The sequence below is a fragment of the Taudactylus pleione genome, unplaced genomic scaffold (genome assembly GCF_031769625.1).
Source record: "Taudactylus pleione unplaced genomic scaffold, aTauple2 ptg000013l, whole genome shotgun sequence".
NCBI lineage: Eukaryota > Metazoa > Chordata > Amphibia > Anura > Myobatrachidae > Taudactylus > Taudactylus pleione.
Genome location: NW_028284416.1, coordinates 1344255 through 1416343, shown reverse-complemented (window position 1 = coordinate 1416343; position 72089 = coordinate 1344255). Strand labels below are relative to the sequence as shown.

The window sequence follows — 72089 nt, the reverse complement described above, 5'->3', positions numbered from 1 at the left end:
ATAATAAGAAGCTGGAGCAGGAATAAGAGGATGACAAGAAGCTGGAGCAGGAATAAGAAGATAATAAGAAGCTGGAGCAGGAATAAGAGGAAGACAAGAAGCTGGAGCAGGAATAAGAAGATAATAAGAAGCTGGAGCAGGAATAAGTGGATAATAAGAAGCTGGAGCAGGAGTCAGAGGATGACAAAAAGCTGGAGCAGGAATAAGAGGATAATAAGAAGCTGTAGCAGGAATAAGAGGATAATAAGAAGCTGGAGCAGGAATAAGAATATAATAAGAAGCTGGCACAGGAATAAGAGGATGACAAGAAGCTGGAGCAGGAATAGGAGGATGACAAGAAGCTGGAGCAGGAATAAGAAGATAATAAGAAGCTGGAGCAGGAATAAGAGGATAATAAGAAGCTGGAGCAGGAATAAGAAGATAATAAGAAGCTGGAGCAGGAATAAGAAGATAACAAGAAGCTGGAGCAGGAATAAGAAGATGACAAGAAGCTGGAGCAGGAATAAGAGGATAATAAGAAGCTGGAGCAGGAATAAGAGGATAAAAAGAAGCTGGAGCAGGAATAAGAGGATGACAAGAAGCTGGAGCATGAATAAGAAGATAATAAGTAGCTGGAGCAGGAATACGAGGATAATAAGAAGCAGGAGCAGGAATAAGAAGATAATAAGAAGCTGGAGCAGGAATAAGAAGATAATAAGAAGCTGGAGCAGGAATAAGAGGATAATAAGAAGCTGGAGCAGGAATAAGAGGATAATAAGAAGCTGGAGCAGGAATAAGAAGATAACAAGAAGCTGGAGCAGGAATAAGAGGATGACAAGAAGCTGGAGCAGGAATAAGGGGATGACAAGAAGCTGGAGCAGGAATAAGAAGATAATAAGAAGCTGGAGCAGGAATAAGAGGATAATAAGAAGCTGGAGCAGGAATAAGAAGATAAGACGTTGGAGCAGGAATAAGAGGATAACAAGAAGCTGGAGCAGGAATAAGAGGATAATAAGAACCTGGAGCAGGAATAAGATGATAGCAAGAAGCTGGAGCAGGAATAAGAGGATAACAAGAAGCTGGAGCAGGAATAAGAGGATAATAAGAAGCTGGAGCAGGAATAAGAGGATAACAAGAAGCTGGAGCAGGAATAAGAGGATAATAAGAAGCTGGAGCAGGAATAAGAGGATAATAAGAAGCTGGAGCAGGAATAAGAGGATAATAAGAAGTTGGAGCAGGAATAAGAGGATAATAAGAAGCTGGAGCAGGAATAAGAGGATAACAAGAAGCTGGAGCAGGAATAAGAGGATAATAAGAAGCTGGAGCAGGAATAAGAGGATAATAAGAAGCTGGAGCAGGAATAAGAGGATAACAAGAAGTTGGAGCAGGAATAAGAGGATAATAAGAAGCTGGAGCAGGAATAAGAGGATAATAAGAAGCTGGAGCAGGAACAAGAAGCTAACAAGAAGCTGGAACAGGAATAAGAGGATAACAAGAAGCAGGAACAGGAATAAGAAGCTAACAAGAAGCTAGAGCAGAAATAAGAGGACAAGATGTTGGAGCAGGAATAAGAGGATAATAAGAAGTTGGAGCAGGAATAAGAGGATAACAAGAAGCTGGAGCAGGAATAAGAAGATAACAAGAAGCTGGAGCAGGAATAAGAAGATAACAAGAAGCTGGAGCAGGAATAAGAGGATAACAAGAAGCTGGAGCAGGAAAAAGAAGATAACAAGAAGCTGGAACAGGAATAAGAAGATAATAAGAAGCTGGAGCAGGAATAAGAAGATAACAAGAAGCTGGAGCAGGAATAAGAAGATAACAAGAAGCTGGAGCAGGAATAAGAAGATAACAAGAAGCTGGAGCAGGAATAAGAGCATGACAAGAAGCTGGAGCATGAATAAGAAGATAATAAGAAGCTGGAGCAGGAATAAGAGGATAATAAGAAGCTGGAGCAGGAATAAGAAGATAATAAGAAGCTGGAGCAGGAATAAGAAGATGACAAGAAGCTGGAGCAGGAATAAGAGGATAATAAGAAGCTGGAGCAGGAATTAGAGGATAATAAGAAGCTGGAGCTGGAATAAGAGGATGACAAGAAGCTGGAGCAGGAATAAGAAGATAATAAGAAGCTGGAGCAGGAATAAGAGGATGACAAGAAGCTGGAGCAGGAATAAGAAGATAATAGGAAGCTGGAGCAGGAATAAGAGGGTAATAAGAAGCTGGAGCTGGAATAAGAGGATGACAAGAAGCTGGAGCAGGAATAAGAAGATAATAAGAAGCTGGAGCAGGAATAAGAGGATGACAAGAAGCTGGAGCAGGAATAAGAAGATAATAAGAAGCTGGAGCAGGAATAAGAGGGTAATAAGAAGCTGGAGCAGGAATAAGAGGATGACAAGAAGCTGGAGCAGGAATAAGAAGATAATAAGAAGCTGGAGCAGGAATAAGAGGATAATAAGAAGCTGGAGCAGGAATAAGAAGATAATAAGAAGCTGGAGCAGGAATAAGAAGATAACAAGAAGCTGGAGCAGGAATAAGAAAATGACAAGAAGCTGGAGCAGGAATACGAGGATAATAAGAAGCTGGAGCAGGAATAAGAGTATAATAAGAAGTTGGAGCAGGAATAAGAAGATGACAAGAAGCTGGAGCAGGAATAAGAGGATAATAAGAAGCTGGAACAGGAATAAGAGGATAATAAGAAGCTGGAGCAGGAATAAGAGGATGACAAGAAGCTGGAGCAGGAATAAGAGGATAATAAGAAGCTGGAGCATGAATAAGAAGATAATAAGAAGCTGGAGCAGGAATAAGAGGATAATAAGAAGCTGGAGCAGGAATAAGAAGATAATAAGAAGCTGGAGCAGGAATAAGAAGATAATAAGAAGCTGGAGCAGGAATAAGAGGATAATAAGAAGCTGGAGCAGGAATAAGAAGATAACAAGAAGCTGGAGCAGGAATAAGAGGATGACAAGAAGCTGGAGCAGGAATAAGAAGATAATAAGAAGCTGGAGCAGGAATAAGAAGATAATAAGAAGCTGGAGCAGGAATAAGAGTATAATAAGAAGCTGGAACAGGAATAAGAAGATAACAAGAAGCTGGAGCAGGAATAAGAGGATGACAAGAAGCTGGAGCAGGAATAAGAAGATAATAAGAAGCTGGAGCAGGAATAAGAGGATAATAAGGAGCTGGAACAGGAATAAGAGGATAAGAAGAAGGTGGAGCAGGAATAAGAAGATAATAAGAAGCTGGAGCAGGAATAAGAGGATAATAAGAAGCTGGAGCAGGAATAAGAAGATGACAAGAAGCTGGAGCAGGAATAAGAGGATAATAAGAAGCTGGAGCAGGAATAAGAGGATAATAAGAAGCTGGAGCAGGAATAAGAGCATGACAAGAAGCTGGAGCATGAATAAGAAGATAATAAGAAGCTGGAGCAGGAATAAGAGGATAATAAGAAGCTGAAGCAGGAATAAGAAGATAATAAGAAGCTGGAGCAGGAATAAGAAGATAATAAGAAGCTGGAGCAGGAATAGGAGGATAATAAGAAGCTGGAGCTGGAATAAGAGGATGACAAGAAGCTGGAGCAGGAATAAGAAGATAATAAGAAGCTGGAGCAGGAATAAGAAGACAATAAGAAGTTGGAGCAGGAATAAGAAGATGACAAGAAGCTGGAGCAGGAATATGAGGATAATAAGAAGCTGGAGCAGGAATAAGAGGATAATAAGAAGCTGGAGCAGGAATAAGAGGATGACAAGAAGCTGGAGCAGGAATAAGAGGATAATAAGAAGCTGGAGTATGAATAAGAAGCTGGAGCAGGAATAAGAGGATAATAAGAAGCTGGAGCAGGAATAAGAAGATAATAAGAAGCTGGAGCAGGAATAAGAAGATAATAAGAAGCTGGAGCAGGAATAAGAGGATAATAAGAAGCTGGAGCTGGAATAAGAAGATAAGAAGTTGGAGCAGGAATAAGAGGATAATAAGAAGCTGGAGCAGGAATAAGAAGATAAGAAGTTGGAGAAGGAATAAGAGGATGACAAGAAGCTGGAGCAGGAATAAGAGGATAATAAGAAGCTGGAGGAGGAATAAGAGGATGACAAGAAGCTGGAGCATGAATAAGAAGATAATAAGAAGCTGGAGCAGGAATAAGAAGAAAATAAGAAGCTGGAGTAGGAATAAGAGGATAATAAGAAGCTGGAGCAGGAATAAGAAGATAACAAGAAGCTGGAGCAGGAATAAGAGGATAATATGAAGCTGGAGCAGGAATAAGTGGATAACAAGAAGCTGGAGCAGGAATAAGAGGATAATAAGAAGCTGGAGCAGGAATAAGAAGATAAGAAGTTGGAGCAGGAATAAGAGGATAACCAGAAGCTGGAGCAGGAATAAGAGGATAATAAGAAGCTGGAGCAGGAATAAGAAGATAACAAGAAGCTGGAGCAGGAATAAGAGGATAATAAGAAGCTGGAGCAGGAATAAGAAGATAAGAAGTTGGAGCAGGAATAAGAGGATAATAAGAAGCTGGAGCAGGAATAAGAAGATAAGAAGTTGGAGCAGGAATAAGAGTATGACAAAAAGCTGGAGCAGGAATAAGAGGATAATAAGAAGCTGGAGCAGGAATATGAGGATGACAAGAAGCTGGAGCATGAAAAAGAAGATAATAAAAAGCTGGAGCAGGAATAAGAAGATAATAAGAAGCTGGAGCAGGAATAAGAGGATAATAAGAAGCTGGAGCAGGTATAAGAAGATAACAAGAAGCTGGAGCAGGAATAAGAGGATGACAAGAAGCTGGAGCAGGAATAAGAAGATAATAAGAAGCTGGAGCAGGAATAAGAAGATAACAAGAAGCTGGAGCAGGAATAAGAGGATGACAAGAAGCTGGAGCAGGAATAAGAAGATAATAAGAAGCTGGAGCAGGAATAAGAAGATAATAAGAAGCTGGAGCAGGAATAAGAGGATGACAAGAAGCTGGAGCAGGAATAAGAAGATAATAAGAAGCTGGAGCAGGAATAAGAGGATAATAAGAAGCTGGAGCAGGAATAAGAAGATAATAAGAAGCTGGAGCAGGAATAAGAAGATAACAAGAAGCTGGAGCAGGAATAAGAAGATGACAAGAAGCTGGAGCAGGAATACGAGGATAATAAGAAGCTGGAGCAGGAATAAGAGTATAATAAGAAGTTGGAGCAGGAATAAGAAGATGACAAGAAGCTGGAGCAGGAATAAGAGGATAATAAGAAGCTGGAACAGGAATAAGAGGATAATAAGAAGCTGGAGCAGGAATAAGAGGATGACAAGAAGCTGGAGCAGGAATAAGAGGATAATAAGAAGCTGGAGCATGAATAAGAAGATAATAAGAAGCTGGAGCAGGAATAAGAGGATAATAAGAAGCTGGAGCAGGAATAAGAAGATAATAAGAAGCTGGAGCAGGAATAAGAAGATAATAAGAAGCTGGAGCAGGAATAAGAGGATAATAAGAAGCTGGAGCAGGAATAAGAAGATAACAAGAAGCTGGAGCAGGAATAAGAGGATGACAAGAAGCTGGAGCAGGAATAAGAAGATAATAAGAAGCTGGAGCAGGAATAAGAAGATAATAAGAAGCTGGAGCAGGAATAAGAGTATAATAAGAAGCTGGAACAGGAATAAGAAGATAACAAGAAGCTGGAGCAGGAATAAGAGGATGACAAGAAGCTGGAGCAGGAATAAGAAGATAATAAGAAGCTGGAGCAGGAATAAGAGGATAATAAGAAGCTGGAACAGGAATAAGAGGATAAGAAGAAGGTGGAGCAGGAATAAGAAGATAATAAGAAGCTGGAGCAGGAATAAGAGGATAATAAGAAGCTGGAGCAGGAATAAGAAGATGACAAGAAGCTGGAGCAGGAATAAGAGGATAATAAGAAGCTGGAGCAGGAATAAGAGGATAATAAGAAGCTGGAGCAGGAATAAGAGCATGACAAGAAGCTGGAGCATGAATAAGAAGATAATAAGAAGCTGGAGCAGGAATAAGAGGATAATAAGAAGCTGAAGCAGGAATAAGAAGATAATAAGAAGCTGGAGCAGGAATAAGAAGATAATAAGAAGCTGGAGCAGGAATAGGAGGATAATAAGAAGCTGGAGCTGGAATAAGAGGATGACAAGAAGCTGGAGCAGGAATAAGAAGATAATAAGAAGCTGGAGCAGGAATAAGAAGACAATAAGAAGTTGGAGCAGGAATAAGAAGATGACAAGAAGCTGGAGCAGGAATATGAGGATAATAAGAAGCTGGAGCAGGAATAAGAGGATAATAAGAAGCTGGAGCAGGAATAAGAGGATGACAAGAAGCTGGAGCAGGAATAAGAGGATAATAAGAAGCTGGAGTATGAATAAGAAGCTGGAGCAGGAATAAGAGGATAATAAGAAGCTGGAGCAGGAATAAGAAGATAATAAGAAGCTGGAGCAGGAATAAGAAGATAATAAGAAGCTGGAGCAGGAATAAGAGGATAATAAGAAGCTGGAGCTGGAATAAGAAGATAAGAAGTTGGAGCAGGAATAAGAGGATAATAAGAAGCTGGAGCAGGAATAAGAAGATAAGAAGTTGGAGAAGGAATAAGAGGATGACAAGAAGCTGGAGCAGGAATAAGAGGATAATAAGAAGCTGGAGGAGGAATAAGAGGATGACAAGAAGCTGGAGCATGAATAAGAAGATAATAAGAAGCTGGAGCAGGAATAAGAAGAAAATAAGAAGCTGGAGTAGGAATAAGAGGATAATAAGAAGCTGGAGCAGGAATAAGAAGATAACAAGAAGCTGGAGCAGGAATAAGAGGATAATATGAAGCTGGAGCAGGAATAAGTGGATAACAAGAAGCTGGAGCAGGAATAAGAGGATAATAAGAAGCTGGAGCAGGAATAAGAAGATAAGAAGTTGGAGCAGGAATAAGAGGATAACCAGAAGCTGGAGCAGGAATAAGAGGATAATAAGAAGCTGGAGCAGGAATAAGAAGATAACAAGAAGCTGGAGCAGGAATAAGAGGATAATAAGAAGCTGGAGCAGGAATAAGAAGATAAGAAGTTGGAGCAGGAATAAGAGGATAATAAGAAGCTGGAGCAGGAATAAGAAGATAAGAAGTTGGAGCAGGAATAAGAGTATGACAAGAAGCTGGAGCAGGAATAAGAGGATAATAAGAAGCTGGAGCAGGAATATGAGGATGACAAGAAGCTGGAGCATGAATAAGAAGATAATAAAAAGCTGGAGCAGGAATAAGAAGATAATAAGAAGCTGGAGCAGGAATAAGAGGATAATAAGAAGCTGGAGCAGGTATAAGAAGATAACAAGAAGCTGGAGCAGGAATAAGAGGATGACAAGAAGCTGGAGCAGGAATAAGAAGATAATAAGAAGCTGGAGCAGGAATAAGAAGATAACAAGAAGCTGGAGCAGGAATAAGAGGATGACAAGAAGTTGGAGCAGGAATAAGAAGATGACAAGAAGCTGGAGCTGGAATAAGAGGATAATAAGAAGCTGGAGCAGGAATAAGAGGATAATAAGAAGCTGGAGCAGGAATAAGAAGATAACAAGAAGCTGGAGCAGGAATAAGAGGATAACATGAAGCTGGAGCAGGAATAAGAGGATAATAAGAAGCTGGAGCAGGAATAAGAGGATAATAAGAAGCTGGAGCAGGAATAAGAAGATAACAAGAAGCTGGAGCAGGAATAAGAGGATAACAAGAAGCTGGAGCAGGAATAAGAGGACAAGAAGCTGGAGCAGGAATAAGAGGATAATAAGAAGCTGGAGCAGGAATAAGAAGATAGCAAGAAGCTGGAGCAGGAGTAAGAAGATAACAAGAAGCTGGAGCAGGAATAAGAAGATAACAAGAAGCATGTAGCAGGAATAAGAGGATAATAAGAAGCTGGAGCAGGAATAAGAGGACAACAAGAAGCTGGAGCAGGAATAAGAGGATAATAAGAAGCTGGAGCAGGAATAAGAGGATAACAAGAAGCTGGAGCAGGAATAAGAGGATAACAAGAAGCTGGAGCAGGAATAAGAGGATAACAAGAAGCTGGAGCAGGAATAAGAAGATAATAAGAAGCTGGAGCAGGAATAAGAGGATAACAAGAAGCTGGAGCAGGAATAAGAGGATAATTAGAAGCTGGAACAGGAATAAGAGGATAATAAGAAGCTGGAGCAGGAATAAGAAGCTAACAAGAAGCTGGAACAGGAATAAGAAGATAACAAGAAGCTGGAGCAGGAATAAGAGGATAACAAGAAGCTGGAGCAGGAATAAGAAGATAACAAGAAGCTGGAGCAGGAATAAGAGGATAACAAGAAGCTGGAGCAGGAATAAGAGGATAACAAGAAGCTGGAGCAGGAATAAGAAGATAACAAGAAGCTGGAGCAGGAATAAGAGGATAATAAGAAGCTGGAGCAGGAATAAGAAGATGACAAGAAGCTGGAGCAGGAATAAGAAGCTATTTTCAGCCTCGTTGTTTATTAGAAGTTGTAATAATGGCAGAGGAGTGCAGATACACTTGACATGCAGATCAATGAAAACTTTGCAATTGTAATGACAGAAGCAGAGTCCAGAAACAAAAGCAGGATCATAATGTGGTTAATGGCAAAAATAAACAGAATCCAGGGTCAAACAACTGGCTGGTAACAGGTGACATAGGCAGATGCAGAGGTTCACAGGTACATAAGTCCAGACAGGGCCGGATTAAGGTCGGTGGGGGCCCCTGGACAACAGACGTGTGGGGGCCCCTATCAGTGATCCAAATTGTGTGTGTGTGTGTGTATATATATATATATAAATATATATATATATATATATATATATACTGTATATATATATATATATATATATATATACACACACACACACTGTGCCCCCCAACCAGCCCACCAGCAGCACCACACTTAAAAGAAAAACATACAAACAAACATTAACTGACTCGCCTCCAGGCCGAGGCAATAACACAGCAACACTGCAGCAGTGAGTCCCGAGGCAGCAGCAGCTCCAGTCTATTCATCTCCGCGGGCTTCAGAAGTTCAGACGCGGCTGTTGAGGGGGGAGTTCTGGCGTGGGGCCGCGGAGCGTGACCTCTGACGTCACACCTGCATTGCCGTACTGCCCCACTGCACAGCCTGCCGGAGCAGCGCCGCGCTCTGAGCCCAAGTGCTCAGCAAACGCTGCCCGGCTGCAGTCACGGGGGACCGCAGCGGAGACAGCTAAATGCTGTACTCCGCCGGGCTTAATAGTAGTGGCAGGGAGGGTGTGGGGTCCCCCTATGTGTGGGGGCCCCAGGAAGACCGCCCCTGTCGCCCTGCCTATAATCTAGCCCTGAGTCCAGAATCATACAAATGGAGGAAACATCAGAAGACTTGCAGGAGTTCCTTAGCTAGCATAAATGGAAGTTTGTAGGAACAGGCGCGGGAATCCAAAGCTCTTGGACACAGAATTATAAATCACAGGAGTCTCTTGGTTTTGCAAACTGATACTTAATGGCAGATCCAAACAACATGAACAGACAATTATAGATCAGAATAACTGGTCAGGCTAGGAGCCAGAAGTGGAACTAGGTGCGTATCCACTAGCAGATAGAGGAACGACAGCACGATTACAACATTGTAGGGTGATGTGCAGTGGCGTAACTACCGTGGGTGCAGGGGGTGCGGCTGCTATGGGGCCCGGACCAACCCGGGGCCCGGACCTCCCCCTGCACCTACGGTGCCAGACCTTCGTCCGCGGCCCTTCCCTCCGCACCCTCCTTACTCCCCTCTTCTCCACTTACCTGCTCCGTGGTCACGTCCCCCCCCCACCCCTCTCTCCGTGGTTGCGTCTTCCCAGTCAGCTCCGCCTCCGGCTCTCCCCATTGGCTGATACTGGGAGAAGGCAAGGTCAGCTCCTCCCAGCATCAGTCAGTGAGATGGAGCCGACCGGGAGAGAAGGTGCGCCTGCCCTGCACAGTGCGACCATGGATCAGGTAAGTCGGGGAGTGAGGAGGGTACGGGGGGGCCTCAGTCCAAGGGGGGTCCACGGGATGAGAGCGGGGGCGGTAGGCTGAGAGGGGGGGGGGCCGCGGGCTGAGAGGGGGGCCTGTACTTTTTTTGCTATGGGGCCCCCGTAGGTATAGTTACGCCCCTGGTGATGTGTGCATATACTGCTGAGCTCTGCTCAGAATCTTCCATACCAGGGCACTGGCGTCCCTCCCCGCGGTGACACCCGGTGCGGTGAGGGACGCAATGCGCACGCGCCCGACGAAAAAGTGTTGTGGCCTCGGGAAGGGGGCGTGGCTTCGCGGACCGATCCTGGTCCCCGGCCCGTGTCAAACAAACTTATCAATGGGATGGTGACGGTGGGGGGTGCAGGAGGTGCGGGCACGGGCAGTGCCGGCACCCTCACTGTGACAGGAGCTGAGTGCTGCACTTAATATTACAGTGCAGCACCCGGCTCCTGTCACTGAGGGGGAGCCTGCACCTTGGTGTCACCCCTCGGCGGGTGACACCTGGGTGCGGGCCGCACCCCCTTGTGATGCCACTGTATCAGGGAAATAAAGGCTGACTGTAGCAGATGAATATAGGGTCCTCATACAACACCCACTATAAGCGCTAGTGTTACCCCCTAAAAAAAATAGGTGAAAGTACATCTGATTGTGACCGACTGCTACTGTTTCAAAACATGATACATGATATAAAATATTAGCATAAATTCGAAACAACTAGGGACACCGCTTCCTGGGCCCGATTCAGAGCTGCTCATAAGCTGCCGCTCGTTTGCTCAGAGCGATGTTCGCACATCTGCACATGCGTATGGGTCGTAATGCGCATGTGCCAACCAGTCATTGCGGTCGGAAATCGTGCGTGCGGAAAACAGCGAGGGGCTGCTAATTTGAGTGACAGAATGAGGCGTTTGTGGGTGGTAACAAGGGAAGGTGCTTGAAAACGGGGGAGTGGAGATCCGAACGCAGGCGTGCCAAACGGTCAAAACGGCGTTTTATGGGTGTGCATAATTAACAAAGCAGCGTCATCGACCACGTCACTTGGTTGTCTTTTAGTCTGAACTGCTCGCAGTGATTGCGGGAAGTAAATCCTACCACAAGCACTGCGAGCAGTTCAGACGCCTTTCGATGTACTCGATTAATCTAATAAATAGATTGATGATGTATGATGCGAACAGCAAAGGGGCGTCTTTACAAAATAGCGAGCGCATGTTTCGGATGCTCGCTCAGACATAGAGGCGTCCACAGACCGCAAAGAGCGAGCGCTCAATTTAAATATCCGGACCCTTTTTCTGAACGAGCGTCCGCAAATAGCGTGTGGCTCTGAATCAGGCCCTCTATTCACAATATTCAAACACTTCTTCAAATATAAAAATGTAAATATATTAAAAACATTTTTTCATCTCCTTCCCTTCACATAAGAATGTATACATCAACCACTAAATAATAATTAGTTTTTTTTTTTAAATATGTATTATTAAGAAATTTCTATTGATTCACATATTATTATTCAGCGCATGCTGCTTCAAAATATATAATCATTTACTTGTGTAGATATATTCATATGTGTCCAAACAAGAACAGTGCAATAACTTCATCCCAGGTGCCCGGAGGCAAGATAAATGTTGGTGCCCCCCCCCACCCCCCCAAATTAAAATGTACCACCCCCCCAGCACCTATGCCAGCCCCACCTGCCGCCGCCCCCCTATGCCGTTCCTTTTATACAATACCCCCAGTAGTGGTCCCCCTATGCAGTACCCCCAGTAGTAAGGCCCCTGTAGTGCCCCCATATGATGCCCCCAGTAGTAATACTGCTGTAGTGCCCCCATATGATGCCCCCAGTAGTAAGGCCCCTGTAATGCCCACTGTAGTGCCCCCAGTAGTAAGCCCCCTGTAATAAGCCCCATGTAGTGCCCCAGTAGTAAGCCCCTGTAGTGCCTCCAGTAGTAAGCCCCTTGTAAATCCCCCAGTAGTAAGCCCCCTGTAATGCCCCCTGTAATAAGCCCCCTGTAGTAAGCCCCCAGTAGTAAGCCCCCTGTAATAAGCCCCCTGTAATAAGCCCCTTGTAATGCCCCCTGTAATAAGTCCCCAGTAGTAAGGCCCCTGTAATGTCCCCAGTAGTAAGCCCCCTGTAATGCCCCCAGTAGTAAGCCCCCTGTAAAAAGCCCCCTGTAGTGCCCCCCCCCCTCACACGCACACACACAAAAAAAATACTTCCCTTAAACCCCGCTACAGTGCCTGCTGCCGTCCGTCCCCGGCGCCCGCTCCTCGGAACTATGGGAGTGACGTCATGACGTCACTCCCATAGTGCACTGTGGGACCCGGAAGCCGGAGCGCAGGAATGAGCTTCGTCCTCCGGCTACCGCCGGGGGGAGAGAGGGAGCCAGGCGCTCGCTGATAACACACTCAGCGGGCGCCCGGCAAATGGGCACTCCGTAGTTACGCCACTGGAGGTGGAGCGCCGATCAGTGGCGTTCCTTCTCCATGCAGCTCCGGGTGACAATGGAGCCAGGTGCCCCCTTCAGGGCTGGTGCCCGGCGGCAAATGACTCCATTGTCTCCGGGAGTTCCGCCACTGAACAAGTATAGTTTTCACACCAACATTTTGTGCAATAAAAATGCAAAACCACAGCGACGCCAAACCCCTGGAGTTATCTCTCTTGGGCACAATGTATTTAAAAAAGTTATTAGTACTATGCCAGCGGAGTACAAGAAATTCCAGGCTGACCGTCATTGACTGTAGTAAGAGTCCTCTATGTGGATGTTAATTGCAGGCAATCATCCTCCTAGCAGGGGATGTAGTTATGAGAACAGCGGCCTCAATCCCGACAGCGGAATCCCGGCAAGGGATTTAACATAGGCGTCGAAATAGCGACACCTATGTTAATCCCGACGCCGGAACGCTGAGGACGCCAGCCCGAATTAAGGTAAATCCGGGGCACCCTTAGCGTTAGCCGCAGGGGGGGAGGGTTAGGATTAGGGGCTCTAGTGGGGTTAGCGTTAGGTTTTGAGGGGGGGATTAGGGTTAGGCACTCATAGGGGGGAGGTTAGGGTTAGTCACCCCCCCGGGAGGGTTAGGTTTAGGGTGTGGGGAGGAGGGTTAGGTTTAGGCACCCCCGGGGGGGGATTTAGGATTAGGCATCCCTAAGTGAGGGTTAGGGGGGGGAGGGGAGGGTTAGGTAACTTACCTCACCTTGTCGGCATTTCATCCTCTCGGCCTGACGCTGCCGGCATTTCAATCCCGTTCCTCCTAGCAGTTAGTAGTTGTTAGTAAAGCTCTGTACTCCAGGAGTTACCCAGTGACAATAACGATCTTATTATGCATATGATGTTTGCCGTACACGGCTAAATTGACTTGTTTAGAAAGTTAGTTGAATGTTCACAAAAGTAAACTAAGTACCACTGAACGGATACTTCTTACCACTCCCGTATGCAGAACTCTGGAGGGTGACTCCGGGACTTACTCCTGTATGTGGAATTCCGGGGAGTAATCTCACCGCTGGTTCTCCGGTACCTGGAGAGGCCACGTGTCAGTGCACACCGCACTGGCTGGATAGCTTCTTCGGCCGTAGGAGCTGTTTGCCGTGTGGATCAGGGAACTTTTCCTGGTAGCGTCATCAACTGTGGGTGGAGCTTGATGCGTTTCACAGCCGGAATGCGTGAGGCTGTTTCATCAGAAGAATATAGCTAAGCCTTGGAGAGAGATAAAGTGGATGGCGATAAAGTACCAAACAATCAGCTCCTAAATGTCACATTACAGGCTGTGTTTGAAAAATGACAGTTAGGAGCTGATTGGTTGGTAGTTTATCTCTCTCCAAGGCTTAGTGAATAGACCCATGTCTTGTCACTGTAATCTCACATAGGGCCTGATCCAGAGATGGATGTTATTGTAGAGCAGCAGAGAGGGTGTGCATAATTAACAAAGCAGCGTCATCGACCACGTCACTTGGTTGTCTTTTAGTCTGAACTGCTCGCAGTGATTGCAAAATAGCGAGCGCATGTTTCGGATGCTCGCTCAGACATAGAGGCGTCCACAGACCGCAAAGAGCGAGCGCTCAATTTAAATATCCGGACCCTTTTTCTGAACGAGCGTCCGCAAATAGCGTCTGGCTCTGAATCAGGCCCTCTATTCACAATATTCAAACACTTCTTCAAATATAAAAATTTAAATATATTAAAAACATTTTTTCATCTCCTTCCCTTCACATAAGAATGTATACATCAACCACTAAATAATAATTAGTTTTTTTTTTTAAATATGTATTATTAAGAAATTTCTATTGATTCACATATTATTATTCAGCGCATGCTGCTTCAAAATATATAATCATTTACTTGTGTAGATATATTCATATGTGTCCAAACAAGTACAGTGGCGTAACTTCATCCCAGGTGCCCGGAGGCAAGATAAATGTTGGTGCCCCCCACACCCCCCCAAATTAAAATGTACCACCCCCCCAGCACCTATGCCAGCCCCACCTGCCGCCGCCCCCCTATGCCGTTCCTTTTATACAATACCCCCAGTAGTGGTCCCCCTATGCAGTACCTCCAGTAGTGGTCCCCCTATGCAGTACCCCCAGTAGTAAGGCCCCTGTAGTGCCCCCATATGATGCCCCCAGTAGTAAGGCCCCTGTAATGCCCACTGTAGTGCCCCCAGTAGTAAGCCCCCTGTAATAAGCCCCATGTAGTGCCCCAGTAGTAAGCCCCTGTAGTGCCTCCAGTAGTAAGCCCCTTGTAAATCCCCCAGTAGTAAGCCCCCTGTAATAAGCCCCATGTAGTGCCCCAGTAGTAAGCCCCTGTAGTGCCTCCAGTAGTAAGCCCCTGTAGTGCCTCCAGTAGTAAGCCCCTTGTAAATCCCCCAGTAGTAAGCCCCCTGTAATGCCCCCTGTAATAAGCCCCCTGTAGTAAGCCCCCAGTAGTAAGCCCCCTGTAATAAGCCCCCTGTAATAAGCCCCTTGTAATGCCCCCTGTAATAAGTCCCCAGTAGTAAGGCCCCTGTAATGTCCCCAGTAGTAAGCCCCCTGTAATGCCCCCAGTAGTAAGCCCCCTGTAAAAAGCCCCCTGTAGTGCCCCCCCCCCCCCTCACACGCACACACACAAAAAAAATACTTCCCTTAAACCCCGCTACAGTGCCTGCTGCCGTCCGTCCCCGGCGCCCGCTCCTCGGAACTATGGGAGTGACGTCATGACGTCACTCCCATAGTGCACTGTGGGACCCGGAAGCCAGAGCGCAGGAATGAGCTTCGTCCTCCGGCTACCGCCGGGGGGAGAGAGGGAGCCAGGCGCTCGCTGATAACACACTCAGCGGGCCGCTGCAAATGGGCACTCCGTAGTTACGCCACTGGAGGTGGAGCGCCGATCAGTGGCGTTCCTTCTCCATGCAGCTCCGGGTGACAATGGAGCCAGGTGCCCCCTTCAGGGCTGGTGCCCGGCGGCAAATGACTCCATTGTCTCCGGGAGTTCCGCCACTGAACAAGTATAGTTTTCACACCAACATCTTGTGCAATAAAAATGCAAAACCACAGCGACGCCAAACCCCTGGAGTTATCTCTCTTGGGCACAATGTATTTAAAAAAGTTATTAGTACTATGCCAGCGGAGTACAAGAAATTCCAGGCTGACCGTCATTGACTGTAGTAAGAGTCCTCTATGTGGATGTTAATTGCAGGCAATCATCCTCCTAGCAGGGGATGTAGTTATGAGAACAGCGGCCTCAATCCCGACAGCGGAATCCCGGCAAGGGATTTAACATAGGCGTCGAAATAGCGACACCTATGTTAATCCCGACGCCGGAACGCTGAGGACGCCAGCCCGAATTAAGGTAAATCCGGGGCACCCTTAGCGTTAGCCGCAGGGGGGGAGGGTTAGGATTAGGGGCTCTAGTGGGGTTAGCGTTAGGTTTTGAGGGGGGGATTAGGGTTAGGCACTCATAGGGGGGAGGTTAGGGTTAGTCACCCCCCCGGGAGGGTTAGGTTTAGGGTGTGGGGAGGAGGGTTAGGTTTAGGCACCCCCGGGGGGGGATTTAGGATTAGGCATCCCTAAGTGAGGGTTAGGGGGGGGAGGGGAGGGTTAGGTAACTTACCTCACCTTGTCGGCATTTCATCCTCTCGGCCTGACGCTGCCGGCATTTCAATCCCGTTCCTCCTAGCAGTTAGTAGTTGTTAGTAAAGCTCTGTACTCCAGGAGTTACCCAGTGACAATAACGATCTTATTATGCATATGATGTTTGCCGTACACGGCTAAATTGACTTGTTTAGAAAGTTAGTTGAATGTTCACAAAAGTAAACTAAGTACCACTGAACGGATACTTCTTACCACTCCCGTATGCAGAACTCTGGAGGGTGACTCCGGGACTTACTCCTGTATGTGGAATTCCGGGGAGTAATCTCACCGCTGGTTCTCCGGTACCTGGAGAGGCCACGTGTCAGTGCACACCGCACTGGCTGGATAGCTTCTTCGGCCGTAGGAGCTGTTTGCCGTGTGGATCAGGGAACTTTTCCTGGTAGCGTCATCAACTGTGGGTGGAGCTTGATGCGTTTCACAGCCGGAATGCGTGAGGCTGTTTCATCAGAAGAATATAGCTAAGCCTTGGAGAGAGATAAAGTGGATGGCGATAAAGTACCAAACAATCAGCTCCTAAATGTCACATTACAGGCTGTGTTTGAAAAATGACAGTTAGGAGCTGATTGGTTGGTAGTTTATCTCTCTCCAAGGCTTAGTGAATAGACCCATGTCTTGTCACTGTAATCTCACATAGGGCCTGATCCAGAGATGGATGTTATTGTAGAGCAGCAGAGAGGGTGTGCATAATTAACAAAGCAGCGTCATCGACCACGTCACTTGGTTGTCTTTTAGTCTGAACTGCTCGCAGTGATTGCAAAATAGCGAGCGCATGTTTCGGATGCTCGCTCAGACATAGAGGCGTCCACAGACCGCAAAGAGCGAGCGCTCAATTTAAATATCCGGACCCTTTTTCTGAACGAGCGTCCGCAAATAGCGTCTGGCTCTGAATCAGGCCCTCTATTCACAATATTCAAACACTTCTTCAAATATAAAAATTTAAATATATTAAAAACATTTTTTCATCTCCTTCCCTTCACATAAGAATGTATACATCAACCACTAAATAATAATTAGTTTTTTTTTTTAAATATGTATTATTAAGAAATTTCTATTGATTCACATATTATTATTCAGCGCATGCTGCTTCAAAATATATAATCATTTACTTGTGTAGATATATTCATATGTGTCCAAACAAGTACAGTGGCGTAACTTCATCCCAGGTGCCCGGAGGCAAGATAAATGTTGGTGCCCCCCACACCCCCCCAAATTAAAATGTACCACCCCCCCAGCACCTATGCCAGCCCCACCTGCCGCCGCCCCCCTATGCCGTTCCTTTTATACAATACCCCCAGTAGTGGTCCCCCTATGCAGTACCTCCAGTAGTGGTCCCCCTATGCAGTACCCCCAGTAGTAAGGCCCCTGTAGTGCCCCCATATGATGCCCCCAGTAGTAAGGCCCCTGTAATGCCCACTGTAGTGCCCCCAGTAGTAAGCCCCCTGTAATAAGCCCCATGTAGTGCCCCAGTAGTAAGCCCCTGTAGTGCCTCCAGTAGTAAGCCCCTTCTAAATCCCCCAGTAGTAAGCCCCCTGTAATAAGCCCCATGTAGTGCCCCAGTAGTAAGCCCCTGTAGTGCCTCCAGTAGTAAGCCCCTGTAGTGCCTCCAGTAGTAAGCCCCTTGTAAATCCCCCAGTAGTAAGCCCCCTGTAATGCCCCCTGTAATAAGCCCCCTGTAGTAAGCCCCCAGTAGTAAGCCCCCTGTAATAAGCCCCCTGTAATAAGCCCCTTGTAATGCCCCCTGTAATAAGTCCCCAGTAGTAAGGCCCCTGTAATGTCCCCAGTAGTAAGCCCCCTGTAATGCCCCCAGTAGTAAGCCCCCTGTAAAAAGCCCCCTGTAGTGCCCCCCCCCCCCCTCACACGCACACACACAAAAAAAATACTTCCCTTAAACCCCGCTACAGTGCCTGCTGCCGTCCGTCCCCGGCGCCCGCTCCTCGGAACTATGGGAGTGACGTCATGACGTCACTCCCATAGTGCACTGTGGGACCCGGAAGCCAGAGCGCAGGAATGAGCTTCGTCCTCCGGCTACCGCCGGGGGGAGAGAGGGAGCCAGGCGCTCGCTGATAACACACTCAGCGGGCCGCTGCAAATGGGCACTCCGTAGTTACGCCACTGGAGGTGGAGCGCCGATCAGTGGCGTTCCTTCTCCATGCAGCTCCGGGTGACAATGGAGCCAGGTGCCCCCTTCAGGGCTGGTGCCCGGCGGCAAATGACTCCATTGTCTCCGGGAGTTCCGCCACTGAACAAGTATAGTTTTCACACCAACATCTTGTGCAATAAAAATGCAAAACCACAGCGACGCCAAACCCCTGGAGTTATCTCTCTTGGGCACAATGTATTTAAAAAAGTTATTAGTACTATGCCAGCGGAGTACAAGAAATTCCAGGCTGACCGTCATTGACTGTAGTAAGAGTCCTCTATGTGGATGTTAATTGCAGGCAATCATCCTCCTAGCAGGGGATGTAGTTATGAGAACAGCGGCCTCAATCCCGACAGCGGAATCCCGGCAAGGGATTTAACATAGGCGTCGAAATAGCGACACCTATGTTAATCCCGACGCCGGAACGCTGAGGACGCCAGCCCGAATTAAGGTAAATCCGGGGCACCCTTAGCGTTAGCCGCAGGGGGGGAGGGTTAGGATTAGGGGCTCTAGTGGGGTTAGCGTTAGGTTTTGAGGGGGGGATTAGGGTTAGGCACTCATAGGGGGGAGGTTAGGGTTAGTCACCCCCCCGGGAGGGTTAGGTTTAGGGTGTGGGGAGGAGGGTTAGGTTTAGGCACCCCCGGGGGGGGATTTAGGATTAGGCATCCCTAAGTGAGGGTTAGGGGGGGGAGGGGAGGGTTAGGTAACTTACCTCACCTTGTCGGCATTTCATCCTCTCGGCCTGACGCTGCCGGCATTTCAATCCCGTTCCTCCTAGCAGTTAGTAGTTGTTAGTAAAGCTCTGTACTCCAGGAGTTACCCAGTGACAATAACGATCTTATTATGCATATGATGTTTGCCGTACACGGCTAAATTGACTTGTTTAGAAAGTTAGTTGAATGTTCAGAAAAGTAAACTAAGTACCACTGAACGGATACTTCTTACCACTCCCGTATGCAGAACTCTGGAGGGTGACTCCGGGACTTACTCCTGTATGTGGAACTCCGGGGAGTAATCTCACCGCTGGTTCTCCGGTACCTGGAGAGGCCACGTGTCAGTGCACACCGCACTGGCTGGATAGCTTCTTCGGCCGTAGGAGCTGTTTGCCGTGTGGATCAGGGAACTTTTCCTGGTAGCGTCATCAACTGTGGGTGGAGCTTGATGCGTTTCACAGCCGGAATGCGTGAGGCTGTTTCATCAGAAGAATATAGCTAAGCTTTGGAGAGAGATAAAGTGGATGGCGATAAAGTACCAAACAATCAGCTCCTAAATGTCACATTACAGGCTGTGTTTGAAAAATGACAGTTAGGAGCTGATTGGTTGGTAGTTTATCTCTCTCCAAGGCTTAGTGAATAGACCCATGTCTTGTCACTGTAATCTCACATAGGGCCTGATCCAGAGATGGATGTTATTGTAGAGCAGCAGAGAGGGTGTGCATAATTAACAAAGCAGCGTCATCGACCACGTCACTTGGTTGTCTTTTAGTCTGAACTGCTCGCAGTGATTGCAAAATAGCGAGCGCATGTTTCGGATGCTCGCTCAGACATAGAGGCGTCCACAGACCGCAAAGAGCGAGCGCTCAATTTAAATATCCGGACCCTTTTTCTGAACGAGCGTCCGCAAATAGCGTCTGGCTCTGAATCAGGCCCTCTATTCACAATATTCAAACACTTCTTCAAATATAAAAATTTAAATATATTAAAAACATTTTTTCATCTCCTTCCCTTCACATAAGAATGTATACATCAACCACTAAATAATAATTAGTTTTTTTTTTTAAATATGTATTATTAAGAAATTTCTATTGATTCACATATTATTATTCAGCGCATGCTGCTTCAAAATATATAATCATTTACTTGTGTAGATATATTCATATGTGTCCAAACAAGTACAGTGGCGTAACTTCATCCCAGGTGCCCGGAGGCAAGATAAATGTTGGTGCCCCCCACACCCCCCCAAATTAAAATGTACCACCCCCCCAGCACCTATGCCAGCCCCACCTGCCGCCGCCCCCCTATGCCGTTCCTTTTATACAATACCCCCAGTAGTGGTCCCCCTATGCAGTACCTCCAGTAGTGGTCCCCCTATGCAGTACCCCCAGTAGTAAGGCCCCTGTAGTGCCCCCATATGATGCCCCCAGTAGTAAGGCCCCTGTAATGCCCACTGTAGTGCCCCCAGTAGTAAGCCCCCTGTAATAAGCCCCATGTAGTGCCCCAGTAGTAAGCCCCTGTAGTGCCTCCAGTAGTAAGCCCCTTCTAAATCCCCCAGTAGTAAGCCCCCTGTAATAAGCCCCATGTAGTGCCCCAGTAGTAAGCCCCTGTAGTGCCTCCAGTAGTAAGCCCCTGTAGTGCCTCCAGTAGTAAGCCCCTTGTAAATCCCCCAGTAGTAAGCCCCCTGTAATGCCCCCTGTAATAAGCCCCCTGTAGTAAGCCCCCAGTAGTAAGCCCCCTGTAATAAGCCCCCTGTAATAAGCCCCTTGTAATGCCCCCTGTAATAAGTCCCCAGTAGTAAGGCCCCTGTAATGTCCCCAGTAGTAAGCCCCCTGTAATGCCCCCAGTAGTAAGCCCCCTGTAAAAAGCCCCCTGTAGTGCCCCCCCCCCTCACACGCACACACACAAAAAAAATACTTCCCTTAAACCCCGCTACAGTGCCTGCTGCCGTCCGTCCCCGGCGCCCGCTCCTCGGAACTATGGGAGTGACGTCATGACGTCACTCCCATAGTGCACTGTGGGACCCGGAAGCCAGAGCGCAGGAATGAGCTTCGTCCTCCGGCTACCGCCGGGGGGAGAGAGGGAGCCAGGCGCTCGCTGATAACACACTCAGCGGGCCGCTGCAAATGGGCACTCCGTAGTTACGCCACTGGAGGTGGAGCGCCGATCAGTGGCGTTCCTTCTCCATGCAGCTCCGGGTGACAATGGAGCCAGGTGCCCCCTTCAGGGCTGGTGCCCGGCGGCAAATGACTCCATTGTCTCCGGGAGTTCCGCCACTGAACAAGTATAGTTTTCACACCAACATCTTGTGCAATAAAAATGCAAAACCACAGCGACGCCAAACCCCTGGAGTTATCTCTCTTGGGCACAATGTATTTAAAAAAGTTATTAGTACTATGCCAGCGGAGTACAAGAAATTCCAGGCTGACCGTCATTGACTGTAGTAAGAGTCCTCTATGTGGATGTTAATTGCAGGCAATCATCCTCCTAGCAGGGGATGTAGTTATGAGAACAGCGGCCTCAATCCCGACAGCGGAATCCCGGCAAGGGATTTAACATAGGCGTCGAAATAGCGACACCTATGTTAATCCCGACGCCGGAACGCTGAGGACGCCAGCCCGAATTAAGGTAAATCCGGGGCACCCTTAGCGTTAGCCGCAGGGGGGGAGGGTTAGGATTAGGGGCTCTAGTGGGGTTAGCGTTAGGTTTTGAGGGGGGGATTAGGGTTAGGCACTCATAGGGGGGAGGTTAGGGTTAGTCACCCCCCCGGGAGGGTTAGGTTTAGGGTGTGGGGAGGAGGGTTAGGTTTAGGCACCCCCGGGGGGGGATTTAGGATTAGGCATCCCTAAGTGAGGGTTAGGGGGGGGAGGGGAGGGTTAGGTAACTTACCTCACCTTGTCGGCATTTCATCCTCTCGGCCTGACGCTGCCGGCATTTCAATCCCGTTCCTCCTAGCAGTTAGTAGTTGTTAGTAAAGCTCTGTACTCCAGGAGTTACCCAGTGACAATAACGATCTTATTATGCATATGATGTTTGCCGTACACGGCTAAATTGACTTGTTTAGAAAGTTAGTTGAATGTTCAGAAAAGTAAACTAAGTACCACTGAACGGATACTTCTTACCACTCCCGTATGCAGAACTCTGGAGGGTGACTCCGGGACTTACTCCTGTATGTGGAACTCCGGGGAGTAATCTCACCGCTGGTTCTCCGGTACCTGGAGAGGCCACGTGTCAGTGCACACCGCACTGGCTGGATAGCTTCTTCGGCCGTAGGAGCTGTTTGCCGTGTGGATCAGGGAACTTTTCCTGGTAGCGTCATCAACTGTGGGTGGAGCTTGATGCGTTTCACAGCCGGAATGCGTGAGGCTGTTTCATCAGAAGAATATAGCTAAGCCTTGGAGAGAGATAAAGTGGATGGCGATAAAGTACCAAACAATCAGCTCCTAAATGTCACATTACAGGCTGTGTTTGAAAAATGACAGTTAGGAGCTGATTGGTTGGTAGTTTATCTCTCTCCAAGGCTTAGTGAATAGACCCATGTCTTGTCACTGTAATCTCACATAGGGCCTGATCCAGAGATGGATGTTATTGTAGAGCAGCAGAGAGGGTGTGCATAATTAACAAAGCAGCGTCATCGACCACGTCACTTGGTTGTCTTTTAGTCTGAACTGCTCGCAGTGATTGCAAAATAGCGAGCGCATGTTTCGGATGCTCGCTCAGACATAGAGGCGTCCACAGACCGCAAAGAGCGAGCGCTCAATTTAAATATCCGGACCCTTTTTCTGAACGAGCGTCCGCAAATAGCGTCTGGCTCTGAATCAGGCCCTCTATTCACAATATTCAAACACTTCTTCAAATATAAAAATTTAAATATATTAAAAACATTTTTTCATCTCCTTCCCTTCACATAAGAATGTATACATCAACCACTAAATAATAATTAGTTTTTTTTTTTAAATATGTATTATTAAGAAATTTCTATTGATTCACATATTATTATTCAGCGCATGCTGCTTCAAAATATATAATCATTTACTTGTGTAGATATATTCATATGTGTCCAAACAAGTACAGTGGCGTAACTTCATCCCAGGTGCCCGGAGGCAAGATAAATGTTGGTGCCCCCCACACCCCCCCAAATTAAAATGTACCACCCCCCCAGCACCTATGCCAGCCCCACCTGCCGCCGCCCCCCTATGCCGTTCCTTTTATACAATACCCCCAGTAGTGGTCCCCCTATGCAGTACCTCCAGTAGTGGTCCCCCTATGCAGTACCCCCAGTAGTAAGGCCCCTGTAGTGCCCCCATATGATGCCCCCAGTAGTAATACTGCTGTAGTGCCCCCATATGATGCCCCCAGTAGTAAGGCCCCTGTAATGCCCACTGTAGTGCCCCCAGTAGTAAGCCCCCTGTAATAAGCCCCATGTAGTGCCCCAGTAGTAAGCCCCTGTAGTGCCTCCAGTAGTAAGCCCCTTGTAAATCCCCCAGTAGTAAGCCCCCTGTAATGCCCCCTGTAGTAAGCCCCCAGTAGTAAGCCCCCTGTAATAAGCCCCCTGTAATAAGCCCCCTGTAATGCCCCCTGTAATAAGTCCCCAGTAGTAAGCCCCCTGTAATGCCCCCAGTAGTAAGCCCCCTGTAAAAAGACAAGACATGTCTTGTCTTGTCAGTGTCTTGTCACTGTAATCTCACATAGGGCCTGATCCAGAGATGGATGTTATTGTAGAGCAGCAGAGAAGAAGCTACGCAGCTCCATCAATCTCAAATGCAAATGCAGCAGGAGGTGTCTTTAGGAAGCAGACATCAGCTTGTATCATCTGTGTAATCCCAGCGCTGCAACTGAGATCACAGTGAGATCACCATCGGAACAATCAGTTGTGATTGTTGTCCCTTTGGCCAGGCTGTGGTAGCTGAAGCTTACCGCAACCTGACCGGGTCCTGGAGGCTTGCGAGGCCAGGAAGTCTGCATCCTGGCCTCAGCACTCCCAGAACGCAGGCCGTCACGGCCCCTAATCGCTTCTGTCTGTCTGGAATCGCTCTCAAAGATCCCATTTTCACTTTCCTTAGCTACCTGCAGGAAATATTCACATTTCATTGACCAGCTTGAGAAGACAAGAGCTGGACGCTCCAATTCTTTGATATAATATAATGAGCCAGATCATTTTCTTTCATTCAAACTAATTATTATAGTTATATAATTACTTGTGATTTGTGTTCACAAAAAAAAAGCAAAGCTACCTGACACCTTCTGAGTAGACCTTGGGATCCCGCTGATTTTACTGAGCAGAATGTATGACAGATAACAATTATGGGAATGTTGTTCTCTTCTACTGCATGTTACTTATTTCCATTGATAATCAGTTTTCACACCTATCTGGCACTAATATCCCCATCTCTGTCATGCTCTCAGTCAGATTCAACCTATTACAGTATATAGATAGCAATTATTGATACATATGGCTTGGTTAAAAGAGATTTAATATCCTGATGAAGGTGTGGGCTGCTTCCACACGGAAACGCGTTGAGCCATTGCTACTGGTTCTTTGCACTCTGGATTCACTTGACATAACCAAGGGACTCTTTGGATCCTTGCCAACAGATCTGGACCAGCCGCACTTGCATCCTGAGACACCACTGGACCACCCCCTGTGTGAGGACATTATTGCGAGGACATCTTACTAACAAACCAGGATTGGTAACGTCTCCTCTATTAGATATTGCTGGACATTATACCGTGACAGATCCACCCTATCCTAATTGCACCCGATTGGGATATCTCAGGGCCTGATTCAGACCCACTCGCGAGCGGCTGTCCGCTCGCAAGTGGGTCGATGGTCTGCACTGAGCATGCGCACGACGGAGGGAGCTCCGTCGTGCGCATGCGCCAGACACGACGAGCGAAGGACTTTCCTTCGCTCGTTGTGTCCGATCAAAGGGGGCGTGCTGTCAATGTTGATTGACAGCACGCCCCCTTTGGTGGGCGTGCCGGGGGCGTGCCTCCCTGACGGGGGCGTTCCCACGGGAACGCCTCCCGTCAGAAGCCGGCCCACTGACATCACTAGTGATGTCAGTGGGAGTGATTTTGGCTCTGATAGAGCCAAAATCACTCCGGAGCTTGCGGTTGAAAACCTCAACCGCAGGCTCCGGCTCGCAATTTCGATGGTCGCGATGGTCACGACCTTCGCGGCCATCAAAATGCACGCTCGTATAGCCTGTGGGTGGTGACCCACAGCTATACGAGCGTCCAGGAGGACGCTCCATGAAAATGGAGCCCGGCCCTCATGCAGAGCGTACGGCTCTGAATGAGGGCCTCAATCATTGACTGCTGTATACCAGTAGCCTTTTATGTTGTTTTATTTATCGATTGTATGATTATGCCACCATTTCCCCACTAGGAGGTGGCAGATTTATGATGTGTATATTAAATCTCTTTTAACCAAGCCATATGTATCAATAATTGCTATCTATGGGGCCTATTCATCAACACTAAGATAACGTTTTTAAGGACATTTTCCTTAAATAACGTTATTTTGGTATTCATGTAGCCACTTAGCACAGGAGATATCACAGATATCTCCTTGCTAAGTTCCCCTGCGTTAATTTCCACACTCCCCATACATTAGTACATTAGTATATTAGTACATTAGTACATTAGTACATTAGTATGGGTACATTAGTACATTAGTATATTAGTACATTAGTACATTAGTATGGGTACATTAGTACATTAGTATGGGTACATTAGTACATTATTACATTAGTATGGGTACATTAGTACATTAGTATATTAGTACATTAGTACATTAGTATGGGTACATTAGTACATTAGTATATTAGTACATTAGTACATTAGTATGGGTACATTAGTACATTAGTACATTAGTATATTAGTACATTAGTACATTAGTATGGGTACATTAGTACATTAGTACATTAGTACATTAGTATGGGTACATTAGTACATTAGTATATTAGTACATTAGTACATTAGTATGGGTACATTAGTACATTAGTATATTAGTACATTAGTACATTAGTATGGGTACATTAGTACATTAGTATATTAGTACATTAGTACATTAGTATGGGTACATTAGTACATTAGTATGGGTACATTAGTACATTAGTATATTAGTACATTAGTACATTAGTACATTAGTACATTAGTATGGGTACATTAGTACATTAGTATGGGTACATTAGTACATTAGTATATTAGTACATTAGTACATTAGTATGGGGATGTGGAAATTGTGGTATTCATCAAATTCCGAAAATTATAAATTTTCGGAATTTGATGCAGTTACTATTCGCCACTGTGAGGTGGCGAATAGCAGGTGAAACTTACCTGTATCCGCGTGTGCAGGTCCCCCGACGAGTCCCTCCGGCGCTCTGCTCCGTCCTCAGGCTGGTCGGACACGTGTGCTCCCCAGTAGAGCACAAGAAAGTTTAGAAAAAAAAAAGTTTTTGTTTTTTTTCTAATCTGTCATGTGCTCTGCTGGGAAACCACATGACAGACCAGCAGGACGGAGCTGGAGGCTGCTGCGCGGACAGGTAAGTCGGGGGGAGGGGGGGGTGTGGATCGGGGGGGTACGAAACGTAACGTATCTGTAGGCAGTGCTGCGCATGCGCTGGTTTTACAGATGTAACAGCGCATGCGCAGCACTGTTTCCAGAGGCGATAAGGTAGTGTAGGCGGGAAAAGTATCTATTTCCCGAAAAGCTGTCATCGTAAAAATGACAGCTTTTCGGAATAGATACTTATGGAGAGGTGGAATGATGAATTCCACCTATAATTAGCTAGAACTCCATGCGAGTTCTAAAGCTAATTATCTCCAGAGAATTTTAATGTTTAATGAATAGGCCCCTATATACAGTAATAGGTTGAATCTTGAACCCCACTTAAGACCCATATGCCCCACACTAGCGCTGTTATCTACTTTTTTCTTTTTTACCTCGTTGGGGAGATTAACAACCTCCCTTTAACAGCTGCTGATTGATAAGCACCACTCTACTTGTTGTTTTTTATGGCTTTGCTGAGAGTGTTCATAGGATTCACCTTGAGAATATATCGACTCAGGAGAGCGTAGCAGACCAACGTTATGGAGAAAGGAATGAGGGCACCAGAGAAGAGGATGACCATGTTCCAGACAAAGTATAATACCGCTTGTTCACTTTGATAAAAACTGAGACATTTTGTAACTCCGTGAACTTCAGAGGTCTTTAGAACAAAGAAAAAGGGAATTCCTTGCACACAGAGACAACCCCAGACAGCGAGGCAAAGTTTTGGGATGAACGGCTTCTTGGTCCAGGCGGTTCTTTCGAGCAATAGTAAAATATCTGTGGATGCTGATTAATGTGAGGAAATAGATGCTTCCATACACGTGAGTGCTGAGCAGGAAGACCTTAAACTGACAGAGGAATGTCCCGAAAGTCCAGTGGTCAGTCAAGGCATAGACAATGATCAGAGGAGCTACCGGAGTGATGATGGCATCGGAGATGGCCAAGATGAACTGGAAAACCACAGTTGAGTTCCATTGTTTAATCCGAAACCAGAAAATCCATAGACTGATACAGTTCAACACGAAACCAAAAAAGATGATGATGCTCAGAAAGATGAGGAAGATGGGGTGAATTGGTTGAGGCCGACAGCCGGTGTTATTCCCCGACGTGTTCTGCATCGTGATAGGCCACCGAGTTGAAAATCAAATAACAGGGTGTTATACCCCCACTTTAGGAAGTGAAGCCATTGCCATGGCAACCAGTGATGGAATTAAGATAAAATTCTTGAAAGTTCTGGAGAGTTCAGAGGATACATAAAGTGAGGGAACCGGGGTGAGAAGCTGAGGGCGGCTTGTGAGAAAAATGAGCTGCAGACAGACTGGAGTGATAGAAAGAAACTTGGTGGAAAGCAAGCATGCTCCAGAGATTGAGGGGGAGATGTACTAAGCTTTGGAGGGAGATAAAATGGACATATATAAAGTACCAGCCAATCAGCTCCTAACTGCAATGTTACATGCTGTGTTTGAAAATTGACAGTTAGGAGCTGATTGATTGGTACTTTATCATCCTCCATGGTTTAGTGCATACCTTCTAAAGGGGGTAAGTGGAGATGTTATGCGTTTCCACAAGGTTACTTGCCTTTTTCTACCCCTGAAGTAGGGCTAACGTGTGCTTAGGTACAATCCACCTGGTCTCGTACCTAAGCACACGTTAGCCCTACCAATAAACAACTCACAGCCACAACCCACCTGCTATGACCCATTGGAACCTCTGAAGATTAAGATGTGATAAAGTAAAGTGTTTTTATATTCATCAAGTCAATTCTCATATAACAGTATTAATTAAATCAATGATGAGAGAGAGGAAAAATGAGACAGAGAGAGAGAATTCAAGATGGCTGCTGAGAAAGCACATTCAAGATGGCTGCTAAGAAAGCATGCTGAGTGATGGGTTTGTATGTTCTGTGTGGGGGGAATGGGATACCGCATGTTCTATTGTCCAAACCTCATGGTCCTTAGACAAAACTCCATTTCGAAACTCTCATTGAAGACTGCCATAATGCTAGCTCTGGAATATCAACGTAATGCATCCAGTAATTCCTACTACTATTATGAATATTCAAACTGAATATTGTATACCAATTGCTAAACACTACACCATATAATATTCTAACATGCACAACACAAGCTGATTCCAATGTCCAACATAACCTCCCAACATAGACCTCACAATCCCTCCAAACCGTATCCAGCACCCACTAGACCGTGGGGAGGGGGAAGGGCAGAAGCACATGTTCTTCCTTTGTTTACAAGCCCCATGACGGCAGCCATTTTGACTGCAGAATCCATTCCACACGGTTATTACTTATAAAAAAACTATTTGTACTGTACAATTCCAAAACTATGATAGTATATAACTTCACAATATTATCATAATATGGCTAGTAATCCACAACTCTTATGGAACTACAATTACTAGCTGATTTCAACCTGAAATATACACATTCCATAGACTACAATATTTCAACCAGATTCCATTATATAATATTTCAGAAAGTATAAACTACCAAACAGTGTACATTACTTATGGGCTTATTACAATATAATTGACCACTACCGAATAGTACAATTACAATTACGAATCCTTTATCACCAGCTGACATCAGACTGAAATGTATATTCTACAGCAAACAGTATATATGTATATCCCAGCCAGTCATCCAGATAATAAACAAAGACTCCAATATGAAAATTACTCTCTTTAACAAAACAGACCAGGGGGTCTATTTACTAAGCAGTGTTAGGAGGCAGAGTGAAAAGTGATAAGGTGCCAGCCAATCAGCTCCCAACTGTCATTTTTCAAACACAGCCTGTGAGATGACAGTTGGAAGCTGATTGGCTGGCACCTTATCACTTTTCACTCTGTCTCCTAACACTGCTTAGTAAATAGACCCCTAGATCACACTATGGGCTCTATTTACTACAATCCGCATATTGAATGCGGATTGTAGTGTGATATTACCGAGTGAATTCGCATTGCGAATTCAGGTAATATCACAGGGATTTACTATAAATCCCTTGCAGGGACAGAGCTTGCGATAAAGCTCTGTCCCTGCGGATCCCATCCGCACTCTAGTCACGGTATTTTCGGAAAAAATACCGCGACTAAGAGCCCGCGCATGCGCCGACCGACCACCGCTACTACCCCCCCACCGACGCTAAGCCCCGCCCCCGGCGCTAAGCCCCGCCCCCCGCGATCGCGAACCCCCGCGACCCCCCCCTCCCTTCATTACACTTACCTGCATCCTCCTGGCCTCCGGTGGTCTTCTCCGGGCTTCCCGATCAGGTGATCTCCCATACTGCACTGGGGCCCGATCACCTGATGACCTGGCCCCAGAGCACTGTGGGAGACCAGCTGACCGGAGAGGAGCCATCACTGGAGGCCCGATCACCGGTCCCTGGATTCAGGTAAGTGAAAAAAAAAATGTTTAATTTTTTTTTTCTTTTTTTACAGTAATCAGCTTGCGGTCTATTTAGACCACACAGCTGATTACTGGTACCGGCTCCCACCTCTGCTCTCCCCGTTAGAGCAGAGTGGGAGCCCGGTAACCGGGGGAGACCCTGGATAACGCCACCTCCAGGTGGCGTTATTATCACAGGGCTTCCCCCGGTATTTTTTTACAATTTATTTTTAGTAACTTGCACACAGATCACATTTCCCATTACAATTATGGGAAATGTGATCTGCTTTACTAAAAATAAGTGATACTGGGGGTTGGAGTAGAATTTTACTAATTCTACTCCAATTGCCCTGTAATAAATACAGGTGAAACTAAAATAATGTGAAAAGGGTGTGAAAACACCCTTTTTCACTTTATTTTAGTAAAAATAATGTTAATAAATAGAGCCCTATATCATCCACCGTATGCTAACACCAATCAATTACAAATACCATAGTTCCGTTTCACAGAATATTACAAAAACTCCATTACAATAGAGTAGCACTTGATTGGATAGGAAGCTCTGATGTGTATACGAAGCGACATATAGAACAGGCCTTTATTCCTGATTGTAATCTGATCTCCTTGTTGCATACCCCCTCATTATCTTTCCCAGCCTCGATAAAGGAAAATATCTATTCCTAATACAATCCACGTGTATGGCGTGGAGATGAACTAGATCTAATTTGAAGGTATCAAAATCCAACTAATTATTCTTACCACTGTGGGGCAACCCAAATTTTATTCCAAATGCAACCTCATCGATTTTTAAGATATGGCACGCGGCAGGACTATGCTATGTTTTTCAGCTCCTAAACGTTGATGATCTCTCACCTATCTCTCGCTCACAGCTACAAGATAAATTCCCTCTTCTTCCAATACCACTATGTCCTTTCTTACAAGCGGTGAGTTATGCTCAAAAAGTATCACAAGGTTTAAGGTTAGATCAACTTTGTTCCCTAGACAGACAGGGGTATTCAATATGGGAACGAAAACATCGTTTTTGCGTTAATATCGGAGATATGACGTCATTATCGCAGGTTTTAGTTTTACACCGTATTCAATTTCAAAGACTTTTCGCAGGTTAGAAAAGTCTTTGATAAAAAACGGGGATAACTTTTCACCATTGAATAGGTGTCGAAAAAAAGAGCAGAATTGGGGTTTAGGTGTGCAGGCTTAGAAAAAATAGCCTGCACCCCTGGGAATGACATTTAAAAAAGAACTGTGTCAAAAATTTTTTTTAAAAAAAAGTAGGGACACCCCAAAAAATTAATTAAAAAATTGGGGTAAAAAAAAAAAAATGGGGAAAAATTGTTTAACAATAGGGAAGTAGGTTCAGGGCTATTCTGCATGTATGCGGCAGGTGTATTCTAGAATAGAATTATAGCGGCAGGTGTTTTCTAGAATAGAATTATAGCAGCAGGTGCACAAATGCAGAATTTTTTAAAACTTACTTTAGGGACTTAAAAATATGCTAGTACCCATTTTCATGTACCCCAAATTTGATGGGACCACTTAAAAAAATGAAAAAAATAACCTAAGTGCTCTTCTGCATCACTTCTTCAATGTCGGGAAAAAACACCTGCTGCGGCTATTTAAATCCCCGACTTTCATTTAAAGGCTAAAACGGGGGTACCTATAGTGATCCCCCATGTTTTTACAACTTTAGGGGGGTCCTACAATTTTTTTAAGGAAAAATTCGTAACTTTACGCAAATCAAACTTCGGAGGTTCCCGTTTTCGTTCATTTCATATTGAATACGGGGATAAGCGGGCGCGCGCCCGATACTTTAACGCAGGTAAAAACTCCGATATGAAACGTAAACTTCGACAGCGAAGTTTACGTTTCATATTGAATACCCCTCAGAATGTTACTTTTTAAACCTAAAGACCCCCATCTCCACCTCATCCATTTATGCACATTCACGTCCTACTCTAAATTTAGATACTGGTTCGACTGGATTACTAAAATGGAAGTTAGACTTCCCTGACCTTTCCATGAAAAGTAATCAAGAGGCCTATACGAAACTCAATAAAATTTGGTCCTCCTCTTCTTACACCGAAATGCACCAGAAAATTTGACACAGAGCATATTTCACCCCAAAATTAAAATGTATTATTGGAGACGCTGTAAACTCTAACTGCTACAAATGTGGTACTCCAGAGGCAGATATTATGCACTGCTCTTGGTATTGCCCTCAGGTTCAAGTGTTTCGGAAGTTCCTTCAGATCTATATTGTTAACTGTTTGAAGATTAGATTTAAAATAACTAAAGAATGGTTCTTTGGGGGTATTTACTCCAGTAGAAGTAGTGATGGTTTGACCGGGGGCAACCGCATGTTCATACAGTTTCAGATGTACTAAAAGAAGCATTAAGAAAATGCTTTGGTTTAACGGAATGGTATCAATCGGAAGTTCTAGTTTCAGGAGTACCTTTCTAACTGATGCGGTTGGCCTTATGATCAAATTCCTTATGCGGGACTTATATTTTTGTTTACACCCCCTTTCTGCTATATATCCTATTTACATTTGTTTGTATGTCATTGGATATTTTATATCAAATATTTGTACCTGACATTGTATTTTGTTCTCTTGTCAATCTGTCAATAAAAATAGTTTGAAAAAAATAAAATAAACTCCATTACAAATCTCTTTCCTGCATGTTGCCCATTAAACAATACTTTCTTTACCAAATATAACAAGTATAAAGAGACTATTGTACACTACAGCATATTGCATGTTACATCACAGACTTACCCCTATTGCTTACTACTGTTACAAATCACTACATTATTAAATGTTAACACAGACTTACACCTATTTAAACAAAGCTTAATTAACCATTGACCCTTAAAACACATGATTTCAATATCTTCCCTGTAAGCCATGTGTGGTTGGAGAGACAGATACTTATCCACCAGGTAGGTAATAGACCAGCTTCTCCATTGAGGAATGTTGAAATTTCATCCTACTCGTCTGATTGCAACAGTCTTCTGAGAAGTCTGTTCTGCCAGTGTTCCTGCTCTGCCAGTCTTCCTGTTACTTTCCTGTGAGGTGTGTTCAGGAAGGGGGTGTTTCAATCCTATTGGTCAACTGAAACTCTTTTCTCAGTTGAAATTAGTGGGCTATTGTTCTAAGCCCTCCTGTGTTGTAGCTATGGGCTCTATTTATTAACATTATTTTTACTCAAATAAAGCGAAAAAGGGGTGTTTTCACACCCTTTTCACATTATTTTAGTATCACCTATAGTTATTACAGGGCAATTAGAGTAGAATTCGTAAAATTCTACTCCAACCCCTAAGTATCACTTATTTTTAGTAAAGCAGATCACATTTTCTATAACTGTAATGGGAAATGTGATCTGACCAAAGTTACTAAAAATAAAATGTGAAAAAATACCGGGAAAAGCCCTGTGATAATAACGCCACCTGGAGGTGGCATTATCCAGGGTCTCCCCCGGTTACCGGACTCCTGCTCTGCTCTAAAAGGCAGAGCAGAGAACAGAGCCGGCCCCAGTGATCAGCTGTGTGGTCTAAACAGACCACATGCTGATCTCTGCTTAAAAAATTGAAAAAGAAAATAGTAGAAAAAAAACTTACCAGAGTCCAAGGACCGGAGATTGGGGCTCTGGTGTCCGGTGATGTCCTCCCTCAGGTCAGCTGGTCTTCCATGCTGCACTGGGACCTGGTCAGCTGACCGAGTCCCAGTGCAAGATGGGAGATCAGCTGACTGGAGTCACAGAGGACATCATCGGAGCACCGATCACCGGAGGTAAGTGTAATTAAGGAAAGCGGGGGGTCGCAGGGGGAAGGTCGCGATCGTGGGGGGGCTTAATCGCAGGGGTGGGGCTTAGCGGCGCCCGGCGCATGCGCGGGCACATGTCACTGTATTTTTTGCGAAAATACCGTGTTAAGTGAGCGGAGGGGATTCGCAGGGACAGAGCTTTATCGCAAGCTCTGTCCCTGCAAGGGATTTTTAGTAAATCCCTGTGATATTGGCTGAATTCGCAATGCGAATTCAGTTGGCAATATCACACTACAATCTGCATTCAATATGCGGATTGTAGAAAATAGAGCCCTGTGTGTCTTCTAGACATAAGCTCATTCTGGCTACAAGACAAGTAAGATGGCCGTGAGAGGCCACTCCTCCCATGGGTCTTTGCTGAGCTGAGTTGTGAGACAACTTACGGCTCCGCCTCCACCTCCATTAGCCGCCACCACCCAGCGCCCATCCAGGCAAGAAAAGGCACTGGCACCGCAGCAGGGACAGTCCCGACTCCCACTTCTAGACATGGCTGAAGAAGAAGCAGATGGTCAGACTGCCAGGGGTGTATCTAGGTGTCCGAGTGCCCCTGGCAAACTAAGGGACTGGCGCCCCCCTCCAATGATTGCTCCCGCAGGAAATAAAATAACACACACTGATTCATTGCCCCACAGCCAGAAGATAAATAAAAACAAACATTAATTCCCTCCAGCCCCCTACAGAAGACTGAGTGACCTCACCTGCTGGGCTGTCACAGATAGCTGCAGAGCTAATTGCAGGAGGCCAGCCTCCAGTCGCTTTAGAAAGTCCAGACCAGTAAGTGTCTCCCTCCAGAGAGTCCAGACTAGGCCAGTGGGTTGGAACTTGGTCCCACTCCCTCCCTTAGCCCCCATCACCTTCCTCATCCCCCCATCACCTTCCTTAGCCCCCCATCACCTTCCTCAGTCCACAGCCACATCACCTTCCTCAGCCAGCCCCCAGCCCCTTCCTCAACCAGCCCCCATCACCCCATCACAGACCGATCCCAACTTCCCCAGCCCAAGACCTCACGCTTCTGTACACTCATCCTGTCTGCTCAGTCCTCACCCCCGCAGTTCCCGGACGACGGAGTCAGCAGTGCGGCACGTGCCCTGACCGCTCCCTAACCCCTGCTGTGAAGAGCATCTAGATGCTGCCATAAGGTGAGTGTCCTCTCTATCAAAGCACGCATGGTGTGTGATGTCACACGTCACTAAGGGGTCATGCGGTCACCCAGTATTGCCAGAGTCTGTTACTCTGTAGTGATTGTGACAGACTCAGTGTGTATGTGTATACTAAGCACCGGGCAGCCAGGAAATCACTGGGGGGGGGGCCAGCAAGGATAGCCCTGACTGCAGGGAGTTCGGGCAGCAACGGCACCCCCCCTCAGCCGGCACCCCTGGCGAGGGCCATCCTGGCCAATAGGAAGATACGCCTCTGCAGACTACCACCAGACAAGAGTGAGTCTGTTTTAGCTCAGGCTTGGAGAGGGGCGGGCACTGGGCAGTGAACGGTACTGCTGCCTGCTGGATCTGACTCAGGGCCCCATTTATTAACAAAGCATAACCCCTTTAGTGCTCGCTAATGGAGTTATGTCATCCTTTCTGGATTTAACAAACAGCGGTAATCTAAGATCCCTGCTGTTTGTCACAGCATTCGTTCTCGCCATTTTTAGATGGTGAGGGCGATGCGGTCCCCGTTGATGGCAAGGGGGACCCGACACTGCCTTTCCGGAAGCCTTCCAGGTACTTGCCGGACCACTTGTCATGCACATGCGCAGATGGACCATCGTACATACTCATTATACAAGACCCCATCGATAGCAGCGTTAGGCTGCCAGCAGTCCCGCGGAGGACCTCGCAGATGAGGAGGGCTTTGCTGGACCTCGCCAGAGGGGTAAGTATTGGTAAATACCAGTGGCTTTTTAGTTTGTATTACAGTGATACTAAATGAAAAATGCTGCTAGTGTTTACCTTCATTAATAAATGGGGCCCTCAGGGCCTAATTTATCAATAAGTTTTATCATTCACAATGAGTGATAAAACTCGCTGTGTATGATAAATGATGCTCCAGCCAATCAGCTCCCAACTGTCATCTTTCAAACAGATGACAGTTGGTAGATGATTTGCTGGAGCATCCTTATCATACACAGCGAGTTTTATCACTCATTGTGAGTGATAAACCTCACTGATAAAAAAAGGCCCTAAAAGTCTGAGAGGTGCTGCTTGAGGTGCTGGCTTGGCTGTACCCCTGGAAAGGATGACCATTGGTGGCCGGGAGCTGGGCACATATACATATCTATATAGATATATATATATATATATATATATATATATATATATATAAGATTAATCAGCGCCCCCTATGTTTAGTCTATACAGTGGTAAAGATAATAGTAATAAAACAGTACTGTTGGTTAATTGCACTTTCCCATCCGGTTGTAGGTGTCAGCTTTAGTACAAGAGGTGTATAAATAGCAGTGGTAATCTGCTATTAAGTGATAGGTTTTTAAACAGTGAACTTGGTGCAAAGCAACAATAGTGCTAAATAAAGAGATATTAATATAATAAAGTATCAGTGCAGTATATATATATATATATATATATATATATATATATATAGCCTCCAAAAACCTTATTGTCAAACACATAAACAGAATATTTCATATGTTATGTATATGTATATATACGTATATGAATATATGTACATGCACACAAAACAAGAAAATATTAAGGAGTAAATAAACCTTCAGAAAATAAAGTGTCGGTGCAATAAATAAGTAAATAAGGTGCTAATAAACCTCCATGTTTGGCTGGTTTATAAAAAAGGCAAATATTCAATATAAAAGTACACAAAATTTATTTAGACTAAAAAGAATATGTTAAAAACGTAGAAGGTAAGAAACATAAAAACACTGCGTTTATACATATGTTGGAATTTAGCCAATATAAAAAATGGATCTTTCCAAGTATAATAGTAGTACCCTTGAAGAAGTCTGTATAAAGGATGAAACGCGTTGGGCAGCTCCACACCTGCACTTTATGAACTTGCTGGGGAACTTTAAATAAGATAAGCATTTGGCACTTTATCCTATTATACTTGGAAAGATCCATTTTTTTTAATATTGGCTAAATTCCAACATACTTAGAGGGATTCGGAATCCGTAACAACGCCGAAGCACCTGCAGCTTGAACGGCCACCACAGGAGGTGGAGCTGGGTCGAGACCTTTGTGGTAGGGTCTCGTTGCCGTAAGCCCTGGAGTGATTTTGGCTCTATCAGAGCCAAAAACACTCCCACTGACATCACTAGTGATGTCAGTGGGGCCGGCCCCAGATGGTAGGCGTTCCCATGGGAACGCCTCCGTCTGGGCAGCCACGCCCCCGGCACGCCCACCAAAGGGGGCGTGCTGTCACTCACCATCGACAGCACGCCCCCTTTGGTGTGAGACCCCGAGCCGGGTCTCGCGCATGCGCACGACGGAGGCACCTCCGTCGTGCACATGCGCATTTGGGTAACATCGACCCGCTTGCGAGCGTACAGCGCTCGCGAGCGGGTCTGAATGAGACCCATAGATTGTAAGCTCCACTGGGGCAGGGACTGATGTGAATGGCCAAATATTATCTGAATTTCCTCAGTTTTGTATATTTGGCACCAGACTGGGGTCTGTTTTGTGTACTGCTCCCCAGAATGGGCTCTGTGTTGTAGCCTCTGGAGTGAGAGAGGGAAGCAGGCTGAGGTACATGGTCAGGTTGAACAACATTTTTGATAGTGGTCCTTTGGGCAACTCGATGTCTGTGGTTTTGTGGCCTGATGTAACGCAATAACATAAACCATCACCTAGTACTATAAACAAGTATGTATTTATTTGTCACACATATACAGTACATCAAACACATTATGTTACACATAGGAGACTAGGACAAGGATAACAGATACCAGAAGCAGATATGACAGATTGCAGATGTGGGACGATGCCTGGAATAGAATACAATTATCACACGTCTTTATATTACAGCGCTGAGAAATCTTCCATATCAGGGAAATATATAACCGTAGCAAAGGAATATGGGGTCTATTCACTTAAGCTGGGAACACACTAGGTCGACGGGTCATCAGTTTGGCCGACCCGCCTACCCAATTGCAGCAAGTGTACGGGCAATCTGCAGGTCGACCTTACACATCAGCAGATCGGATATGTCTGTGAACAACGTCGTTCACAGACATATACGCTGTATACACCCGGCAATGCACTATAGCTATATCGCCCGTTCAATGGAACAGGCGATGTATGTATTGGGGGAGATATACTAAGCCTTGAAAAGTGATGAAGTGGAGAGATATAAAGTACCAGGCATTCAGCTCCTAACTGTGATGTTAAAGGCTGTGTTTGAAAAATGACAGTTAGGAGATGATTGGCTGGTACCTTATCTCTGTTCCCTTTATCTCCTAACAAAGCTTAGTAAATAGACTCCTATCTCTGTCCAAGCTTTTGATAAATCCCCCCAAAAGTACCAACCAATCAGCTCCTAACTTATTTTTTAAACACAGCCTGTAATGTGACAGTTAGGAGCTGATTGGTTGGTACTTTATCTCTCTCCACTTTATCTCTCTCCAAGGCTTAGTGACTAGACCCATCTCTTGTCACTGTAATATCACATAGGGCCGACTGAGAGATGGACGTTATTGTAGAGCCGCACACAAACACAAATGCAGCCGGAGGTGTCTCTAGGAAACAGACATCTCCTTGATGCATCTGCGTGATCCCAGCGCTGCGACTGAGGTTGCAGCCTGTGATCACCATCAGAAACAACCAATCGCGATTGTTGTCCCTGGCCAGGCTGCAGTAGCTGAAGCGTCCATGGACGCAGATCCTGGTCTCAGCACTCCCAGATAGCGAGGGCAACACGCCTCCGTTTGTGGGAACACAGGCCGTCCCCACCCCCCGCACAGCCCCCCAAACGCTTCTGCCTGTCAAGCTCACCGTGTGGTATCGCACGACCCATGCACATAACGAGTTCTGTGCACACCACATACCATCGGAGATGTGCGCTAACCATAGGGTTAGCATACATCTTGGAATCAGGTTCTTAGCTCTCAAAGATCCCATATTCACTTTCCTTAGCTTCTCTTCCTGCAGGAAATATTCACATTTCATTGACCAGCATGAGAAGACAAGAGCTGGATGCTCCAATTCTTTTATATAATGTAATGAGCCAGATCATTTTCTTGCATGCAAACTACTTATTATTATAGTTATATAATGTACACACAAAAAACAAAGCTACCTGACCACTTCTGAGTAGACCCTGGCATCTCACTGACTTTACTGAGCAGTAAGTATGACAGATAAACCTTATGGGAATGTTGTTCTCTTCTGCTGCATGTTACTTATTACAATTAAAATTTTCACACCTATCTGACACGGGATGTAGTCGGCATCCCGGCATGCGGGATGCCGACAGTCTAAATATCGGCACCAGTATCCCAACCGTTGGCATCCCGAAGGTCAGTATGGGGGTGTTAGGGAGATGTTAGGGTGCAGAGTTACGGTTAAGCATTAGAAGGGAGGGTTAGGGTTAGGCATCGGGTAGGGAGTGTTAGGGTGTGGGGAGGGGGAGGTTAGGTTTAGGCACTAGGGGGGAGGTTAGGTTTAGGCGCCGGGAAGGGGGGGGTTTAGGGTGCAGGGAGGGGGAGGTTAGGCTTAGGCACTAGGGTGGGGGTGGTTTTGGTTAGGCACCGGGGAGGGAGGGTTAGGGTAGGGGTTTGGAAAATACTTGGCATCTGTTCCTGTGTCGGGATTCTGGCTGATGGGATGTCGCTGTCGGTATTCTGAACAGCGGAATCCCGATACTCAACCCTCTGACACTACTAGCCCCATATTGTGAGTGGGTAGAGGACCACGGCAATGATTTTCTGAAGCTGACTCTACTTGGTTACCGAGAACTTCGTCTGTTGGACATCTCTGATCATTACCACGGCCGTACAGAAAGCTGCACAAGCCAGTGAATATGTACCTAAATCTGTCTGAGGCAAAACAGTATAATATGGGATCTATTATGCAATTTGTTTGTGATAAAAAACATCTAATATAGGTGGCGAACCCAGCTCTCTCAATTAAAGAGCACAAGGTTGGAAAGAATAATTTAAGTGTGACGCCCACCGCTCTGGTGATTTGTTGGGGAACATTACATATGAGAAATGTGATTAAGGAGATAAATATGGTCTGTATGGATTTGGACACCATGACTTTGCTGAGAGTGTTCATAGGAGTCACCATGAGAATATATCGACTCAGGAGAGTGTAGCAGACCAACGTTATGGAGAAAGGAATGAGGGCACTGGAGAAGAGGATGATCATGTTCCAGACAAAGATAATACCGCTTGTTCACTTTGATGAAAACTGACACATTTTGTAACTCCGTGAACTACAGAAACTTTTTGGAAAAAGAAAGCTGGCATTCCTTGTAGAAGGAGACAACCCCAGACAGCGAGGCAAAGTTTTGTGATGAACGGCTTCTTGGTCCAGGTGGTTCTTTTAACATTGCAGGCAACAGTAAAATATCTGTGGATGCTGATTAATGTGAGGAAATAGATACTTCCATATGTGTGAGTGCTGAGCAGAAAGACCTTACACTGGCAGAGGAATGTCCCCAAAGTCCAGTTGTCTGTGAAGTAGTAGACAATGATCAGAGGAATTGCCGGAGTGATGATGGCATCGGAGATGGCCAAGTTGAACTGGAGAACCACAGCTGAGTTCCATTGTTTTACCTGAAACCAGAAAATCCATAGACTGATACAGTTCAACACAAAGCCAGCTAAGATGATGATGCTCATGAAGATGGGGAAGATGGTGTGAATACTTTGAGGCCAATAGCCGCTGCAATTCCTCAACATGTTCTGCATCGCGATAGGCCACTGAGCTGAAAATCAAATAACAGGGTGTTATACCCCTACTGTAAGAAGTGAGGCCATTGCCATGACAACCAGTGATGGAATTAAGAGAAAAGTCTAAAAAGTTCTGGAGAGATCAGAGGACACAAGAAGTGAGGGGACGGGGGGTGAGCTGAGAAATGCTGAGAAGCTGAGGGCGGCTTGTGAGAATAATGAGCTGCAGACAGACTGGAGCGATGGAAAGATACTGTTGGTGGAACACAAGTATGGTCAAGAGAGAGAGGGGGAGAGAGACAGGCTGAGGGTCTGACAGACTGGACAGTAAAAAGTATAAGTAAAAAGCGAAAAGTATAAAGGGAGAGATTTATCAAACCTTCTAGAGGGGATTAGTGGAGATCAGTGGAAGTTACCTTGTGAAAACGCGTTGGGTAAACACAAGAGCTTCAACCTACACACAGAGACACGTTAAATAAATCAATAATTTTCAGCTACAGCTAACTCAGGACTTTACAATCCACCTGATCCTGTACAGCCACCTTCCAATATATGACTCACACCCACAGCCCACACCCCTGCTGTGACCCAAAGTGGACCTCTGAATATTATGGGGGCATAGGGTGCAAGCTGCTGACACAAAGATCCACATTACAACACCGACCACCCTAAGTACAGCGGCAACCCAGTGACGGGCGGTGAGGTAAATGGCTGGGGAGGCACAGGCAGAGCTGTACCTAGACTTTTTGGTGCCCTGTGCCAGAGAGACCATTGGTTCCCCCCCCCTTCCTACATTTATTAAATAGGGACATAAGAGAGTGCACCTGTAAATAGGGCCATGGCCTCATGGGGACGGGCCAGGGAAGAGATAGGGGAGGCCCCTGCGGTGCCCTGTGCCATGGCACTGGTCACACTACCCTAGTTACGGCCCCGGGCACAGGCTAGTACCAGAGCCAGATTTACACATACATATATGAACCCGAGGGTTCATGTGGGCATTATACAAAGGTGCAGCAGTATATAGTGCTGGAAATTTGGTGAGTTTTGATCAGGGATGTGCTGGAAATACTGACAGGGGAGGCAGTGCCTCACCTGCCGTAGACTTTTTACTTAAAATTTTTCACTGTAAAACTGTATGACAAGAAAAGCTCTGCAAACCTGCCTCACCTGACCGCACATCATTGGCGGCTCCATAGATTCCCGGCCAGGGCACTGAAAGGCTTCCCAGGGTCACTGCCACCTTAAAACATGGAGTCTGCAGCCAGACTTCTACAGCCGGACACAGAAACACCTGAATTGCTAGCGGTAACCAGTAGCCCGTGACACAACCCTGGGGTAAGACTCCTAACAGGAGATGCAGGACACCGTAGTATATTTGAATCTATGTGCCACTGTTACAGACCCCTGTACATCTATCCACTGCTGAACATTAATAAGAAGATTACCCTGTACCTTACACACCATTTCCCTTTAGGATATTTCACTACTGAGAATGCTGATATTTCCTAGACAGCGAGTCACCACGGCAACCTTTGTATTATATATCACTACGGTTTATTCCTTATTTTTTATATATATTATGTGACTATCAGGTTATGTATGCAATATTAGTAAAATTATTTATTTAGTTTGACAACATGACCTGTTGGGAGAAGCTGAGCAACACCGGGAGCTGGGAGACATTGCTATAGAACAATTACACTTTCCCCACACATACGCAGAAAAGGTTTTTAATTAAACTAAAAATTTTCTTTAGTACAATTTCCTATTGACCCTGAGATTTCTTACTGATGATGGTTCGATGGTCTACAGGAAAATGGCTGATGAAGGAGAGAGTATTATATAGAGGAGAGTGTAATTAGTAATAATTACAGAGCAGAGCACTCACCTCACTCACGTCGCAGATGCAGGATTCTGAATAGTGTCCAATAATTAATTGTGTAAAAAGTGACTTGAAGAAGTTGTCATTAAATTTCCTGTCAGTATCTATGTCACCTTATTTTTTTTCTCGACAAATGGAATATCAGATTCTAAATGATTATTAATCTCTGTAAGGGAAGTGAGAGCTGCCATCATGTCACCATCTATATTAAACATATAAATAGAGCATGGTGGATACACTAATGCACTAGGCTGTAGTGGGGGGTGATGTGAGTATGGCCTACAAACACTGTTTCCCCTACCAAGTAAATCTACAAACATGACATTTCTCTTTTCCTCTTCGTGAAGTGATGGGTGGAGATGCCTTGGTGTCCTGTAGGCAGAGGTGTAGCGTGTAGCCAGGGCGCCCAGAGCACGTGCGTGCTACGGCCCCCCCCCTCAAGTGTTCCAGGGAGGAGGCAGGTCCACATGGGATTAAAGGAAAGAGAAGTAAAAATAAAGATATGGGGCAGTATCAAAGTGGGGCATGGAGGGCTAAATATATTCCACCTTCTTCCATCCTCCTGCCCCAGCTTTCCAGCCTCCTTCCGTATCACTCCTGTAGTAGTACCCCTTATGCAGGGCCCTCTGTAGTAGTGACCATATGCATTGCCCCCCTGTAGTTGTGCTCATATGCAATGCCCCCTGTAGCTGTGCACATATGCAGTGCCCCCTGTAGTGGTGCCCATATGCAGTGCCCCCAGTAGTTGTGCCCCTTAAAGTAGCGCCCCTGTAGTTCTGCCCCTTAAAGTAGTGCCCCTTAAAGTAGTACCCCTGTAGTTGTACCCCTTAAAGTAGTGCCCCTGTAGTTGTGCCCCTTAAAGTAGCGCCCCTGTAATTCTGCCCCTTAAAGTAGTGCCCCTGTAATTCTGCCCCTTAAAGTAGTGCCCCTGTAGTTCTGCCCCTTAAAGTAGTGCCCCTATAGTTCTGTCCCTTAAAGTAGTGCCCCTGTAGTTCTGTCCCTTAAAGTAGTGCCCCTGCAGTCCTGCCCCTTAAAGTAGTGCCCCTGTAATTCTGCCCCTTAAAGTAGTGCCCCTGTAGTTCTGTCCCTTAAAGTAGTGCCCCTGTAGTTCTGTCCCTTAAAGTAGTGACCCCCCCAGTACTTACCTAATCCATTGCGACCATCGTCCAGGTTGTCGTTCCTGCTGCCTGGATCTAAATAGATCCAGCAGGCGCAGCCGCGCAGGCTCCTCAGCGCGAGGTTGACATCATTACATCACCCGCGCACTGCATCACTGGGAACGCTGGTCTCTGTAGCGATAGGAGGCTTCTTTAGCCTCCGATCACTTCAGAGGCTAGCATTCACAGTTTCAGTGTGGAAACAACGGCCCCCGGTGCCCCCAAGCCGCTGCTGGGGGCATTGTTACGCCACTGCCGCTGCCCTGTTTTCTGCCCCTCTAACCCCCAGGCCCACCTACGCACAAGACACCAGACGGAAGTGTTTCTGATGTTGGCACCCGGCAGGCTGTCAGCTTAGACAGCTGCCGATTAGACTCTCCGGCAAGGAGACATAAGAAATAAACCTAAAAAGCTTTAGAGCCAGTTGTGTAGCTTTATGTAAGGTAGGGTAAGGAAAGTGGTAACTAAGAGATAAAGAATGGACAAGATAATATAAATTAACGGAAAGGGAGAAGAAAAAAAGAAAGAAGTAGTAGAGAACTTAGAAGAGAAGTAGAAGAGAAGAGTGCGAGGAAAGAGAAAAGAGTGATGGAAAGAAGGAATATAGTCCTGTTCCCTTCTCTGATTGGCTTGCTGTGTAGCACAAGCGGGGATGGTTTCCTGTGAATGGTTTCCATACCTCCCGACTTACTTGAAGTTGTTACTGGAACCTTTGCGCGCACCTGAAAAAACAGGCAGGGCTTTGTCGTAAATACTTTGCCTGTGATCCGCGCCAACCGTTTTTAGTACTATGGGGGCAAGCGCCCCATGTTGTGGGAGATGCTGAGCAAGCCCCGAATCTTTCTCTGCAGATAACGCCTCACGCATGTGCATGCCATCTATTCACCACTTGCTAAGGTAAGCATGCAGCAGGTGAGAGGACTCCCAACCTCCCTCCGTGGGACTAGTGCGGCCCTTGAGTGGGGCAGCTGGACAGCACTTAAAAAGCAGATTGTCCTGCCAAATTCAATACAGTTTAGTGGTATGGATTTCATGCCATCCATGCTAAGCACAGATGGCACCACCAATGGAGGCCATCGATGGTTAACCCTCTGATGGCCATCCCTACCTTTCCTCCAGTAAGTCCAAGTGATAAATGGGGAGAGGAGGTCCAAGTGGCTGGTACAGAGGACACAGTGATGAGATTTGTGGGTCCATGAGATGGATCAGGGAGAGTTATCTGCTCTCCTGGAAGTCAGGGAGAATGGTGTGTATGTGCATTTGTCTATCTGTCCCATTGGTATCTGTGTGTACCATGTGTTGTGTGTGTCTGTCCCATGTGTCTTTATGGTGTGTGTCCTATATGGGTGACTTTAAGTGTCTGTCTTTCTGTCTCATACCTGCCGACTTTCTCAGGACTTCTGGGAGGCTCCCACATTTGATTAGAGTCTCCCCAAAAAATGGGCAACTCTCTCACAACCAGTCGGCCACCACCACTTCTTAGGTGACGTGGCAGTACAAGAGGCACGATTATATTATTTGCAAATTCAGGAATCCCAGGGCCGGGCCACAATGGCACTACTTGCAGTGCCTGTACCCATCCCTCTCACCTAAACCTCCCTCTCCATGATCCTCCCAATGAGAGACTTGCTGAAGTCTGTAAGTATGGTCTGTCTGTGTGTCTACTGCAAATAAGCTCATTCTGGCTACAAGACAAGTACACCTCCATTACCCGCCACCACCCAGCGCCCATCCAGGCAAGAGAAGGTACTGGCACTGTGGCAGGGACAGTCCCGACTCCCACTCCTAGGCATGACTGAAGAGGCAGATGGTCAGATCACCACCAGAGATTTAGCTCAGCTTGGATCTGACTTAGGGCCCCATAAATTAACAAATCATAACCCCTTTAGTGCTTATGTCATCCTTTCTGGATTTAACAAACAGCGGTAATCTAAGATTACTGTTCTCGCCATAGGAGTTTATTTCCATACACACCGATAATTCAGATTGGCACCTGTAACGCCACACTAAGATTTCCTAACTCCTGAACTTTCTTGGCTGTAATAAAGTTTCCATCAGAGTCTAAACAGTCATTTTCAGAGGGTTTCTCTAGGACCAGAGTCACGTCGATAGTGAACTGGGAGGAAGCGTTTTCTTTTGGAGTGTGTTGAAATGCACCTAAACCACCCTCGATCAGTGAGGCCTTCTCGTTTCCTGGACGTTTTGAACAGCCAGGGAGAAGATTACCTAATTCGCCATAGAATAGACAAAAGTTATTTTGGACCTTCTTTCCCTCTCTGTGGCAGGAAGACATGACTTCCTGATCTGTATGGGCTCTTCTGGAGACTCAACTGGAGCTGTGAAATACGGGACGAGCTTGAAGCTGAAGCACTGAGACTGTTCCCACTCACGTGTTCTCTCTCTCTGAGGCGAAGATCTATCCAGATAATCAAGGAAATCAGGTCATACAGAGATTTTGGCAATTCTCTGGACACCAGTACATCCCTCATTTGCTCTGACAGGCCTTGCATAAATGCAGCAATCAAGGCTTCATTGTTCCACCTTAACTCTGAGGCAAGGGTTCGAAATTGCACAGCATAATGTCCCACAGACTGTAATGCAGAGGATACTTGCCCGGGCTCATCGAAAACCTTCCAGAAGGCTGCTGGGAAATCAGCGCAGTTATTAACCAGAGGGTAATTTCTTTCCCCATAACTAAAAAGCCCAAGCCAACACCTGCCCAGACAGCAGCAAGATAACATAAGCCACTTTTGTCCTCCTGGAAGGGAAATTTGCCGCCTGGTCCTCCAACTGAATCGAACACTGATTCAGGAATCCTCGACAGCCTCCCCATTATACTTCGAGGGATTCGGAATCTGTAGCATTGCAGAAGCACCTACAGCTTGAACGGCCACCACAGGAGGTGGAGCTGGTTGTACCGGAAGTGGCTGAGAGACACCAACTTGTTGCATTAGCGTTTGTAAGCGCTGCATGTGATAGGGAACATAGATTGTAAGCTCCACTGGGGCAGAGACTGATGTGAATGGCCAAATATTCTCTGAATTTCCTCAGTTTTGTACGAGGGTTGTTCAAAAACTAATGCCTAAATGCTCACAACTCAAATTTTATTATAGATACAGATTTGAAAATTTGCAGTAAAATACTTTGAAGTCTTAGTAACAGAATGACTCTACTCAAAAAAATCACCATCTGCCCTCAAGCGCTTTTCTCCACCTCTCAACCCAAGCTGTGAATCCACTTTGGAAAAATTCCAGTGGTTGGTATTTGACCCAGGGACGTATGGCGTTTTTAACAACCTCTGTGTCTTCAAAATGTTGACCACGGTAACAGTTTTTGAGAGGGCCAAACAGATGAAAGTCAGAAGGGGCCAAATCAGGACTGTATGGTGGATGTGGCATTATTGCCCACCCCACCCAGAGCAGTTGATGCCACTACGAGGTTTGTCGCACACTGACTATTCTCCCAATTGAAAACGCTTCATCCACCTTCTGACATTGCTATAGTCACTTGTACGCTCACCATACACTTTTTTCAGTCTTCTGTGGATTTCTGTAGCACTGCAGCCTTCTTTTTCCAGAAATTCAATGACGGCTCTTTGTTTCATCTTGGATTCCATGGTATTTCTTGGACTACCTAAACAAAACTACATATATAGGGCCTGATTCAGACCCACTCGCGAGCGGCTGTCCTCTCGCAAGTGGGTCGATGGTCTGCACTGCGCATGCGCACGACGGAGGGAGCTCCGTCGTGCGCATGCGCGAGACGTGACGAGCGAAGGACTTTCCTTCGCTCGTAGTGTCTGATCAAAGGGGGCGTGCTGTCGATGTTGATTGACAGCACGCCCCCTTTGGTGGGCGTGCCGGGGGCGTGCCTGCCAGACGGAGGCGTTCCCAAGGGAACGCCTACCGTCAGAAGCCGGCCCCACTGACATCACTAGTGATGTCAGTGGGAGTGATTTTGGCTCTGATAGAGCCAAAATCACTCCTGGCCTTGCGGTCGAGAAACTCAACCGCAGGCTTCTGCTCGCACTGGCGATGGTGGCGATGGTCAAGACCATCGCGACCATCATCCTGCACGCTCGTATATGCTGTGGGTGGTGACCCACAGCTATACGAGCGTCCAGGAGGACGCTCCATATTTATGGAGGTGGGCCCTGATTCAGAGCGAGCACTCTGGTCAGAGCGTCCGGCTCTGAATCAGGGCCATAGTTAGCAGACGTACTAAACTACAAACTGACAAAGTTTCAAATAAATGTTGCATATTATTTCAGAGTCATGAGCATTTAGGCATTACTTTTTGAACAACCCTCGTATATTTGGCACCAGACTGAGGTCTGTTTTGTGTACTGCACCCCAGAATGGGCTCTGTGTTGCAGCCTCTGGAGTGAGAGGGGGAAGCAGCCTGAGGTACATGGTCAGGTGGGATAAAATTTTGATGGTGGCCCTTTGGGCAACTACATGTCTGTGGTTTTGTGGCCTGATGTAACGCAATAACATAAACCATAACCTAGTGCTATAAACAAATATGTATTTATTTGTCACACATATACAGTATATCAAACACATTATGGAGATTAGAACAAGGATAATAGATACCAGAAGCAGATATAACAGATTGCAGAAGTGGGACGATGCCTAGAGTAGAATACAATTATCACGTCTTCCTATTAAACAGCGCTGAGCCCCTCTCAGAAATCTTCCATATCAGGAAAATAAATAATGACCATAGTGAAGGACTATGGGGTCTATTCACTTAAGCTGGGAACACACTAGGTTGACTGGTCATCCTTCTGGCCGACCCGCTGACCTATCTGACGATTGGTAAGTACATACACACTTACCAACCATCTGTGTGATGTGTCGGGCTTCACAGCTCAACTCGGCTGGCAATTAAATTTGCAGCAAGTGTACGGGCAATCGGCGGGTCTACCGTACAGATCAGCAGATTGGATAAGTCTGTGAACAACGTCGTTCACAGACATATCCGCTGTATACACCCGGCAATGCACGATAGATATATCACCTGTTCAATGGAACAGGGGCTATATTTGTGTACCCAGCTTAAGCCTAGGAGAGAGATAAACTGGGTGGAGTTTAAGTACCAACAAATCAGCTGCTGTCAGTTTACAGGCTGTGTTTTGCCAATTGACAGCAGCTGATTGGTTGGTACTTTATCTCTCTCCAAGCTTTGGATAAATCCCCCCCAAAGTACCAACCAATTAGCTCCTAATTTATTTTTCAAACACAGCCTGTAATGTGACAGTTAGGAGCTGATTGGTTGGTACTTTATCTCTCTCCAAGGTTTAGTGAATAGACCCATCTCTTATCACATAGGGTGGACTTTATTGTAGAGCCGCACACAAACACAAATGCAGCAGGAGGTGTCTCTAGGAAACAGACATCTCCTTGATGCATCTGCGTGATCCCAGCGCTGCGACTGAGGTTGCAGCCTGTGATCATCATCAGAAACAACCAATCGCGATCGTTGTGTCTGGCCAGGCTGCAGTAGCTGATGCGTCCATGGACGCAGATCCTGGTCTCATCACTCCCAGATAGTGAGGGCAGCACGCCTTTGTTTGTGCGAACGCAGGCCGTCCCCACCCCCCGCACAGCCCCTCAAACGCTTCTGCCTGTCAAGCTCACCGTGTGGTATCGCACAACCCATTCTGCACATGCATAGAACGAGTCCTGCGCACACCACTTACCATCGGAGATGTGCGCTAACCATCGGGTTAGCATACATCTTGGAATCAGGCTCTTAGCTCTCAAAGATCCCATATTCACTTTCCTTAGCTTCTCTTCCTGCAGGAAATAATCACATATCATTGATCAGCATGAGAAGACAAGAGCTGGATGCTCCAATTCTTTAATATAATGTAATGAGCCAGATCATTTTCTTTCATGCAAACTACTTATTATTAGGGGTGAGCGGGTTCGGATTTCTGAAATCCGAACCCCCCCGAGCCCCCCCCGATCCGAGTCCGATCCGAGTCCGATCCGAGTCAGGCTCGACTTTTCCCGCCTGACTCGGATTCTGAAATCGAGGCAAAACGTCATCTTCCCGCCTTCCGAGTCTCGCGGGTTTTGGATCCTATATAAGGTACCCACGTCGGCGCCATTTTCTCACTCGGCTGTGGACAGTGAAGAGGGAGGGTGGGAGTTAGGGCTGTGTAGTGTAGTGTAGTGTAGTGCTGCTGTTGTCCACTACTTCAAAGTCCATAGGGGCTGGCTGTGTTGTGCTGTGCTGCTGTTGTTAATAGGGGCTGTGTCCACTACTTCAAAGTCCATAGGGGCTGGCTGGACTGTGTTGTGCAGTCAGTTCTCCATAGGGGCTGTGTCCACTCCAAAGTCCTGTGCAGTGTCCCAGTCCTAAAGAGGTGCTGTAGTGTTGTCCAGGGGGTGCTCTGTCCATCAGGGGTGCTCCCCCCAAGTGCTAAAAATATAATATATTTTCTGTGTTTGTGAATTGTGTGCGCAGTAGCCGCACGTGCATCAACAAAGTAGTGCCAAGCGTGCGCCTGTGTCATAAGTAAAGGGCCGGCTGGCTTGACCGTTAAAGGGTGCTGTAACCCCAGAAAGTACACTCCAGTCCAAACCAAAAAAAAATTATTTTCTGTGTTTGTGAATTGTGTGCGCAGTAGCCGCACGTGCATCAACAAAGTAGTGCCAAGCGTGCGCCTGTGTCATAAGTAAAGGGCCGGCTGGCTTGACCGTTAAGGGTGCTGTAACCCCCGAAAGTACACTCCAGTCCAAACCAAAAAAAAAATTATTTTCTGTGTTTGTGAATTGTGTGCGCAGTAGCCGCACGTGCATCAACAAAGTAGTGCCAAGCGTGCGCCTGTGTCATAAGTAAAGGGCCGGCTGGCTTGACCGTTAAGGGTGCTGTAACCCCCGAAAGTACACTCCAGTCCAAACCAAAAAAAAAATTATTTTCTGTGTTTGTGAATTGTGTGCGCAGTAGCCGCACGTGCATCAACACAGTAGTGCCAAGCGTGCGCCTGTGTCATAAGTAAAGGGCCGGCTGGCTTGACCGTTAAGGGTGCTGTAACCCCCGAAAGTACACTCCAGTCCAAACCAAAAAAAAAATTATTTTCTGTGTTTGTGAATTGTATGCGCAGTAGCCGCACGTGCATCAACAAAGTAGTGCCAAGCGTGCGCCTGTGTCATAAGTAAAGGGCCGGCTGGCTTGACCGTTAAAGGGTGCTGTAACCCCCGAAAGTACACTCCAGTCCAAACCAAAAAAAAATTATTTTCTGTGTTTGTGAATTGTGTGCGCAGTAGCCGCAAGTGCATCAACAAAGTAGTGCCAAGCGTGCGCCTGTGTCATAAGTAAAGGGCCGGCTGGCTTGACCGTTAAGGGTGCTGTAACCCCCGAAAGTACACTCCAGTCCAAACCAAAAAAAAAATAATTTTCTGTGTTTGTGAATTGTGTGCGCAGTAGCCGCACGTGCATCAACAAAGTAGTGCCAAGCGTGCGCCTGTGTCATAAGTAAAGGGTCGGCTGGCTTGACCGTTAAGGGTGCTGTAACCCCCGAAAGTACACTCCAGTCCAAACCAAAAAAAAATTATTTTCTGTGTTTGTGAATTGTGTGCGCAGTAGCCGCACGTGCATCAACAAAGTAGTGCCAAGCGTGCGCCTGTGTCATAAGTAAAGGGCCGGCTGGCTTGACCGTTAAGGGTGCTGTAACCCCCGAAAGTACACTCCAGTCCAAACCAAAAAAAAAATTATTTTCTGTGTTTGTGAATTGTGTGCGCAGTAGCCGCACGTGCATCAACAAAGTAGTGCCAAGCGTGCGCCTGTGTCATAAGTAAAGGGCCGGCTGGCTTGACCGTTAAGGGTGCTGTAACCCCCGAAAGTACACTCCAGTCCAAACCAAAAAAAAATTATTTTCTGTGTTTGTGAATTGTGTGCGCAGTAGCCGCACGTGCATCAACAAAGTAGTGCCAAGCGTGCGCCTGTGTCATAAGTAAAGGGCCGGCTGGCTTGACCGTTAAAGGGTGCTGTAACCCCCGAAAGTACACTCCAGTCCAAACCAAAAAAAAATTATTTTCTGTGTTTGTGAATTGTGTGCGCAGTAGCCGCACGTGCATCAACAAAGTAGTGCCAAGCGTGCGCCTGTGTCATAAGTAAAGGGCCGGCTGGCTTGACCGTTAAGGGTGCTGTAACCCCCGAAAGTACACTCCAGTCCAAACCAAAAAAAAAATTATTTTCTGTGTTTGTGAATTGTGTGCGCAGTAGCCGCACGTGCATCAACAAAGTAGTGCCAAGCGTGCGCCTGTGTCATAAGTAAAGGGCCGGCTGGCTTGACCGTTAAAGGGTGCTGTAACCCCCGAAAGTACACTCCAGTCCAAACCAAAAAAAAATTATTTTCTGTGTTTGTGAATTGTGTGCGCAGTAGCCGCACGTGCATCAACAAAGTAGTGCCAAGCGTGCGCCTGTGTCATAAGTAAAGGGCCGGCTGGCTTGACCGTTAAAGGGTGCTGTAACCCACAAAGTACACTCCAGTCCAAACCCAAAAAAAAATTATTTTCTGTGTTTAGCCGCACGTATATATCAAATCGATATAACATAAATGGAGGACCAAACTTTCTCCGATAAAAATAAAATAGAGAAAGATCAAGAACCACTTCCTCCTAGTGCTGAAGCTGCTGCCACTAGTCATGACATAGACGATAACATGCCATCAACGTCGTCTGCCAAGGCCGATGCCCAATGTCATAGTAGAGGGCACATACAATCCCAAATGGCAAAGTTCAGGAAAATGACCTTGAAAAAGACATTTAAATCAGCTGAAGAGAAACGTAAACTTGCCAATATGCCATTTACGACACGGAGTGGCAAGGAACGGCTAAGGTCGATCCCTAGTATGTTCATGACTAGTGGTTCAGCTTCACATGACGATGGAAGCCCTCCTCCCACTAAAAAAATCAAAAGAGTTAAGCTGGCAAAAGCACAGCGAAGAACTGTGCTTTCTAAGAAGATATCACAAATCCCCAAGGAGAGTCCAAGTGTGGTGGTGGTTGCGATGCCTGACCTTCCCAGCACTGGACGGGAAGAGGTGGCTCTTTCCACCATTTGCACGCCCCCTGCAAGTGCTGAAAGGAGCACCCACAGTCCACTTGCTGATATGCAAATTGAAGATGTCACTGTTGAAGTACAACAGGATGAGGATACTGGTGTAGCTGGCGCTGAGGAGGAAGTTGGCGAGGAGGATTCTGATGGTGATGTGGTTTGTTTAAATCAGGCTCCGGGGGAGACAGTTGTTGTCCGTGGGATGAAAAAGCCCATCACGGTCATGCCTGGGCAGAAGACCAAACATTCCACCTCTTTGGTCTGGCAATATTTCTATCCAAATCCGGACAACAACTGTCTTGCCATATGTACCATATGTAAAGGTGAAATAAGTAGGGGTAGGGACGTCAACCACCTAGGAACATCCTCCCTTATACGGCACCTGCAGCGCGTTCATAAAAAGTTACTGTCAAGTTCAGAAACTTTGGCTAAGACCGTAAGCAGTCCAGGGACACCTAAATCCCGTTGTCCTGTTGTATCCAAGCGCCTGCAAACCACACCGTCAACTCCCTCCTCGTCAATTTCCTCCTTAGTTAGGATCGGAAGTAGTCCTGCAGGCCATGTCACTGGCATGACTGACTCTCCTATCCGGGATTCCTCCGGAGGATCCTGCATTGCTACGCCTACTGCTGCCGCTGCTGCTGTTGCTGCTGCTGGGAGTCGTTCATCATCCCAGAGAGGAAGTAGGAACACCACTACTTTTACTAAACAATTGACCCTCCAACAGTCCTTAGCGAGGAGGATGAAGTACGACAGCAGTCATCCTGAAGCAAAACGTATAACTGAGGCCTTGACTGCTATGTTGGTGTTAGACGTGCGTCCGGTATCCGCCATTAGTGCAGTGGGATTTAGACAATTGATGGAGGTAGTGTGTCCCCGGTTCCAAATCCCGTCTAGATTCCACTTCACTAGGCAGGCGATACCGAGACTGTACAGAAACGTCAGAAAAAGTGTCCTCAGTGTCCTGAAAAATGCCGTTGTACACAATGTCCACTTAACCACGGACATGTGGACAAGTGGAACAGGGCAGACTAAGGACTATATGACTGTGACAGCCCACTGGGTAGATGTATCACCTTACGCAGCAACAGCAGCAGCGTCACCAGTAGCAGCATCTCAGAAATGCCAGCTCGTTACAAGGCAGGCTACGCTGTGTATCACCGGTTTCAGTAAGAGGCACACCGCCGACAACCTCTTAGAGAAACTGAGGGAAATCATCGCCCAGTGGCTTACCCCACTTAGACTCTCCTGGGGATTTGTGATATCTGACAACGCCACCAATATTGTGCGGGCATTACATCTGGGCAAATTCCAGCACGTCCCATGTTTTGCTCACACAATAAACTTGGTGGTGCAGAATTTTCTGAAAAGCGACAGGGGCGTGCAGGAGACGCTTTGGGTGGCCCGAAAAATTTCTGGCCACTTTCGCCATTCAGCGACTGCGTGCCGAAGACTGGAGCGCCAGCAAACACTCTTGAACCTGCCCCGCCATCACCTGAAGCAAGAGGTTGTGACGCGGTGGAACTCAACCCTCTATATGCTTCAGAGGATGGAGGAGCAGCAAAAGGCCATACAAGCCTATACATCCACCTATGACATAGGCAAAGGAGGGGGTATGCACCTGACTCAAGCGCAGTGGAGAATGATTTCCGTGTTGTGCAAGGTTCTCCAGCCCTTCGAACTTGCCACACGTGAAGTCAGTTCAGACACTGCCAGCTTGAGTCAGGTCATTCCCCTCATCAGGCTTTTGCAGAAGCAGCTGGAGAAAGTGAAGGAGGAGCTAAGACGGAGCGATTCCGCTCGGCATGTGGGACTTGTGGATGAAGCCCTTCATTCGCTTTGCCAGGATTCCAGGGTGGTCAATCTGTTGAAATCAGACCAATACGTTTTGGCCACCGTGCTCGATCCTAGGTTTAAAGCCTATGTGGTGTCTCTCTTTCCGGCCGACACAAGCCTGCAGAGGTGCAAAGACCTGCTGGTGAACACACTGTCAGCTGAAGCGGAACGTGACACGTCAACGGCTCCTTCTTCATTTTCTCCTGCAACTGGGGCTGCCAGGAAAAAACTTAGGTATCCTAAGCAACCCGCTGGCGGTGATGCAGGGCAGGCAGGACCAAGTTTGGACATCTGGTCCGGACTGAAGGACCTGGCAACAATTTCTGACATGTCTACTGTCACTGCATATGATACTGTCACCATTGACAGAATGGTGGAGGATTACATCGGTGACAGCATCCAAGTAGGCATGGCAGACAGTCCATACCTGTACTGGCAGGAAAAAGAGGCAATTTGGAGGCCCCTGTACAAACTGGCTCTATTTTACCTGAGTTGCCCCCCCTCCAGTGTGTACTCCGAAAGAGTGTTTAGTGCAGCCGGGAACCTTGTCAGCGAAAGGCGTAGGAGGTTGCTTCCACAGAATGTGGAGAAGATGATGTTCATCAAAATGAATTATCAGCTCTTCCAGGGAGACCAGCCTCCAGAAGGTACAGAGGGACCTGTGGTGGTGGATTCAAGTGGGGACGAGTTAATACTTTGTGAGGATGAGGATGTACACACTGAAGAGGGTGAGGAATCGGTGGATGAGGAGGATGAGGATGACATCTTGCCTCCATAGAGCCAGTTTGTGCAGGGACACATTAATTGCCAGCTTGTTTTGTGGGGGCCCAAACGAACCAATCATTTCAGCCACAGTTGTGTGGCAGACCCTGGCGCTGAAATGATTGGTTTGTTAAAGTGTGCATGTCCTGTTTATACAACATAAGGGTGGGTGGGAGGGCCCAAGGACAATTCCATCTTGCACCTCTTTTTTTTCTTTGCATTATGTACAGTTTGGGGCCTAGTTTTTCAAACTGCCATCCTGTCTGCCACTGCAGTTTCACGCCTAGATGGGTCACGTGTTTGTGCCGCCCACTCGTGTCGCTTAGCATAGTCATCCAGCTACCTCGGTGCAACGTTTTGGACATAAAAACACTATTGTGAGGTGTGAGGTGTTCAGAATAGACTGGAAATGAGTGGAAATTAAGGTTATTGAGGTTAATAATAGCACAGGAGCAGAAAAACCTACAAATTCTGTGATTTTAGCTGTTTTTATGCTTTTTTAAAAAAAAATACAGATCCAAAACACAAAACCCAGAACCCAAAACACGGAAGGGTGGTTTTGGCAAAACCAATCCAGATCCAAAACACGAAGAAAGATCCAGATCCAAAACCAAAACACAAAACACGAAAAGTGGCCGGTGCACACCCCTACTTATTATAGTTATATAATGTACACAAAAAAAAACAAATCTTCCTGACGCCTTCTTCTGAGTAGACCCTGGCATCTCACTGACTTTACTGAGCAGTAAGTATGACAGATAAACCTTATGGGAATGTTGTTCTCTTCTGCTGCATGTTACTTATTACAATTAAAATTTTCACACCTATATGATGCGGGATGCCGACAGTCTAAATATCGGCACAGGATCCTGACCGTCGGCACCCCGCAGGTCAGTATCGGGGTGTTAGGGAAAGGTTAGGGTGCGGGGTTACGGTTAGGCATTAGAAGGGAGGGTTAGGTTTAGGCACCGAGTAGGGAGTGTTAGGGTGCGGGAAGGGGGAGGTTAGGTTTAGGCACTGGGAATGGCCCCCGGTGAGAGAGGGAGGGTTGGGAAAATACTTGCCATCTGTTCTTATGGGTGTCGGGATTCTGACTGTCGGTATTCTGAACAACGGAATCCCGATACTCAACCCTCTGACACTAATATCCCCATCTCTGTCGTGCTCTCAGTGGGTAGAGGACCACGGCAACGATTTTCTGAAGCTGGCTCTACTTGGTTACCGAGAGGTTCATCTGTTGGAAATCTCTGATCATTACCACGGTCATACAGGAAGCCGCACCAGCTGGTGAATATGTACCTAAATCTGTCTGAGGCAAAGCAGTATAATATGGGATTTATTATGCAATTTGTTTGTGATAACATCCATGTAATATAGTTGGCAATCTCAACTCTGTCAATTAAAGAGCACACGTCTGGAAAGAATAATTTGAGTGTGCTGCCCATCACTCTGGTGATATGTGCGGGGATATAGCAGATGAGAAATATGATTAAGGAGATGAATATAGTCTGTATGGATTTGGACACCATGACTTTGCTGAGAGTGTTCATAGGATTCACCATGAGAAGATATCGCCTCAGGAGAGTGTAGCAGACCAACATTATGGAGAAAGGAATGAGGACACCGGAGAAGAGCGTGTTCCAGACAAAGTATAATACTGCTTGTTCACTTTGATGAAAATTGAGGCATTTTGTAACTCCGTGAACTACAGAAGGTTTTAGGAAAAAGAAAGCTGGCATTCCTTGTACACAGAGACAACCCCAGACAGCGAGGCAAAGTTTTGTGATGAACGGCTTCTTGGTCCAGGCGGTTCTTTTAACATTGCAGGCAACAGTAAAATATCTGTGGATGCTGATTAATGCGAGGAAATAGATACTTCCATACATGTGAGTGCTGAGCAGGATGACCTTACAACAGCAGAGGACTGTCCCGAAAATCCAGTTGTCTGTGAAGGAGTGGACAATGATCAGAGGAATTGCCGGAGTGATGATGGCATCGGAGATGGCCAAATTGAACTGGAGAACCACAGTTGAGTTCCATTGTTTTACCCGAAACCAGAAAATCCATAGACTGATACAGTTCAACACAAAGCCAGCTAAGATGATGATGCTCATGAAGATGGGGAAGATAGGGTGAAGAATTTGAGGCCGATAGCCGCTGCAATTCCTCGACGTGTTCTGCATCGCGATAGGCCACTGAGCTGAAAATCAAATAACAGGGTGTTATACCCCTACTTTAAGAAGTGAGGTTGTTGCCATGGCAACCAGTGATGGAATTTAGGGCCTGATTCAGAGCCGGACGCTATTTGCGCTCGCTCGTTTAGAAAAAGGGGCCGGATATTTAAATAGAGCGCTCGCTCTTTGCGGTCTGTTGACGCCTCTATGTCTGAGCGAGCGAACGAAACATGTGCTCGCTATTTTGTAAAGAAGCCCCTTGGCTGTTCGCATAATACGTCATCTCCGCTATTTATTAGATTAATCGAGTACATCGAAAGGCGTCTGAACTGCTCGCAGTGCTTGTGGTTGGATTTTCCTACCGCAATCATGCGAACAGTTCAGGCTAAGAGACAACCAAGTGACGTGGCCGATGACGCAGCTTTGTTAATTATGCACACCCATTAAACGCCCGTTTTGACCATTTGGCACGCCTGCGTTCGGATCTCCACTCCCCGTTTTCAAGCACCTTCCCCTGTTACCACCCACAAACGCCTCATCCTGTCACTCAAATTAGCAGGCACTCGCTATTTTGCGAACACACGATTTCCGACCGCACTGACTGGTTGGCGCATGCGCATTATGACCCATACGCTTGCGCAGATGTGCGAACATCGCTCGGAGCGAACGAGCGGCCGCTTACGAGCGGATCTGAATCAGGCCCACAGTCCAGAGGACACAAGAAGTAAAGGGACGGGGCTGAGCTGACAATTGCCGAGAAGCTGAGGGCGGCTTGTGAGAAAAATGAGCTGCAGACAGACTGGAGTGATGGAAAAATACTGTTGGTGCAAAACAAGTATGGTCCAGAGAGAGAGAGGGAGGGAGAGAGACAGGCTGAGGGTCTGGTAGACTGGACTGTAAAAAGTAAAAGCGAAAAATATAAAGGGAGAGATTTATCAAACCTTCTAGAGGGGATTAGTGGAGATAAGTGGAAGTTACCTTGTGAAAACGCATTGGGTAACACACCAGCTTCAATCTACACACAGAGACACGTTAAATATATCAATAACTTTTGGCTACAGCTAACTCAGGACTTTACAATCCACCTGGTCCCATACAGCCACCTGAACACACGTGATCCCTTCCAATAAATATCTCACATCCACAGCCCACACCCCTGCTGTGACCCAAAGTGGACCTCTCAATATTAAGGGGGCGTAGGGCACAAATTGCTTACACAAATATCTACATTACAACACTGACCACCCTAAGTACAGTGGCACCCAGTGACGTGCGGTGAGGTAAATGGCTGGGGAGGCACTGGCTAGTATCAAAGCCAGATTTACACATACATATATGAACCCGAGGGCTCATGTGGGCATTATACAAAGGTGCAGCAGTATACAGTGCTGGAAATTTGGTGAGTTTTGATCAGGAATGTGCAGAAAATATTGACAGGGGAGGCAGTGCCTCACCTACCATCGACTTTTTACTTCAAATTTGGGACTATAAAAATGATTAGAATAATACAAAGAAAATATTTCTAATATTTTCTTCAAATTTTGGACTATAAAAATTATAAGAAAAAAAAGAGTATACCTAAGAATTACAGGAAAGGCTCTACAAACCTGCCTCACCTGACCGCACATCACTGGCGGCACCGTAGATTCCCGGCCAGGGCACTGAAAGGCTTCCCGAGGTCACTACCACCATAAAACTCGGAGTCCGCAGCCAGACTTCTACAGCCGGACACAGAAACACCTGAATTGCTAGCGGTAACCAGTAGCCCGTGACACAACCCTGGGGTAAGACTTCTAACAGGAGATGCAGGACACCGTAGTATATTTGAATCTACGTGCCACTGTTACAGACCCCTGTACATCTATCCACTGATGAACATTAATAAGAAGATTACCCTGTACCTTACACACCATTTCCCTTTAGGATATTCCAGTCTGACCACACTGATATTTCCTAGACTGCGGGTCACCTAGGCAACCTTTGTATTATATATCACTATGGTTTTCTCCTTATTTTTTTATATATTATGTGGCTATCAGGTTATGTATGCGATATTAGTAAAATTATTTATTTAGTTTGACAACATGACCTGTTGGGGGAAACTGAGCAACGCCGGGAGCTGGGAGACATTGCTATAGAACAATTACACTTTCCCCACACATATACGCAGAAAAGGTTTTTAATTAAACTAAACATTTTCTAGAATACAATTTCCTATTGACACTGAGATTTCTTACTGATGATGAGTCGATGGTCTACAGGAAAATGGCTGATGAAGGAGAAAGTATTATATAGAGCAGAGTGTAATTAGTAATAATTACAGAGCAGGGCACTCACCTCACTCACGTCGCAGATGATGAAGGATTCTGAATAGTGTCCAGGAATTAATTGTGTAAAAGCCACTTGAAGAAGCTGTTATTAAACTTCCTGTCAGTGCTTGTGTCACCTTATTTTTTACTCGAGAATATCAGATTCTAAATGATTTTTAATCTCTGTAAGGGAAGTTAGAGCTGCCATCATGTTGCCATCTATATTGAGCATATAAATAGAGCATGGTGGATACACTAATGCACTAGGCTGTAGTGGGGAGTAATGTGAGTATGGCCTACAAACACTGTATCCCCCACCAAGTAAATCTACAAACATAACTTTTCTCTTTTCCTCTACGTTAAGTGATGTGTAGAGATGCCTTGATGTCCTGTAGGCAGAGGTGTAGCGTGTAGCCAGGGCGCCAAGAGCACGTGCGTGCTACGGCGTCCCTCCCCCCCGTCCTCAAGTGTTCCAGGGAGGAGGCAGGTCCATATGGGATTAAAGGAAAGAGAAGTAAAAATAAAGATTAGAGGCAGTATCAAAGTGGGGCATGGAGGCTAAATATATTCCGCCTTCTTCCCCCTGTCTCTCCATCCTCCTGCCCCAGCTTTCCAGCCTCCTTCCGTATCACTCCTGTAGTAGTACCCCTTATGCAGGGCCCTCTGTAGTAGTGACCATATGCATTGCCCCCCTGTAGTTGTGCTTATATGCAATGCCCCCTGTAGTTGTGCTTATATGCAATGCCCCCTGTAGCTGTGCCCATATGCAGTGCCCCCTGTAGTGGTGCCCATATGCAGTGCCCCAGTAGTTGTGCCCCTTAAAGTAGCGCCCTGTAGTTCTGCCCCTTAAAGTAGTGACCCTTAAAGTAGTACCCCTGTAGTTGTGTCCCTTAAAGTAGCACCCCTGTAATTCTGCCCCTTAAAGTAGTGCCCCTGTAATTCTGCCCCTTAAAGTAGTGCCCCTATAGTTCTGTCCCTTAAAGTAGTGCCCCTGTAGTTCTGTCCCTTAAAGTAGTGCCCCTGTAGTTCTGTCCCTTAAAGTAGTGACCCCCCCAGTACTTACCTAATCCATCTAAATAGATCCAGCAGGCGCGGCCGTGCACGCTCTTCAGCGTGAGGGTGATGTCATTACATCACCCTTGCACTGCATCACTGGGAACGCTGGCCTCTGAAGCGATAGGAGGCTTCCTTAGCCTCCGATCACTTCAGAGGCCTGCGTTCACAGTTGCAGTGTGGAAACAACGGCCCCGGTGCCCCCAAGCCACTGCGGTGGGCATTGTTCGCCACTGCCGCTGCCCTCTTTTCTGTCCCTCTAACCCCCAGGGCCACCTACGCACAAGACACAAGACGGAAGTGCCTCTGATGTTGGCACCCGGCAGGCTGTCAGCTTAGACAGCTGCCGATTAGACTCTCCGGCAAGGAGACATAAGAAATAAACCTAAAAAGCTTTAGAGCCAGTTGTGTAGCTTTATGTAAGGTAGGGTAAGGAAAGTGGTAACTAAGAGATAAAGAATGGACAAGATAATATAAATTAACGGAAAGGGAGAAGAAAAAAAGAAAGAAGTAGTAGAGAACTTAGAAGAGAAGTATACTAGAAGAGTGCGAGGAAAGAGAAAAGAGTGATGGAAAGAAGGAATATAGGGGGTAACCCACAGCCTAGCGATCGACCAGAAGGCGGCACTTAAAAAAGTAAGGTCCTAAGTGCACTGGGGAGCTGTGGTGAAGTAATGGGAGAAAGTCCAGTTAGTGACCGGCAAATGGAAAATGTCCAGGTAGTGACTGGTTAATAGAAAATGTCCAGGTAGTGGCAGACAATGGGAGCTGTCCAGGTAGTGACTGGTTAATAGAGAAATGTCCAGTTAATGACAGGCAGGATAAATCAGGTGTAGTGGTTGAAATGAAGAATGCAGGCTGAGGAAGAATCATCATGCAGAGTGTCAGTGGGGGCAAGGTGCAGGGTGAACAGCAGACTCAGGTACTCAGGCAAGGGGAAGGTAATGGAGGATGCAGGGTAGTCCAGCGGGGTTGGAGAAGACAAGCAGGCAGGTAGGTAGCGTTTCACAGGAACAGATGGTGAGCACAGGGAACTCTCTCTCAGCTATGCTGAGAAACACGTTGCACTGGCAATGAAGTGAGGCTCTGAACCTCCCTAAATACCAAGTGCTGTGCCGTGACTGGCCAGAGAGAACATGTGACATACCAGGATTGGGCGATTAGGTCACGTGACCGGAGGCAAGATGGCGGCGCCCATACCGGAGCGGTACGGAAGCACCACCAGGCCTCACCAGCGCAAAGTGACAACATGTCCGCACAGAACCTCGCACAGCCAACGCCCCTCGCTAAACACCAGTGCCACCGCCAGACGCCCCCCGCCATAGTGACCTCACAAGTGATACCCGTCGACCACCATGTCAAGAAACTCTGGTCATGACAGTACCCCACCCCTTATGGGTGGCCTCAGGACACTCACCAGGCTTTTCTGGATGAGCAGTATGGAATCTCCTGACCAGGGCGGGAGCATGGATGTCTCGGGCATCAGTCCAGCAGCATTCTTCCGGGCCATAACCCTTCCAATCCAGAAGATATTGAAGTCGCCCTCTGCGGATACGAGAGTCCAGAACGTGAGAGACTTCAATTTCCACACCTCTTTCAGTCTGAATCCGAGGAGGAACAGGAAGAACTTTACGAAATTTGTTCAGGATCAAGGGTTTGAGCAGGGAAATATGAAAAGAATTGGGGACTTTTAGGTAAGGAGGTAACTGAAGGCGATAAGCCACAGGATTGATCACTTCAACAATGGAAAAGGGCCCGATAAAACGTGGGGCGAATTTCATCGAAGGCACTCTGAGACGTACAGTAGGTTCCGAGTGGAAAGCCAGACTTGGTCTCCAATTTGCATGCATGGTACCTTCCTACGTTTCCTGTCTGCCTGAAATTTGTAACGAGAAGACGCCTTCTCCAAGTCAGTACGTACTTGAGTCCATATAGATACAAATATCCGTATAGTGTCTTCCACGACGGGCACGTCAAAAACAGGCAGGCTTTGAAACTGGGGAACCCGAGGATGAAGACCACAGACTACTTGGAATGGAGTTTGATTTGTAGACAAATGGTAAGAAGCGTTATGCGCAAATTAAGCCCAGGGCAGTAAATCAGACCAGTTGTCTTGAGAAGATGTCATGAAGATCCTTAAGAAGGTCTCAAGGTCCTAATTAACCCTCTCTGTAGATCCGTTGCTTTGTGGATGATAGGCTGTGGAGAAGTTTAGTTTAATTTGCAGAACAGAACATAGCGCCCTCCAGAATTTTGCCACAAATTGAGCACTACGATCAGAGACTATTTCGACAGGAAGTCAATGGAGACTAAATATATGTTGGATGAACAAGTGAGCCAAATCAGGAGCAGTCGGCAGCTTCTTTAACGGTACATAATGGACCATTTTTGAAAATCGGTCCACCACAACCCAGATGGTGGTGTAACCCTGAGAATTTGGTAAATTTGTAACGAAATCCATGGAGAGGTGTGTCCACGGACATGATGGAATAGGCAGGGGTAACAACTCTCCAGCTGGGGCCTGACGCGAAGATTTATGCTGAGCACAAGAGGTACATGAAGAAATGAACTCCATCACATCAGACCAGTGGCGTCCCTCCCCATGGTGACACCCAGTGTGGGGAGGGCAACCGCCAAAATGGGGGCGTGGTCTTCAGGAGGGGGTGTTTTGGAGGCGTGGTCTCGCATGTCGGACCTTCGGGAGGGGCGTGGCCTCGTGGCACTTACCCTGCCGTGGCCGCTGTAAATCAATGGGGTGGGGGGTGCAGGAGGTGCGGGCATAGACAGTGCCGGCTCCCTCACTGACAGCAGCCGAGCGTTGCACTTAATGCTGTAGTGCAGCACCCGGCTCCCGTCACTGAGGGGGAGCCTGCACCTTGGTGTCACCCCTCAGCGGGTGACACCCGGGTTCGGGCTGCACCCCCCGCACCCACCTTGTGATGCCACTGCATCAGACTTCATAGATGGCCACCAGTAACCCCTTCTAAGAAGTTCCAGAGTCTTCCGAGTACCTGAGTGACCTGCAAAACGAGATGAATGAGCCCAAGTGAGGAGCTGCTTCCTTAACTCCGGGGCCATGAAGGTTTTCCCAGTATGAGGTTGTAATTGTATGCAGGCAAATACTCTTGATTCCAGTACCGGGGCACTATGTATGGTCTCTGAATTGTTGCTACAGAAGAGGGACCTGGACAGAGCATCTGCTTTCTGGTTTAGAGCTCCAGCTTGCAAAGTCAGGATAAACTGGAATCGAGTGAAGAAGATTGCCCATTGGGCTAGACAGGGGCTCATACACTGGATATTTTTAAGGAAGAGGAGGTGCCTATGGTCTGTGAAGACGGTAAAGGGAAATTTGGCCCCTTCCAGCAGATATCTCCACTCTTTAACACCAGCTTTACTGCCAGGAGTTCTTGTTCACCTATAGCATAGTTTCTTTCAGCAGGAGTAAACTTCTTGGAGAAAAAGCCACAAGGGTGGATTCGGTTGTCTTCATATCGCTGGGACAGAACTGCTCCCACAGCTTCAGATGAATCATCTACCTCCAACAGGAAGGGTCTATCCAGATCTGGTTGTCTTAGAACTGGGGCTGAAATAAACACTTGTTTCAGAAGTTGGAAGGCAGTCTCTGCTTCTGGTGACCATAGGGCTGGATTAGCACCTTTACGGGTCAGGGCCGTAATTGGAGCCATCAAAGAAGAAAATCCCTTGATAAAATGCCTGTAGTAGTTGGCGAATCCTAGTAGTCTCTGGATGGGTTTCAGGGATTGAAGTCGAGACCATTCCACGATTGCCTGCACCTTTTTAGGGTCCATTTCTAGACGAGAGCCAGAAATGACGTAGCCAAGGATTGGCACACTGGGTACATCAAAAACGCATTTCTCCAATTTACAATAGAGGTGATTACTCCTCAGACGGGACAGTACTTCCTTTACATGATTGTGATGTTCTTCTACCAAAGATGAAAAAATTAATATATCGTCCAGATAGACAACAACTGATACGTAAAGTAAGTCCCGGAAAATCTAATTAACAAAACCCTGAAAGACAGCAGGGGCATTGCACAATCCAAAAGGCATCACAAGATATTCAAAATGTCCATCTCTGGTATTAAAGGTGGTCTTCCACTCATCACCTGTGCGAATATGAATGAGGTTATAGGTCCCTCTCAGATCTAATTTAGAGAATATGATGGATTCCTTGACTCTATGGAATAGCTCAGTTATTAGCAGAAGCGGATATCGATTTTTGACCGTTATGTCATTGAGGCCCCAATAATCAACACAAGGTCTTAGACCACCATCCTTTTTGGCCACAAAAAAGAACCCTGCTCCGGCAGGAGAAGTGGAGGGGTTAATAAATCCTTTCTCTAAATTCTCCTGGATGTATTCAGACATTGCTTTGATCTCAGGCAAGGAAAAAGGGTAGGTGCGGCCCCGGGGTGGCATCTTGTCGGGCAATAGATCAATTGGACAATCCCATTCTCGGTGAGGAGGTAAGATATTAGCCTGTTGCTCAGAAAATACATCAGGGTACTCCTGGTACTCTCTAGGGATAGCTGGAGGAACTAATTAAACTGTTTTCCTTATAGGTCGAATCTTGGGAAGACAGGATTTCTGGCAATCGACCCCCCATGAGAGGATTTGCATAGAACACCAGTGTATTTTGGGGTTGTGTTGGCGTAAACAGGGTAGTCCTAAAATAATTTCTTGGGAGGCCTTGGGTATCACCAGGAATTTCAGATACTCGAAATCGAAATGGAGTGCTCCAATACGGACTAGTATTGGTTGAGTTTCGTGGGTGACGATTTTGTTAGTCAGAAGATGACCATCTATAGCTGTCAGGGAAATCGCATGATTGAGGGATTTGCACGGGATCTGTAATTTATTAATTAAACTGGAAGTAATGAAATTTCCGGCTGCTCCCGAATCCAATAGAGCAGAAGTGAGGACAGGTTTAGGCTTGAGATCTAGGGGATTAATACAAAATCTTTAGAATTTGAGGACGGGCTCATTACTCCTAACTTGCAGTCCTCAGCGGCAGTTAGGGTCGGGCGTTTCATGATTTACGGGAACGGGAGGCCACCAGGTGACCCGAATCTCCACAGTACAGGCAGAGGTTTATTGATATCCTTCTCTGACGTTCCTCTTTGGAGAGATAGGTATGGTTCACCTGCATAGGCTCTTCTTCCATAGGAGGAGGGGATGGACGGGTGGGTAAGGAAGGGGTAGATGACCTTTTGTCGGCCGGTTCTGTGCTTTTCAGCCAGACGTTCTCTGAAGCTTAGGACGATCTTGTTACAGAGTGAAATCATATCGTTTAGATTGGTAGGACTAAATCATCCTTTAGTTGGTCAGACAGTCCGTGCCAGAAGGCTGTGGTAAGGGCTTCCTCATTCCACTTGAGCTCAGAAGCTAAAATCTGAAATTGTACGGCATACTGGCTGATGGGACGAATTCCTTATCTCAGAGTCATAATACCAGATGAAGCTGATACTGTACGTCCGGGCTCATCAAATATCCTCCTGAATGATGACACATATCCAGCAGAGAATCTGAACGCTCCCAGAGTGGGGAAGCCCAATCCAAGGCTGAGCCGGACAACAGAGACACTATGTAGCAGTGGCGTCCCTCCCCGCGGTGACACCCGGTGCGGGGAGGGACACCTTGCACGTCACAATCGCCGAAATGGGGGCGTGGTCTTCAGGAGGGGTGTGTCGGGGGCGTGGCCTCACATATTGGACCTTCGGGAGGGGCGTGGCCTCACGGCGCTTACCCTGCCGTGGCCGCGGTAAAAAAAAATGTATGATACATTATGTATCAATGGCGTGGGGGGTGCAGGAGGTGCGGGCATGGACAGTGCCGGCTCCCTCACTGACAGGAGCCGAGCGCTGCACTTAATGCTATAGTGCAGCACCCGGCTCCCGTCACTGAGGGGGAGCCTGCACCTTGGTGTCACCCCTCGGCGGGTGACACCCGGGTGCGGGCCGCACCCCCCGCACCCACCTTGTGACGCCACTGCTATGTAGGCCACTTTAGTTCTTGCAGTGGGAAAGTTATCAGGCTGTAAGGTGAAATGTATATCGCACTGATTCAGAAACCCCCGGCAGAGTTTAGGGTCGCCGTCAAATTTGCTGGGCATAGGAAGGTGTAAGCGAGGAGATGTCCTGTTACCAGTATTCCCAGGTGCAGGAGAGAGCGAAGGGACTGTTACCCCAGAGGAGGATAAGGAGGTTTGCAGATTGTCCTGTCTTTTCGACATTTCTTGTAAAAACTGAGCCATTTGGTGCTGCATGGTTTCCAGATTTTCCAAACGGCCAGCAATGCACCGGATTAAATCTACTCCAGACTCCTGTTCCGTGGCTGGGTCCATGGGGCCAGTGCAAACTGTGAGGTTCTGGTTTTGTTGTGGGCCCGGGGTGGTGATAGGAGCAGAGACTGAAGCAGGTTTAAATGGAAATGTAGAACTTTTAATGAGTGGTTTGGTAGACATGAATATGACAAAACTAAAGTCCAGGGGGCAAATTTACTAACAATCGATATAGGTCGAGATGACCATCTCGGGTGATTTATTGATTTTTTCCCTGCTTGCAAATTTACTAAAGGCAAAAGTCGGGTGAGTTAGAGAGAGATTTCAATCATCTCACTCGTAAAACTCGGGTGAGACAGCAATCTCGAATCAAATCACCATCGAGGCAAATCGCAAGTACTTTTCACCTAAAACATACATCTCTCAAATTTACCAAAAATCGGGATGACAAGCTCGGGTGAGATAGGAGCAAACTCTCTGTCAAAATCACTTTTGAAACTCTCAACACACTGAGCTGCAAGATGATCAAAAACATACACAAATCATTGTGATTTGTGTATGTTTTTTTGTACCTGTAAAAAATAGGGATAATTTTAAAAAAATAATTACGTGAGGTCCCCCCCAAAAACACTAACCAGCCCTGGGCTAGCCAGTCTGTAAAGGTTCTTAAAAATACAGTGAAAAAAATGCTTAGGGTTTCACTGTATTTTAAGAACCAGCACAAGGCAGAAGGCACAGAGCTGGTTTTAAATATATGCTAAGCACAGATGGCACCACCAATGGAGGCCATCGATGGTTAACCCTACTTTTCCTCCAGTAACTCCAAGTGATAAATGGGGAGAGGAGGTCCAAGTGGCTGGTACAGAGGACACGGTGATGAGATTTGTGGGTCCATGAGATGAATCCGGGAGAGTTATCTGCTCTCCTGGGAGTCAGGGAGAATGGTGTGTATGTGCATTTGTCTATCTGTCCCATTGGTATCTGTGTGTACCATGTGTTGTGCGTGTCTGTCCCATGTGTGTCTTTATTAGGGGTGTGCACCGGCCACTTTTCGTGTTTTGTGTTTTGGTTTTGGATCTGGATCTTTCTTCGTGTTTTGGATCTGGATTGGTTTTGCCAAAACCACCCTTCCGTGTTTTGGGTTCTGGGTTTTGTGTTTTGGATCTGTATTTTTTTTAAAAAAAGCATAAAAACAGCTAAAATCACAGAATTTGTAGGTTTTTCTGCTCCTATGCTATTATTAACCTCAATAACCTTAATTTCCACTCATTTCCAGTCTATTCTGAATACCTCACACCTCACAATAGTGTTTTTATGTCCAAAAGGTTGCACCGAGGTAGCTGGATGACTATGCTAAGCGACACGAGTGGGCGGCACAAACACGTGACCCATCTAGGCGTGAAACTGCAGTGGCAGACAGGATGGCATTGAAAAACTAGGCCCCAAACTGGACATAATGCAAAGAAAAAAAAGAGGTGCAAGATGGAATTGTCCTTGGGCCCTCCCACCCACCCTTATGTTGTATAAACAGGACATGCACACTTTAACAAACCAATCATTTCAGCGCCAGGGTCTGCCACACAACTGTGGCTGAAATGATTGGTTCGTTTGGGCCCCCACAAAACAAGCTGGCAATTAATCTGTCCCTGCACAAACTGGCTCTACGGAGGCAAGATGTCATCCTCATCCTCCTCATCCACCGATTCCTCACCCTCTTCAGTGTGTACATCCTCATCCTCACAGAGTATTAATTCGTCCCTGCTGGAACCACAGGTCCCTCTGTACGTTCTGGAGGCTGGTCTCCCTGGAAGAGTTGATAATTCATTTTATGAACATCATCTTCTCCACATTTTGTGGAAGCAACCTCCTACGCCTTTCGCTGACAAGGTTCCCGGCTGCACTAAACACTCTTTCGGAGTACACACTGGAGGGGGGGCAACTCAGGTAAAATAGAGCCAGTTTGTACAGGGACCTCCAAATTGCTTCTTTTTCCTGCCAGTACAGGTACGGACTGTCTGACATGCCTACTTGGATGCTGTCACCGATGTAATCCTTTAACAGACAGACGCACGCTTGTCGCTGCTGCTTTGAGGATTCAAGTGCGGCTACAGCCCACACAATTCACAAAGACAGAAAAAAAAAAAGAATATTTTTATTGTTTGTGGAGCACACTTTGAGGGTTACACCACCCTTTAACAGACAGACGCACGCTTGTCGCTGCTGCTTTGAGGATGCAAGTGCGGCTACAGCCCACACAATTCACAAAGACAGAAAAAAGAAGAAGAATATTTTTATTGTTTGTGTAGCACACTTTGAGGGTGTCACCACCCTTTAACAGACAGACGCACGCTTGTTGCTGCTGCTTTAAGGATGCAGGTGCGGCTACAGCCCACACATTTCACAAAGACCGAAAAAAAAAGAACAATATTTTAATTGTTTGTGTAGCACACTTTGAGGGTGTCACCACCCTATAACAGACAGACGCACGCTTGTCGCTGCTGCTTTAAGGATGCAGGTGCGGCTACAGCCCACACAATTCACAAAGACAGAAAAAAGAAGAAGAATATTTTTATTGTTTGTGTAGCACACTTTGAGGGTGTCACCACCCTTTAACAGACAGACGCATGCTTGTCGCTGCTGCTTTGAGGATGCAAGTGTGGCTACATCGCACACAAGTCACAAACACATTAAAAAAATGTTTTTGATTTTTTGGAGCACTTTGAGAGTTACAACACCCTTTAACAGACAGACGCACGCTTGTCGCTGCTGCTTTGAGGATGCAAGTGCGGCTACAGCCCACACAATTCACAAAGACAGAAAAAAAAAGAACAATATTTTAATTGTTTGTGTAGCACACTTTGAGGGTGTCACCACCCTTTAACAGACAGACGCACGCTTGTCGCTGCTGCTTTAAGGATGCAGGTGCGGCTACAGCCCACACATTTCACAAAGACAGAAAAAAAAAGAACAATATTTTAATTGTTTGTGTAGCACACTTTGAGGGTGTCACCACCCTTTAACACGCTTGTCGCTGCTGCTTTGAGGATGCAGGTGGAACCTAGACGGGATTTGGAACCGGGGACACACTACCTCCATCAATTGTCTAAATCCCACTGCACTAATGTCGGATACCGGACGCACGTCTAACACCAACATAGCAGTCAAGGCCTCAGTTATACGTTTTGCTTCAGGATGACTGCTGTCGTACTTCATCCTCATCGCTAGGGACTGTTGGAGGGTCAATTGTTTAGTAAAAGTAGTGATGTTCCTACTTCCTCTCTGGGATGATGAACAACTCCCAGCAGCAGCAACAGCACTAGGAGGAAGTGGTTCTTGATCTTTCCCTATTTTATTTTTATCGGAGAAAGTTTGGTCCTCCATTTATGTTATATTGATATATATACGTGCGGCTAAAGCGCACACAAACACAGAAAATATTTTTTTATTTTTGCTGGAGAGTAGTGCACTTTGTGGGTTACACCACCCTTTAAGAAATGAGCCAGCCGGCTCTTTACTTATGGGACACAGGCACACGCTTGGCGCTGCTCCTTTGTTGATGCACGTGCAGCCACAGTGCACACAAGTCACAAACACAGAAAATATATATTTTTTTGGTTTGGAGTGTACTTTGGGGGTTACAGAACCCTTTAACGGTCAAGCCAGCCGGCCCTTTACTTATGACACAGGCGCACGCTTGGCACTACTTTGTTGATGCACGTGCGGCTACTGCGCACACAATTCACAAACACAGAAAATAATTTTTTTTTTGGTTTGGACTGGAGTGTACTTTGGGGGTTACAGCACCCTTTAACGGTCAAGCCAGCCGGCCCTTTACTTATGACACAGGCGCACGCTTGGCACTACTTTGTTGATGCACGTGCGGCTACTGCGCACACAATTCACAAACACAGAAAATATTTTTTTTTTTGGTTTGGACTGGAGTGTACTTTCGGGGGTTACAGCACCCTTAACGGTCAAGCCAGCCGGCCCTTTACTTATGACACAGGCGCACGCTTGGCACTACTCTGTTGATGCACGTGCGGCTACTGCGCACACAATTCACAAACACAGAAAATAATTTTTTTTTTGGTTTGGACTGGAGTGTACTTTCGGGGGTTACAGCACCCTTAACGGTCAAGCCAGCCGGCCCTTTACTTATGACACAGGCGCACGCTTGGCACTACTTTGTTGATGCACGTGCGGCTACTGCGCACACAATTCACAAACACAGAAAATAATATTTTTTTTGGTTTGGACTGGAGTGTACTTTCGGGGGTTACAGCACCCTTTAACGGTCAAGCCAGCCGGCCCTTTACTTATGACACAGGCGCACGCTTGGCACTACTTTGTTGATGCACGTGCGGCTACTGCGCACACAATTCACAAACACAGAAAATATATTATTTTTTTAGCACTTGGGGGGAGCACCCCTGATGGACAGAGCACCCCCTGGACAACACTACAGCACCAATTTAGGACTGGGACACTGCACAGGACTTTGGAGTGGACACAGCCCCTATGGAGAACTGACTGCACAACACAGTCCAGCCAGCCCCTATGGACTTTGAAGTAGTGGACACAGCCCCTATTAACAACAGCAGCACAGCACAACACAGCCAGCCCCTATGGACTTTGAAGTAGTGGACAACAGCAGCACTACACTACACTACACTACACAGCCCTAACTCCCACCCTCCCTCTTCACTGTCCACAGCCGAGTGAGAAAATGGCGCCGACGCGGGTACCTTATATAGGAACCAAAACCCGCGAGACTCGGAAGGCGGGATGATGACGTTTTGCCTCAATTTCAGATCCGAGTCAGGCGGGAAAAGTCGAGCCTGATTCGGATCGGATTCGGATCGGGGGGGCTCGGGGGGGTTCGGATTTCTGAAATCCGAACCCGCTCACCCCTAGTCTTTATGGTGTGTCCTATATGGGTGACTTTATGTGTCTGTCTTTCTGTCTCATACCTGCCAAC

At 46.5% G+C, this 72089-nt stretch overlaps 1 protein-coding gene and 2 pseudogenes across 1 annotated transcript; all 3 read right to left on the bottom strand.

Annotated features, from left to right (window-relative positions):
• Window positions 1-26907: 26907 nt before the first annotated feature.
• On the bottom strand, window positions 26908-27577 carry LOC148542276 (P2Y purinoceptor 4-like; annotated as a pseudogene).
• Window positions 27578-39529: 11952 nt separating this feature from the next.
• On the bottom strand, window positions 39530-40581 carry LOC148542275 (lysophosphatidic acid receptor 6-like; annotated as a pseudogene).
• A 15818-nt stretch (window positions 40582-56399) lies between these two features.
• Window positions 56400-57455, bottom strand: LOC148542274 (lysophosphatidic acid receptor 6-like). The gene has a single exon (XM_088469419.1). It carries the CDS (start codon window positions 57453-57455, stop codon window positions 56400-56402), a length of 1056 nt encoding a protein of 351 aa, XP_088325545.1.
• Between the last annotated feature and the right edge of the window lie 14634 nt (window positions 57456-72089).

What these genes read in the sequence shown, in the direction of transcription:
- LOC148542274 (XM_088469419.1), bottom strand. Translation starts at nt 57,455, where the DNA reads ATGCAGAACACGTCGAGGAATTGCAGCGGCTATCGGCCTCAAATTCTT.